This window comes from Pteronotus mesoamericanus, unplaced genomic scaffold, assembly GCF_021234165.1.
Source record: "Pteronotus mesoamericanus isolate MK-2021 breed Mesoamerican mustached bat unplaced genomic scaffold, CSHL_Meso_final scaffold_1186, whole genome shotgun sequence".
In the NCBI taxonomy this organism is placed as follows: Eukaryota; Metazoa; Chordata; class Mammalia; order Chiroptera; family Mormoopidae; genus Pteronotus; species Pteronotus mesoamericanus.
In genome coordinates, this window is record NW_026555302.1 from 14,235,476 (window position 1) to 14,303,632 (window position 68,157).

A 68,157-nucleotide genomic window follows, 5' to 3' on the forward strand; every position below is an offset into this window, starting at 1 on the left:
TGGCGTGCCGTTCACACGGAGGACGGGGCGTAGAAGGGACGGGAAGGAGACAAAGGGCAGGGTGGCCCTTGAGTGTCCGTGAGGAAACACAAGCTTCCGTCCCTGGGCAGCAGAGAGCCACTGAAGTGTTAGGCAGAGGAATGGAAAGATCCAGAATTGAGGGCTTCGGGGGGAATTAATGTGGTTCTGGACCAGACAGGCAGGTGATGAGGCTGCAACCGGCTAAGATGCTGTTGCGTTGCCGGGAGGTGGAGGGAAGGGGCCTGGTTGGGAGAGGGGGTGGGGGGACGCAGTGGGCAGAGTCACCTGGCTCCGGAACGGGGAGCGGCGACAGGGAGGGGAGGCGGCTACGAGGTCCCCTCATGCTTCCGACAAACTTGGCCGCTCTCCGACTCCGCTCTTCACGGGTCCTTTCTGGGGAGGGACCGGGGACGTGCACTCACCTGAGATTGTCTCTGTCTTCCCACATTCACAGAGCATGTCCTCCTGTGATCACTGGAGGCGGGCCTTCAAAGAATGTCAATCAAACCGAGCTAAATTCCATGGATTTGTGGCCGAGGCCACTGTCTTGGCTGCTCCCCACGCTGGACCCAGCTTCTGCCTCCAGGAGACGGGAGACGGAGGAAGCGAAACCAAGGGCACGCGCCCCTGCCTGAGGGGCCACGGCATGTCCAGCTGGGGTCCGGTGACCAAACAGCCTGCACCAGGCAGCCTGGTTGCAGCCGCAGCTGCTGTGGGCGCGCGCGCAGCTGCTGGCAGGCTTTGCTGCCATGTTTGCAACCTACGCAGACAAACTGACATTGCTCATTAATTACCTTCGTGTGCAAAACACTAGATGGGTTTACACTCAATTCGGCAGGCATTTAGAGGGCAGGGATGACTTACAACTCAGGTTTCCCATGAGCGCTGCTCATGAGTGGGGTGTGGGGGGGAGGGGCGGTGTCTGTGTGCGCCCGAAGCCCAAGGCAGCCTCCCGCGGAGCAAGCAGGTGCAGGGGAGGGACTTGCCCCAGGGACAGACCCAGAAAACCAACACTGCGTTGAAACATGAGCCCTAAGTCCAAACTCCCAGGAGTAGACGGTCCCAAGCATAGGAATAAATTTGTATGGAAGATTTTTCTCACAAGAGCCTCTTGCTGTAGAAGGCGTGAAGGCAGGTGGTAGCCAGGCCTGCTACTTGCCGGCCCTCGGTTAATAATTCTCCGCACCCGCACCAGCGAGGAGCATCTCGGGGAGTCAGGAGACGTCCACTCCCCCGCCTCCGGGGAACTGGGTGGTATTCCCAACACCCAAGGTCTCCAAACCCAGCGTCACTAACGGCATGTTGTGGCTCACAGAGGTGCTGGCCAGATTTGGCCCTGGCTGTGGCATGTCTCCGCGTGCCCTTGCAGAGCTTCACGGCCAGGGTCCCCTCCCTCCGCTGTGCCCGTGAAGCCGGCCCTGGGGACCGCGTGCCGCTGTGGGGGCAGATGTCCTTGGGGTCCCTTCCTGCGTTTGGCTCCTGCCGGGTTGCTCCCAGGCCAGAGGCCTCAGCTCTCACGGGCGGCCAGCACCTGTCGGGAGGGCCCCGTGTGGCTCCCGCTCTCGCCCCGCCCCCCCGTCCCCCCCCCAGGGAGGGAAGGAGCCCCGACCTGGGCCGGTGACCGCTCCGCCCACTCTTTTGTGAATGGCTCCTTTAGGAAACGCCCCTTTGAATGGCCCTAATTTAGATTGGATTACCCCAATTCGCTGTGAATTGCCCTAATTTGGGCGCGCCCTCTGTCTCCTGCCGGGATGACTCCGTCCCCTTGTGTCTCCTTCCCAGCAGGCGAGTTCACGCTTCCCCTCCAGGATCTCGTCTTTGAGCGCCTCCCCCAAAATGTTCTCAGTCTCTCTTTACTTATCTCTCCCCCTCACCCCCACCCCCGCTCCGGATTCTGAGCAGAACGTGGGGAGTAGTTATCCCGCCCCCCCCCCCACTTCTGAACACCATTCTCCCCTTATTGGGGGAGTAGTCTCCTAGTGGACGCTTTGTGTAACTCAGGAGTCAGCGGAGGCCATATTTCTTTCCTGTAAGACAACATCGCTGACCCTGTTAGTTGGTTTTGTGTAGCGAAAGCCCCGTTCCAGCCATCAGTTACTTCCTGCGGGTGCATGGGCCTCGCGTGGGGCGCCCCGCGTTCTCCGTCGCTGAGCACGAGGTCGGTGGGGGGCCCCGTGGAGCCGGCCTGTCCACGTTAATGTGTTCACCTCGTGCTGGCCGCTCTCTGCCCCTCTGGATCCACGTCTTGTCCTTCTGCGACCGCGGGCTCTGCTCCCCACGGGAGAGCAGTCGGTTGTGGCCCGCGGAGCCCCAGCATGAGGTCAAAGCCCGGAGGAGAGAGAGTGGGGGCCCTCACCCCCACTCCCTGCCCGGTGGGCAGGCGGGCCCTCCCAGGGCGTGTGTCTTGCTGGGCCCTGCACACAGCCCCTCGCTGGCCTCCAGTGACATCGGCGCCCCGCTGCCGCTGGCACCTGGGCTCTTTCCTGTCCTCTCTTGTCCCCTCACCTCTGCAAACAGTTCCTGCACCAAACGCTCATCAGGTGCCTCCTTGGGTGTGTCATCTGCTTGCTGCTGAGACCGTTACGGACACAGCACATGCCTTTTAATGTCCTTCAGAGACCGGAAGGCCGGACCACAACCTGTCATCCGACGTCGGGTGTAATTCAGAAGTCACACGTGAGACCCTAACATGTCAAATCCCAGCCGTACCTTCGAGTTCATCATAAATCGCGTCACATGTCCCTTGACCTGGGGTCCCCAAATACAGCATGGAATGCAGGAAGAGGCTGAATTCGGATCCTGGGTTCCCGGGCAGACGCCGCCCTGGGCACGGGCCGTCCTCGGAGACTCGGCGGGTGGAGGCCTCCCTCCAGGTCTGGCCCCGACCCCTCTCCGCTTCCCTCCCCAGTGAGCTCACGGGCCCGCCGTGGGCCGCGAGGGCCCTCGCTGCCCCTCCCGCCGGAGCAGGCGGCGGCCCTGGCCTGTCTCCCCGAGGCTCACGCTCAGGGCTGGAGGAGACCGTGCGACTCCTCGCACCGAGGTGCTTCCGGTGTTTGTTCCCTATCCTTTCCGTGGCGCCTGAGTTAGAACTGACTAGGAATTTTAAAAAATGTCTTGCTTACCTTACCATGATTGAGCTCCATCTACTACTTTTCAGTTATATTAAAAGAAAAAAAAAAGACACGTGCAAGAACCCGAGCTCAGTGCACCCCCCCCCCCCCCATGACAGGCCCCGGGGCAGCTGCGCAGCCGGCCCTGGGGGAGCTTGGCCCGCCCGTCTCTGAACCTGGCCGTCCGAGCACTCGCCCTGAAGTTTCGAGGTAATTCAGGGCAGGAGGGTCGGGAAAAGAAAAAGGCAGTTGTTGTCCCACTGCCCCTCCAGAAGACCGACCTTCCCGGGCGCCCGCCCCGCGGGCTGCGTCTGTGTCGGAAGCTTCCCCGCGGGCCGGGCGGCTGTGGGCTCACCGGGAAGGCGGACCGGGCCGCAGCCGGCCTCCTTGTGGGCGTGCGAGGGTCAGGCCGCCGTGTGCCTTGAGAACGACCCAGGGACACCGGGAACCAGGCGCTGAGGCCAGCTGACCCCAGGGGAGCAAAGGGCGGCCCGACGGTGCTTTGCCCAGGCCTCGTCCCCGCGCCCCCACCCCGGGAGGCGGCAGCGGGGCGGGGGATGTCCGTGGCAGGACGGGACGCGGGCCAGCGCACTAACCCCGGGGGCTTTGACAGCTGCCGGCGCCGCCTGCGGTGAGCGCAGGCCGCTCCTTTCCGCCTGGGTATTTTTATCTTTGCACTCGCTGAAGTGTGTGACGTTGAACGAACCCACCTAGAAAGGTCACAGAAGCTCCGCATCCCATGAAATCAGTTCTTACAAAAAGTGACGACGTCAGGAAAGATCATGTTCTCTCTGCCCCGCCGAGCGATCACGCCACTGCCACCTGCGTCCGCTGGGCCGGGCGCGCTGATTGACCAGGGCGTCTCGGACCCCGGTAAGGAACCAGCCCACCAACGCTCAGCATGTGCCCACCTGCCCCAGCGACCCAGCCTGTGTTCTGGAGGGACGGACAAGCCTTGGGAACGAAGGGCATTGAGTCCTCACGGCCTAGCCCGTCCAGAGCACAGGGAGGGATCAAGGGGACAGCCCACCGCACCAGGCAGTGACCCCTGAAGGAACAAGCAAGGACCACAAGGTCTCCCAAAGCTCCGTCTCCCTCTCCTTGTAGGGGCTTCCTGTCGCCCTCCCCACGGTTCGCCTGTGCTTTTCTGCCTTTCCAGGGGGCTCTCTCTTTACCCATCCCTCACCACCATCACCACGATAAAGTCCCTGCCCTTGCCCTGGCCCGGTGGCTCAGCTGGATGGAGCATCATCCCGTAACCGAAAGGCTGCAGGTTCGATCCCCAGTCAGGGCATGTTATAAAGGACACCAATGGATAGTTCTCCCTCTCTTTTTTTTTTTACCTTCCTCTCTCTAAAATCAATAAACATATTAAAAATAAATAAAATAAAACCCATCCTCTCTTTTCCCAGTTTCCTCTGCTACTCTCAAGGGTCTTCCCGGGTCTTCCCGCTGCCCTGTCGCACAGAAAAGGCGTCATCGGTTTTTATGATGCAATGAGAGTGGCGTTGTCCGGGACAAAGTGAAGCCGGCTCCTGACAACTCATCCCCGTGTTTAAACGTTTGCCCTAATATCCCAAGAGCTGGAAGTGACCAGAATGAAGGAGACATAATGGACAACATGCCAATTTAATGCAGATCCAAAACATTAAAAAGAAACAACCAGGACGCAGCATCGCTATTCAGGGTGGGACTCGCCGCAGTGTAGCTTTCTGGGTCCGCTAGAAAACCCCCACCCAGAGCGTGTCCGCATCCTGGCCGGAGGCGGGGCTCTCCCGCCAGCCCCAGCGCCTTTGCGAGCTCACGGCTACGTCTGCGTGAATGAAACCCCATTCAATACAGAGCGAAGCTCCAGAGCTTAGAGGACGCCAGGCAACAGGAAACAGTGTCAGCTGGCCTCCTCCTCTGCCCTCTGCCTGGGACCCCTTATTTCAGCTCTGTCCCCTTGAAAGCCTGTGCACACCCTTGTCCCTTGACGGGCGATGGCACCGTGTGCCCTGCGCTAAGCCGCACGCCCCCTCCCGCGTCCTCAGTCCCTCCCGGGGCTGCCTCCCCGCTGATCCTCCCTTCTCCTCTGCAGCTTGGTCCGCGTCTCCTCCTGCCGGCGCCTCCAGGCCTCGATGACGGCTTCGTCGTCCATTTCTTCCTCCTCCTCCCTGTCCGTGCTCCGCCGGTACCGGGCCCGCCGTCCCGATGCGAACCTCCCTTCTTCTTTGCTTTCCGTCCTCTCTCTCTCTCCCTCCTCTTCGGACCTCATGAAGCTCTGTGTGAATTTCCTCTTGGCTCCAAACTCAGAGAAGTCTGCCCTGCATGACTCTTCCACGTCCTCCCAGTCCCTGGGCCTGGCCCAGGGTGGACGTCGGGGCTCAGGGGACTCCTCCCCCACCGAGGGCTCCGGGCTGGCCTCCCGCGAGCTCGAGGCCTCGCTGAACAGGGCCCTGGAGACCTGGCGGGTCTCCCTGGTCTCCCTGGTGGAGGAGGAAGAGACACGTGAGGTGCTCCTCACGGCGCCGCCATTGGCCGCCTGGTAGGTGTCCTGTTCCTCCGAATGCGACTTGGAGAACTTGTACTGGGAGGATTTAGACTCTGTCTCCCGGAGCAGGGAAGACCTGGTGTGCTTCCCCCGGGAGCTTCCAGACCAGTCGCTTTGGGGAGGAGACTGTCCCTCTGTCCCGAGGCCACTGAGCCACTTAGCGACACTGCTGTCCCTCTCGCGGCCGGCCCCGCTGCCACTGCCGTAGCGATCGGAGGCGTCCAGGGAGGAGCTGGCGTCTGTGTCCGGTTTCTGGGAGTCGCCGCGGGAAGAGTACCGGAAGCTGCCTATGGCGCTGTCCACGTCCTCGTCTCTCTCACCCGCATCCCCATCCTCCTCTTCCCGGGCCTTCTTCTTCTTCTTGAAGAGGCTGCTGCGTTTGTGGTCGCAGGCCAGCTTCTCCATCTTGTACTCAGACATCTTCTCCCTCAGCTCCATCTGCATCTCCCTCTCCTTCTGGCCAAGCTCCTTCAGGTTGACGTGGTCGGCAAAGAGGCTGTACGTAGGCTTGCTGGTCCCCCTCGCCCTGCTGCCCGTGCCTTCGGTGCCGCAGCTCAGGGCGCTGTGGCCGGACAGCACGGACTGCATGTCGGGACCGGGCCTTGCCTGGCCCTGAGGCGGGAGGCCCAGGGCGGGGGCGCTCTGTGCACTGAGCACAGACGCCTGGTCGTCCGCCGGGCAGCCGGCTGCGGGGGCCACCTTCACGCCGGCCGCGGACGGGGTGCGGGACAGAAGCAGCAGTTCATTTTGCTTCTGGGCGAGAGTTTCGCTGACTACATTGGCAATCCAGTTCTGGATACTGGCGATGGAAATGGTGTCGCCGGGCCCCACGGGCAGGTTAGGCAGAGGGGTGTTGGGGGCGGGGGCCAGGCATCCGCCTGCGCTGCTTACGGCCTGAGACAGGTGGGAGCTGAGGCTCTGGCTGCTAAGCACGGATGCCGTGTCCCCATCAGCACTGACCGAGGGGGCCGCAAACCAGAAGGCAGACAGGGGCACGCTCCCTGCGGCCGCCGAGCCGGGGGCCTCCCCGCTGCCCAGGGACTGGCTCTCCTCCAGCGTCTGCCTGCTCCTCTCCAGCAGCTCCAGCCTCCGCTGCCTCTTCTTGGCCAGCAGGGAAGCCTCCCCCTGGCTGAGCTCCGCCACCTCCTCCTTGTTCTCGCTGCCCACCTTCTTCTGGTGCTTCAGCTTCCAGGCCTGGTAGGCCGTCAGGTTGACGTCGGAGCCGCGCTTCTCCCGCTCGGCCTCCTCGGCGCTGTGCTCGCTGCTGCCATCTCCTGCCTCTGAGTCCCTCTTGTGAAACCCAAACTGGATCCTCTTGACCTTCCACCTTTCCAGGGCAGTGAGCTTGTCCTTGTTCCTGCTGCAGAAGTTATAGAAGGAGCTGGCCTCGGACAGCACGCTCTCCTCATCGTCTTCTCGTGCCCTGCTGCCCGCCTCCGAGCTGGCGTCCTCCGCCTCCTCCTCTCTCCTGCTCCGGGAGCGGTACCTCTGGGACGCCTCCTTCTCAATCTGCAGCAGCCTCTCGTTCCACATGTCCCAGGTGCTCTCCGTGGACGTAGAGTCGGAGCGGCGTCTGCCACCCCGGTTCTGGCTGCCGCCCTCCAGCCGCTGCGTCAGGACCCGCCTGGCTCGGCTGCTCACGCTCTCTGAGGCGCTGCTCTCGCTCAAGGTGAGCCTGCGCCTGCTGCCCGCCCAGGAGCCGGCCTCTGCCCCGTCTGCCTCCTCTTCCTCTTCCTCCCGCTCCCACCTCCGGTGCCCTTCTGCCTGGCACCTCTCGTTTCGGCTCTGCCACTCCCGGATGATCCTCTCCACGTCCTCGTCCTCCGGCTCCTCCCCGCCCTGGGCTGAGCGCCCGCCATCCCCGCCCCGGGGGGCCGAGCCCGTGGGGAGCCCCTGCTCCCTCTTCCACTGCTCGTAGAGTTTCTCCTCCTCCTCTTCGTCGATGAGGGGGCGGGGCCTGGAGGCCAGGCTGGCCTTCCCCAGGGAGGAGCCGCTCAGGTGGCTGGTGGCGTCGTCCTCCTCCTCCTCCACGGTGAGGCGGTGCACCCTGGCCCCGCCCGAGCCCCCCACGCGATCGCCCTCCACGCCCCGCTCCTGGCCCCAGTCCTCCTCTCTCTCCTCCATCAGCTTCTCGTTGAGCTGCCGGAGCTGCCTCAGGAAGCCGTCGTTGGGGTAGATGGCCCGCTTCTTCCGCACGGTCATCAAGGCCTCGAGGAGGGCCATGTGGTGGAAGATCATCAGGTAGGCCACCACGAGCACCGCCGAGCGGCTGACGCCCATCTCGCTGCTGACCAGGACTTTCCCTGCCGAGAGAACACGCGTCATAATGCGGCAATGACAGGCACCCTCCTCATGAGCCCTCTTTCGCCGGCTGTGCGGGGCTTCATGTGTTTACGGGGCCTCCGGCCTCCGTCCACGCCCACGCCCGTCACCGCCCCGCGCTGCAGATGCCGGACAGCGGCGGGGCGCCCTGTGCCCACGGCACGCTTCCTGCGCTGCGGGAGGCGGGGTGGCCGTCGGGGGGCGGCGGACCTCTGTCCCCACTTTGGGAACACTGGCATGCGTGCACCCCTTGCTTCTCCCTGCCAACCTGGGCTTCAGAAGGAGGAGAAATAAAAGAATGGGGGGTAGGGGGAGAGGGAAAAACAATGAGGCCAACGTGCGTGAATGACAGAGACGTGGAACCTCGATGCTGGAAGACGCCAAAAATCCCAGGCGGAACCTGAGAGTCCCCTTTGCCCCGCCCTTGGGGCTGGACCCCCCTCACGCGGGCCCTGCTGTGTGTTTCCCGTGACCGGGAGCTCCGCACGTCACACGCCACACACACCGCACAGCACACACTCACGTGCACACACGCACCGCACACACTCTCACACACTCGCCTCACTCTGTGTATTTACTTAGATCCCTCTGATCTTTTGAAAACCCCTTCACGCGCGAGGACGGAGCATCACTCTGTGTGACGGGCGCCCTCCGACACTCGGGGGTCAAAGGGGACACATCTGTGTGATCCAGGCCTTTCGCATGAAACCTTCAAGAAGATCAGTATCATACTCTTTGCTAAACTTCATTTTCATTTTCCTGGCTATTCTGAGTCTTCCAGTCAATATTCAAACACCCTTTCATGTTCTCATACGCACGTTTTAACACTTGAATCCTCACAGCAACTTTAGGAGGGTTTGGCCTCTAGACAAGGCCCCTGGGGTCCAGGGCACGGCCGGAGTCCCGTGGGACAGAGGGCACAGCGCGCCGGACTCCCAGGGCCCCGCGCGCCCGCCCTGAGCCCCCCGCCCCCCCCCCCCCGCGCCTGGTGCCCGCAGCGTCCCGGCGGCGCCGTCCGCAGGCGCGGCTCCCGCCGCCTCCCGCCGGGGCCCCAGCGCTGCCCGCCTCCCGCTCTCGCCTCCCAGCCGGCGGCCCCCCACCCCCGGAGTTGAAGAGGTGAGATTTGTCGATGTGCCTTCACAATCCCTGGCCGTGGCCTTCACCTTTGGGCAGGACGGGCCCCACTCCCTCCCCCACCTGGAGGGCTCGGCCAGGCCCACGCGCACTCCTGGGCATACCTCCCCCGCGGGACCCTCGCTCTGCGCCCCCTGGCCAGGCTCGCCCTGCTCCCGCTTTTCCCACGGCTCACTCCTCCCCGCCACTCAGCTCACGCCTCCCCCTCAACCTGCCACGGGTGCCAGTCTGTCTGTCGCTCTAGCACGTCACCCAGGCACGATCTCTGCCTCACGCGAGGATCTCACGCTCTCCTTTCTCTTTTCCTCTCCCTGTCTCCACTTTCACCGCCACGGGAGGGGCAAAGGCCGGACGCTCCGCGGGTGTCCCCACCCCTGGGCCGGGAACACCCGCCGGCCCGGCCAGCTCCTCAGTCAGCACCTCCCGCACGCTCGACGGCCCTTTCTTGCCCCCTCTTCTTACGACGGGACAGCAACCTTCTTAGGACGGGGGGCCCGGACGGGGGTGCCTGGACAGCGGTCTTCCCCACACGCCCACCTTGCTTCTGCCGTCACCGGGCCGGGGGTCTGGCCGCCCGGCGCAGGCGGCCCTGCACCCCCCTCACCTCGGTAGGTCAGCAGCGCTTCGTCCAGGAACTCGGCGGCCTTCCGGAAGTGCCGGGAGATGTCCACCTCGGGGAAGTCGTCCACCTCCAGCCCCAGGTACTGGACGTCCAGGCCCGAGTAGAACTCGGGTCCCGTGTACACGCCGGCGCCGTGCGCGGCGTTCAGGATGTGGGTGACTCCCAGCCTCTTCAGCCTGCTCTTGTTCACAGCCACGCTCCTGAGGACAAAGCAGCGGGACGGTTTTTGTTCTCGTTGTTTTCATTTTAATCTTGATTTTAAGTTTCATCCGGGGAGTCTGCTCGGCCGGGCCATGGGCCACAGCGGCGAGGGCCCCTCCCCGGCTCCCCCAGGCGCCCGGGCTCTCCGCAAGGACGGGCATAGAAAGGGGCAAGCGGCTTGGTCCCTGTAAAGGGGAGGGGACGCGGGAGCTGGCCGAGGAGGGCAGGGTGAGGACAGAGCAAGACGGATGCGGGGGGAAGCCCCTGTGTGGGCCAGCGCTCTCTAGGCCAAAATCCCGGGCCGCGGGGAGACAGTCCCCAAGACGGTAAGGGGCAGACAGAGGCAGTAATGCCGTGAGGCGTGTTTCACGGCGATCCAGAGCGCTCTGTTTCTCGAACTCCTTTCACATGCCTTATTTTATTTTGTCCTAATAATACACGGATGGGGTAGATGGGGAAACTATTTCTAGTCCTGCCTGAAGGTTATAAAATGGACCAGAGAGCTCCTGTGACTTCTGAGGCTGAGCGGAGAGGGAGACCACGGGCCCAGGGCGGGGCTGCAGGGTGGGACCACAGCCTGAGGCGGCCCCGAGGACAGGGTGGCCCAAGACAGAGCAGAGGCCTCTGGCCGGGGCCACCCGCAGGTGCCTGGCGTCCCTGCTGCCCTCAGCATCGGTGTGTCTGGGCCCACAGAGCTAATTACTGGTCCCCCAGGCTTGGCACCCGGCTCTGGGCACCTGGTTCTGGGCAGCAGATCACTCCACGGTGCGGAACGAGACCCCACGTCCACAGCGAGCTTCCTTACTGTCCCCTGGGGCCTCAGGTCCCCTCCTCTGCTCCTAGAGAGATGGCTAATTCACGGGAAGAACCTCTCATGAAGGAGTCGATGGATCACCTGGAATTGGGTCCACACACCAGCCTTTGGCTCCCCTCAAGCCCTGGCCAGACCCCGGAGGAATGGCACGTGAGGCGGTTGCTTTGGGGTTTGTTCTGGAAACCTCTGGCAAACTTCTTAAAATAACATTTTCCCCTGATTATAACAACAATAAGTGTTTACTCTAGGAAATCTGTACATTTCAAAAGAAACCCAAAGAAGAAAATAAAAATCAGGTGCAGAACGGCCTCCTGGAGAGGAGCACTATTAACATTGTATCCCATCTGGTCCCACCTTGTTGTCTCTGCAGAAGCTACCCCGCCCCCCCCACATCCGTGTATGACTCAGCATCCTCCGGTGTCTACACTGTCTGGTAGCCTAATGCTCCTCTTTCTACATCGTGAACAGTTTCATCTGTTGGTAAATACATGTCAAAATCACTATCATCGGTAGTTCTGCAAGTGGCCTCACACGGCTGTTACAGGTGTTGGGGACGATGGTGACAGTGGGGTTGTGTTGGCAAGGCTCCGGGCGGGAAGGAGGCCGAGAAGGCACCTGGAGGGGCCAGGCTGTGACGGAGAGCCCGGGGCGGGGGCGGGGGGGGGCACATGTAACCGAGCCAGCGTCTCGCCCCGCCGACCAGGGGCGAGGGGCCCTCGGCCTGCGGGCAGGGGCGCGGGGCCTTCTTGCCGACGGGGGCCAGGCGGGTGCCAGGGAACAATGGTTTTCTGGATGGAGCCCTTGGGGCCTTGGGCGAACACTGGGGGACCCCCACGGGGCTCGGGCGCCCCCCAGGGGGCAAGGACACAGGGCCAGGCCCAGCAGCCAGACTCACTTCTCCGCTATGAAGATGCCGGGCCAGACCTCGTCCACCTCGTTCCAGGGGGCCTCCTGGCGGTCGCGGACCAAGGCCCGCTGCAGGTCCAGGACGCAGGGCGTGTTGTACAGGCTGCCGTCGTCCATCTTCTCCCGCACGCGCTGGTACAGGTCCTCCACCAGCAGCTGCTCGGCCGACTCCAGCAGGCCCAGGCACTCGGCCGCGGCCCTGGGCCCCCGCGGCTTCAGCTCTGGAGGGCAGGCAGCGTCCCTGTCAGCACAGGGCATGAGGCCTCCCCGCCCCTGGGGACAGCCTGCTCTGGGCCAGCTTGCTGCCCAGGCTCTGGGCACGGGCTGAAATGCCCGCAGAGTCTGCGGCAGGGCTCCAGGGGGCCCAGGGCCTGCCCGGCCCGGACCCGTGCGGTCCCCACCGGCGGCCGGTGAGGGGAAGGGACACCGGCTTCCCTCACGCCCCCAGAGTTCCCTAAAGCCGCTGGCGATTTCTTAGACCCAGGTCCTTGGCCTAGGTCTGAGTCACACTCACGCCTCCCACAGCGGCCCCTGCAAAGCAGAAGCCTCTGCCAAATGAACGAACAGCATCTCTCGAACAGTCCCCCCTGTGGCTGGCCTGACCCCTTTTCTTGTGAAACGCAGCCGCTCTGGGAGAGGGGACCCTGCGGCGGTCATTTCTGCTCAGTCACGTGCGGTGTACTCCGGGTACTGTCTGCTCCCCGCCGGGCGCCCGCATCTGAGCCTCTCTGGCCCGGGCCTCGGCCGGCAGCCGGCAGCCGCTGGCCAGGAGCTCCGCTGCCAGGCTCAGAACAGCACCTGGGCCGGAGAGGCTCAGGCTCCACAGAAAACCGAGTCCCGGTCACGCCCTCTCCCGCGCGCTTGGCCTCCTCCTCCTGTCCCATAGCCCCCAGTTCACCTAACCAGGTCCCCCGCCTGGCCTCTGACAGCAGTACCTTCTCGGATGATGCGTTTGGCCGCCAGGGCCGAGGACAGGTGGATGGGCTCCATGAAGATGCTTTCGGTTTCCGCCTCCGAGACCACAGAGCACCTGAGAAAAGAGGGGGTGCCCGTGAAGTGGCTCTGAGAGGGAGGGGCCCTTCTTACGCGGGAAGCCCAATCTGGTCTCAGCCCCCATGGGTGACGACGAGGCGCAGAGGGCGCGGAGTCCTGGGCCCTGGGGAGCCCGAGCGGGCGGCAGGCTGGGTGGGTGGGGCTCAGCAGCCCAGCTGCCTCCAGACCGGACCTGGCGTCTGCGCGCGCTGACGCTTAGCAACGTGGCTGTCGAGGCTGCGGAAGGCATGTCTCTGGCTGGGGGGACCCCTCTGACGGGGCTTGGCTGTCCCTCCTGTGTTCCCACCCTTGGATGTCCTGCTGCTCCAGTTTTCCTCTTGTCCCCGGCTCCTCTGTCACCAACTCCGAGGCTGTGCCTGCCGGTGCCCCTCCCAGGGCTCCGCTGGACCGGAGGCTGGGTGTCCCCTGGCCTGTCCCTGCTTGTGAGGCAGGGGCTGAGAACAGAGGACTGGCACGTCCCCGGAGCAACGGGCAGGGGTGCTGCGGGGCGCAGTCCTGACTCTGGGCGCCAACCTCGAGGGCCAGCCTGGGCCGGGGTGCGACGGAGCAGCTGAGGGGACTGGTGGGACCGTTTCCCAGCAGAGACGACCCAGGGGCCCTTGGGAGAGCCGGGTGGGTCAGGGCAGAGCAGCGTGAGGACCACACTCCAGTGGTGGGTGTCCCCCCTCCTGGGGGGCCCTCTTTTCCAGGGTTGGGTGAGCTTGGGGCCTTGTCCTGCCCAGGGTTTCCTTGGTCCAGCGAGGTTAAACAAAGTGAGAGGGATTAAGGGACACCATCTTTTCCCTGTTGCAGCCCTGCCCTCATTCTGCCCCTTCAGAACCAGCCCCTCCCTGCCTCTCATCCGGAGCCGCCACCGACCGGTCTGCTTCAGGTCCCCGTGGGGCACGTGACCTTTCCCAGGATGTTATATAAATGGCGTCGGAGAGAAATGGAATCTTTTGGGGGTGGCTTATTTCACTCAGCAAAACGCATCCAAGAATCACCCATTCTATGGCATGAATCAATAACGTGTTTCTTTTTACTGCCTGATAACGTTTTATTATTTAAGCACCTCCGGCTGTCTCGGCCACCGCCATCCCGCCCCCAGGAGCCGAGGTCCAGTGCCCCGGGAGCAAACGTCCCCCGCCTCCGGCGCGGCGGTCCTCTGGGCTCGGCCCTCCGTCCCCAGCCTGCCTGTTCCTGCTGACCCTCTGCGGCCCCGGAGCCCCTGCCGCGGCACCCTGCCCGGGGGTGACGAGGCGTCTGCGGGGCCATGCCGGTGGGGGGGCGCCTTCACGTCGCCCAGAGCCGGGAGCCCTGTCCCTTGTCTTCTTGCTTGTAAACGTCTAACGTGAACGTGTTTCCCGGTCTTTGTTTGCTGACCCGTTTTGTTGCTGGAAACCCACAGGGCTTAGTTTTCGTCGCCAGTGTTTAGAAGTTTGTGCGTGGCATTCTCTGGTGTCCTTTCATCCGCTGTGTTGGGAATGGACACGGTTTCGACCGCCCGCCCATGAATCTGGCTCTGGCACGACCCCCAGAAACAGGTGTTACCATCCTGCTCTGAGCGGGGAAACCTGCAGCTCCAAGGGGCGGCGGCCCGGGGCGGAGGCGGCTGGGCTCGGTCATGAACACAAGGGGGCGCCGCTCTGCATCCGCTCCTCTCTCCGCAGGACGCGCTGGTGCCATGTGGACTGGGCAGGGGAGGGGAGCCAGCTGGTGGAAGCAACCTCAGCTGGGCCCCCTATTCCAACACCGGCTTTGGCTCAGGGAAGCATCTAAAAGATACATGGTGACGCCATGGACGGGTGCACGGACGGACAGAGGCACGGACGGGTGTATGGACGGGCAGGCGGGCGCAGCGGGCGGCTCGGAGCTGCGTGCAGCTGAGCGGGACAGCGCGGACCCGAGCTGCAGGAGCCGAGGAGCCGTCACGGCTGTTCCTGAGGTCCCTCCCCCACTTGGCCTCGCTCCCTGAGGCGTGGGGCTCGTGGCTTCGTGGCCCCCAGGGCCCTTCCTGCCCGGGCACCTGGCAGAGGCCGTTTCCAGTGCCTGGACACCCGGCGCCCGCGTCTTCACACCCTTTCATCTCGGGTCACCGGCGCCTGGCCCTCCACCTCGGGCACCTCTCTCGGGGGCCTGCCAACGTTTCCCGTGAAACCGCCTGGTCAGGGCCGGGCTCCTGGGCGACCTTCAGCCCCGCCCCCGCGAGGCAGGACCACGGCTGGGCCTCCTGAGGACTGGGGGGCTCCCAGCGGCGCCACGAGGCCTGACGCAGAGTGAGAACTTCAGAGGCGTTTTCTGACCCCCTGACTGCCACAGCAGCGGGGGCAAGGGCCGGGGGCCGTCGCAACGATGAGCAACGAGTGTTCAGCAAGCCCGCGCTCTGGCTCATCACGTCTCTGGGATCCGGGGGCCACGCGGGGCCCTGGCGCGGGCCTGTTCCCGCTCACTCTGCCCTCCCGAGGCCAGAACGTGCATGTCCTCGGAGCCCGTGCAGACGGCACTTTCTTCTTCCAGGGGATTAGAGTGGCCCCTGGCTTGCGACCCGCCTCACTTGGCGGGAGGTTGGTTCGTTCCCCTTGAACCTGGGCGGTCTCTTGACTGCTTCCACCGCTAGAATATTCTGGAAGCAGCACTGTGCCAGCACCTGAGCCCGGGCTGAAGGGCAGCCCCCCTCGCCGGCTCCCGTTGTTCTCTCTGGAAGCCCCGAGCTGCTTTATCAGAAGTCTGGCCACCGCGCTGGAAAGGCTCTTGGTCAACAGTCGCTGCCGGGCTCCCAGCCAAGAGCCGCCGCGTGGATGGGCCTCCGAGCCATGGCACCTGCACCTGCACCCCCACCCCCAGCTGACACCACGAGGAACAGACACGCTGCCCAGCCATGCCCGCGTCCGGGAAAAAAACAAAGAAAAGTAAAGAACACCGCCATCCATTGAAAGGGTGCATATCATTTGGTGGAAGCTCCTGAGAGTGTGCGCATCCCTGCGGACGTGCGCTGCGCTGGCTGAGATGTAAGCGCTGCGCCCGCTGCGTTGCAATCAGCACAGTCGGAAAGCCACCGCGATAAACCATCGACGGCTGCCAGGCACAGAACGAAGTGGAGCTGGGATCCTTCCAGCCAGTCCCCGACAGCCGGCCACCTCCTTTCCAGGAGCCCCTGGAAGTGAAATGGGGGCAGAGGCCCAGGCAGGGGTATCTTTCCTGACTTGGCTTTGCAGAAAAGGAATAGGTTTTTCTGAGCTCCCTCTGAGTGCTCATTCCCCTCAGAGAAGAGTGACTGCGCCGGCGAAGCTCAGGCTCCCAGGAAGGAGAGAAGGCAGGAGGCTGAAGCAAATCGATTTCTAGCCAGCGGCGCCTGGCAGGCTTTGAGAAAGAGCAGAGGTGAAAAGTCGCCGTGGGAAAAGGAATAGAAAAGAGAAAGGAGGCACTGGAGGAACCGTTCCCTGAGGACCCCGGGTCTGATGCTCCGGGCTGGCAGCCCGCCCACCACACCTGGCACGCGGACTTCCCCGTGGGAGCGGCCGGCAGGGCGCAGCTCAGAAACGTCACCGGCCACTGGCAGCGGGCGGGAAATCCTCCACAAGAGACAGCCTGATCAGATCCCCAAGGATTCTAAAACACGGCAAAGGCTTGAAAAATTCAGACCCCAAAAGCCAAAGCAAGAAGAGGATTTCAACGTGGCAAGAAATAAAGGGAAACAGAAAAGATCAGCCCTTCCCCGGCCAACAACCTGAGCTGCTCGATCACACCGGAGTGCCAGGCACTTAACAAAGCGCCGGTGCCCGAGGGCAGTCACCAAAAACACATGCACAGGCATGACATAGCCAGCCCACTGTTAACTGGACCATTCTTCCTGTTGTTTACACGCTCTGTGTCCTCAACCCCTGGGGGACACGCATAGGTTCTTATTTCTGTCAGCCATGAGCCTGCTGGGTCACAGGGCTAGTTTTGGTCGATTCTATGAACTAGTTTTCCGGATGAACACACTTAGAGCGACGAGCGCAGGTCCGACTGCTTCAGTCCCTCGTTGACAGTGGCTGTCGGTGGACTTGAATTTTGGGTGTGTGGTGAGTGAGTGGTAACCCTGAGGTGTAATTTTAATTTGAATTTCTATCATCTGTGTTTTGTTTTTATTGCTTTCCAGCTTAAGTCTCAAATGGTCAGGAAACATGCTGTGTATAATTTTAAGCGTTAAAAAGGTGTCGATGTAGGTAACGCCCAGGATATGCCCTGCTTCGGTAAACCTGCCACGTGCGCGTGGTAAAGATGCATGTCCTGCGATGTTGGTTACGTGGCCTATACATGCCAGCTAGATTACTTTTGTCTATTGTTTTGTTCACACCTCCTATCGATATTTTTTTAAATTTATTTTTCAATTACAGTCGACATACACTATTCCATTAGTTTCAGGTGTCCAACGCCGCGACCAGACATTCGTGTACCCGGCCGCGTGCTCTCTCCAGTAAGTCTGGCACCCGCCCGGCACCATAAAGAATGATCACAATACTATCGACTGTATCCCCTCTGCTGTACCTTATATCCCGTGGCTATTAATTGCCAGTTATACAACTTCCCATATTCAGAAAAAAACTTCCCATACTCTTAATAATTTTTTCGCCTCGTTCTATCAGTTGCTGAGATTGTCTTGTAGAAGATCCACATTTGACTAAGATGGTAAATTTTCATTTTTTACTTAGTTCCATCAGTCTTCTGCTTTCTACAGTTGGAGGCTCCATCATTCGCTCACAGGAATCTAAAACGTCTCTCCCTGGGGCACCGAACCCGCGGCTGGTCGGCTGGTCGGCTGGTCGGCTGGTCGGCTGGTCGCAGTGCTTCCCCTTTGTCTGGCGGCGGGGGGGTGGGGGTGGGGGGGTGGGGGGTGGGGGCGGGCACTAATTTTAGAAGTCACGCCATGAAAGGGAGGGCCTTCAAGAAGAAAAGGAGCCTCCGTTCCTGAGTCGCGGCTCAGGTCCCTGTTCGGGAAGTTTCTGAGTGCGGAAGAAATGTGCCTTCGCTGTGGCAGCTGGCGTGACCCTAACAACAATGCCCGCCGTCACCCGCCTGCCCGGCTGCCTGGCCGCCCGGCCGCCTCTGCCAGGCCTGTAGGCGGGGCAGACACCTTAAATCTCTCGATCCTGGTAGTTCTTCTAAGCAGGAGCCCAAGGCTGGATTTCAAAGCACAAGTCCCCAAGCTCCACTGGGACAGGTGCGCGGCTCCGAGAGTGGCGCGCGCCCGCCCTCCTGCCCGTCCCAGGCCGGCGGGGAAGCCCCCAGCCCTGAGGAGCAGGCGCCCGCAGGACCCCAGGAGAACGGAGGGGAAGGAAGCCGATGCACAAGCACTTCAAGGTCAAGCCACCTGGAGGCGCTCTAGCAGGGTCTCTCCTTCCCGTTACAGACAAGACGGCACAGGCTCAAGAGTCAAAGTGACTCTTCGCCTAAGTTTGGTGGCAGAGCTCAGATTAGAGGTCAGGCCCCTGCTACTGTTTGTGGCGGAAGCAAATAGGCACACACAGGATTGCTAAGCAGGCAGCGAGCATGTCTTCACTGCTGGTGGCCTTCCTTCCTGCCTGCCTTCCTTCGTCCCTCCCTCCCGTCCTCCCTCCCTCCTCACCCAAGGACTTGAGAGAGAAAAACATCCATTGCTTGCCTCCCACACACACCCCGACCCGGGATTGAACCCACAACCTTTCGGATGATGCTCCAACCAACACAGACACACTGGCCAGGACTCAGGGTTTTTCTGAAAACTTCAGGAAATTTTTCACTCTACACCATAACCCATTGTCAATGATTTTATGTAAAAGAAGGTGTTACATTGTCATAAAATAACGGGGACTCTCCAGGAAGCCACTCCAGGTTTAGTACCCTGGGCGCGCGGCCCCCTGCCCCCAGGCACGCGCACGTCCCGGTTGGAAGGACGCTGCCTGGCCACAGACCAAAGCGTCTCGGTGCTTGGGCCCGGTGGCAGGGCCTCTCCCTGCCCGGCAGCCCTGCTCCTACAGTGTGTGGCCGCCACCCTCTGGCACACCCGTCAGACTCCTGCTCGCCCTTCACGGTTCAGGTCCAGCGTCACCGCCTCCAGGAAGCCCACCTGTGCCCCTTCAAGTCCATTTGCCCCTGCCCCCGGCCCACCAGACACTGGACCCCAGGCACAGGTTCGAACACCGCAAACACCCCAGTACGGTCTGCCGGGATGTCCCCTCTCCAGAAAGGGCGACATGCAGAAAGGACTCCACGATGCCTGTGGAATCAATGGACTTAGGGGGGGCGGCTGTAGGCTCCCTGGCCCCCCCCACCCCGCCCCCACAGCTCACTGACCGGCTGGGCGAGGGGCTGCGGAGGTACCGGGCCTGCACCGCCCGCACGTCCGCTCCATCCTCTTCACTCGGGACGACCTGCTCCTCCTCCGGGTCCCCGCTGGTCGCCATGGGGCCAGTCAGTCTCTGTAAGTTTGGCATGAAAAAGGCAGCTCAGGAACTGGGGCTGGAAAGCGCGTGCCAGCAACGTCCCTTCAGGGGGCCTGGGAAGGGAAGGTCGCCCCACGCCAACACCCTCCTGGGGATAAGACCGTGGGGGAAACCAAGTCACACTTGGCCCAGCCTCGTCACCAGGACAAGAAGACGCACGGCCTGGCCGAGCGAAGAGCCCACCTCGGAGTCGTGAGATTTAAGCAGGGACAGCTTGGCCCCTTCCGCAGACGGCAGCAAGCGCACGGCGGGGGGGCCCGGGGGGGGATGCGGTGAGGCCTTTCTGCTGCAACGCCAGCACACTCGCCTGCCCGCTCCCCCGCAGCCGGGGACCCACCCGGCCGGCCGTGACACCCAGGACAGAGCTGTGCCCTCGGCTTCCTGCGCTGGCGCCCGGGCCTGCAGGACAAACGGAGAGAGAAGCCCACTCACCCCGGAACCGCGGAACTGCCGAGTCTCCAAGCCAAGAGGCAGCCTCCCCCTCCCCCGACCGAGGGGCCTGGTTGAAAGGCCGCCCCAGGAGGGGCCAGCTCTGTCCCCTCAGGCCTCTGCCCTGAGCGGCAGGACAGCTGTGAACTGGAAACCTTAGCCGCCTTCTAAGTTTAGCCTCGGGCCCACAGCCGGCATATCTCTGGGAGGGAGGAATGCGGGCCCTACTTAACCCTTTCCCTCCGGGCCAGCGCTCCAGACAGACGCTGAGCGGCCCCGCGGGGAAGCCCGCGCTCTGCGGGTGGGGAGGCCTAAAGGAGCGCTTTTGGGGGCCCTCTCTCCGCACCTCCCACCGGGGCCGCCTCGGCAAGGCTCAGAGGAATGAGACCGGCTGCACCGCAGCGCACGTCAGCTGAGAGGGGCCGGGAAAAGACACCTGTCGCGCAGAGCGGGGCGGGGGGCACCAGAGGCCACTGCAAGGAAGGCAGAGCTCGTGAGCAAGTCCCAGTGCTGTCAACACGGACGGCCCTGGAGCGGAAGCTGGGCAGTGGAGCTCCCCTCCAAAATGCACCCCCACGCTCACACCCTCAGTGGCGGTGAGCTGACAACCGGGATGATGGAAAAATTCCGTAAGCTGCAAAAACTTCAAATGACCTCACGGGCCTTCCTGCACCATGACCCCACCTCCTACCGTCACTGTGGTCAAAGCAAAGCCCCATAACCCAATAACTCACCCCCTGCTCCCACACTTTCCCTGACTGCCCCTCCGTCTGTCCATCCACCCACCTACCCACCCGTCCGTCCACCCACCCATCCACTCATCCATCCATTCAGCCACCCACCCACCCACCCACCCACCCATCCACTCATCCATCCATCCACCCACCCACCCACCCACCCATTTGTCTACCCAATCATAGGTATCTGCTGATTATCTCCTATGTGTCAGACACTGTACTCGACCAAAGTTAGCAATGACTTAACAATCGCATGCCTAACATGGCCTTTTTCCTTGGCTAGGTGGAACGATCCCTGACACACACAATCACAAAAAAACTGGCTGAAAAAAAACGAATGCACACAGAGTTTATCAGGAAGCATGAGACGGGGGTCAAAAATAGCTCACGCGTCAGGCAGAGCGGCCTCAGGTCCCGAAGAGCAGCCCCCAGTGCGGCGTGAGGTGAAGGCAGGGAGACAGCCTCCGGCGGGGGAGGTCCAGCCCAGGAGAGGCGACATCCGAGCCGGCTCTCAAAGGACGACTTAGATTCCAACAGCAGACTGTGTGGGGAAAGGAATCCTGGAGCGGAGGGTGGGACCAGGCACCCGGCGGGCGTGTGCGACCCCGGGGTGCGAGGAGCGGCCCAGCTGGCCAGGGTACGAGCGACATATTTCAGGAGAGACGCGTTGGGAGGCCGGCCGCGTGTGAGGACAGCGCTGGCACAGAAACACACGGAAGGGCCGTGGAGGGAACCAGTCACCGCGGCCGCCCCTGCAAAGTGGGACCAGGGGCCTGGCAGACAGGACGGGGAGAGGACTTGCCTTCGCTCTGCACTGCCTTCAGCTTCTCTGGATTTTGTGTGCGCTCGGATGGATGCGTGGGAAAGGAAGTGCTTGCTGGGGTGGCAGGGGGCAGAGGGAGGGCCCCGAGCTGCTCCTCACGCAGCGCGCCCTCGAGCCGCCCCCTGCCCAGGTCCTTGCCACACCCGGTGCCCGGGGGGGGGCTCAATAGTCATTTTTTAGTAAATGCATTTCCTGGGGAACCCTCCCAAGGCAAATTACTAAGCGAAGCGTGGATACAGTCATTCAAAAATAAAAAGAGCCCTTCAAAGAAAGAGGCAACGAACGTGTACTCAGGGTCAGAAAGAACTGCCACCGGGACGCTCCGATTCCAAAGGGGAGGCTGGGCCGCGGGGCTTTCTGGGAAAGGGCAGGAGGCCAGGCGTCAGTGGAGGGAGGCATCCCCGTCGGTGAAGATAACGTCACCCGGTGAGATTCCTTCTGGGTGTGTTTTGAATTTCCGGTTGGCGCTCACAACTACGGCTTTCTTGCTACCTTCGCAGGCAGTTGTTTGGGACATATGGTTGTCCGAGGCCCTGTCCAAGGTCATTTTGCCCTGTTTTAATATCCAAATATTTGAGACATCAGACATGCAAGGCAGCTCCTCCCGGGCAGAAGCTTCGGTGCTATTTAGTGGCCCCGTTCATATCCTTCTTGTTAACAGTGGGAACAGGGCAGGGAGGGGCAGGGTGGGGCGGGGCGGGATGCGGGGCATCCAGCAGGGCCAGGCTGCGGGTGGCCGCCCAGCACAGGGAAGGGGTGGTGGAAGGGAGGTGGGGGGTGGGGGAGGCGGAGGGCTAACCCAACAGGAGAGGCATCTGATAAGGAGGGGACCACTCCGGAGGAGAGGGGACTGAGGCCCACCCCCGGACTGGCAGAGGGCGACCTGGGGACCACTGATGTGGGGCCAGGGGGAGCAGAAACGCAAGCCCTGGGGGAGCTCACTCGCTGTGGGAGCCCCGGCTCCTGGTGGTGAGGTGGGGCATCGCCCCGCACGTATCTCCATTCGCTCTGACCTCGCCCTCTAAAGAGGGGGCCCTCCCCCTGCCTGGGTGGGTCACGTTCTGCATTGCCCCCCAGGCTACGGACCGCCCCCCAGGACCCTTACTCTGTAGGCCAATGACCAGCCATCCCAGTTTGCTTGGGACGGAGAGGTCCAGCGTCCTGGGACTTTAAGGTTTACACCTGGGACGATTCCGAGCAAATGGACCCCAGGCCGTCACGGTCCCTCTAAGGCTGTGCGCTGTGGCTGCTGGTGCCCCGGCACCTCCTTGACCAGGTGGGCAGCTCTCGAGGGGACAGACCTTCTGTCCTCACATGGTAGAAGGGTTGAGGATCGGGGAGGAATTAGAGGAAGAGATCATATCGTGCCTGGTTCAGACTGCGGGCAACACCCATCTTTTATTAGTTTCTGGCCCTTCTCAGAGATAGTTTCCTATTTTGTTATGAGCAGCAGTTTCCTGTCCTTTGTAGGAGGAGCCTGTACCCGGTGAGAAGCCCAGGACTTTGTCCCTCTGACGAGTGGAGCAAAGGCAGGGGGAGATGGGGTCCGGGAGAAGGTGGGCAGGTCCTATTGGGGCCTTCGGTGGGGGAGGCACCGCTCAAGTCCCGTCCCAAGGCGAGCTCACCTGCCAGTCCAGGAGGGGGCGGGGCACGCGGGCCAGGCTGGCCCGTGGCGAACAGGGGGAGGAAACCCCAGGGAATTTCTGGGTCAGCCCGGAGGCTGGCGCAGCCCTAAGGAGCCAGCCCAAACCCGCCTGGGCGCCGCCAGTTCCAGGACGGGCCTGAGGCCTAGAGGAAGCAAGGCCATGGCGCGCAGGGCACAGCCCGTGCTGGGGGCGCTGTGTGCAGGTGAGTAGCCGCCTCCCCATCCCGGGCCCAGGGGCGGGGGATCTCCCACAGCATCCCCCCCAAGGGAGGGTCCTCCCGGGACACGGCTGAGCTCCTGCTGGACAGAACGACATTTTCTGTTGTTCAGGGGACAGGTTCCCATCCAGAACCCAGCATCGGAACAGCATTTCATTCACATACTAGTAAAATGCCAGCCTGTTCCAGAAGGAAGAATTCGTAAACTCCCGAAGACCATGTTTTCTGACCCCAAATCGGAACGTAGGTTCAGACATAAGATCCGACAGCTGGGACGATGTATTTGAAATTAAGTGGGTCCTGCAAAATCCAGGGTGCATGGATTTAGACGTGTTCCCCACCTGGGATTTTAACCTTTGCCTTAAAACCAGAGAAAGGTAATGTTAAGAGTGTTAACGCCTGTACCACATATAAGGAAACAGGCAGAAAGACACTTCAGTGCCCAACATCAGTCCTCGAGCAAGACTCAACCCGTCAACAACAAGAAGAAAGAACTAGACAAGCCCTTTCCAAAGGCCCAGCTCCTTGGCCTGCTGATACTCTGGCCACTGAAACTCGGAGGACAGGGAACCCCACAAAACTGAAATCAGACAGTCGCCGATGCCCCGCTAAGTCCAAGTCAAGCGCTAAATCGCCAGCTCTCCGCGTGGGACCCGCCGAGCTCCTAGGGTTAGGAGGGAAGGCTTGCAGGTAGGGTCCCAGGCACAGGAAGGAGGCTGGGGGCGAAGCTGAGAGACGGGCGTTGGGCACTTGGGGAGCAGATCCCGTGCCTGCAGCGTGTGTGGTACTGCTGAGCAATCCCGGTGCCTGTAGCCGAGAAGCTCCTGAGGCCCCAGGGACCTGGGAAGAAGGGAGAGAGAGAAGGGTGACCGCAGGGGTCCCCACAGGAGTCCCCAGCCTTAGCACGGGGGCCGCTGAGGCCGAGCCCGCCGTTCAGCCCGCCGCCCAGGGCTTCCTCCTGGCTCCCCGCCCCCGCCCTGGCTCCCCGGCCCCCATCTGTCAGCGGCCGGCGGCCGTGGGCCCGGGCTGGAGGGCAGCCTGGCGCCGGGGCAGGGCCGGGCACGGGCTCGGACACTGGTCGGGAGGAGACCGACTCGCTCAGGCCGGTGCCAGCCCCACCAGGTGGTCCAACTGGGGGCCACGGGGCCTGGTGACCAGGTTCTGGGCCTGCTGGTCCGTCCTGTTCTCTGACAGCTCTTCACCGAGGGCGCAGTCTGGGCGGGCGCCACAAGGGCGAGGGTGTGGAACGAGCGCAGGGGGCGGGGAGCCAGGAGGAAGCCCTGGGCGGCGGGCTGAACGGCGCCAGGGACTCCACTGAGCCCTCAGGTCCAGATGGGGAAGGAAGTGAGCATCCACCCCGGGCTGAGCCGCCCCGGACGCCTGCCTTCCCCTCTCCCACCCCCGCACTGGTAGCCCGGCTGCAGCCCACACGGGGGTAAAGAGAAAGGATTTTGGCTTAGGAAATGAACCCCAAAGGGAAGGGACGAAACGCCCACCCAGCTTAGAGTAAAAGCGGCCTTGGCCTTGCATGGCCAGCCTCCTCCTCGGGGCGGGCAGGCGGGCCCTGGGGGGCTCGGCCGCCGGAAGCAGTTCTCGGGCTTGTGGTGAGAGCAGTGTCTTCTGCTCCCACGCCCGCCCCTCCATCCGCCCCCCCCGCCGCCGCCCAGGCTAGAACTACATGCCCCCCAACTTTACCTCCCCCCGACCCTAGGGGAAGGGGTTGGGGCACAGGGTTAGAGGGACCCAGGCCTGGTGGTCAGCCTGAGCGTCAGGGCAGTTTGCTGAGTGGAAATATTTGGCGGAAAAATAGCCAAGGTCATGTGAAAGTGAGCAATGAAGGCCTTCAGAGGTCAGCCCTAAAAGCACCCAGGTGACCCTCCTCAGCATGCCTGCAGAGAGGACACCAGCAGAACGGGCTGGGACACAGGGAGGGCTTCCTGGAGGAGGTGGAGCTTGAGCTGGGCTCCAGGAGACCTCCCGGCCTCTGCCCCACTCCTCCCCGCCCCTGAACTGGCCGGGGCACGATGCAGACATTGTCGAGGTGCTGGGCTGAGCAGCACCGAGCTGGGGGGGACCAGCCCGGACCCCTCGGGCTTCGGGGGGTGCGGGAGAAGACATCCCGTGAGATAACATGGAGCGGATGCAGCGAAAGGCAGTGCGTGGGAGAATTTAAAAACGTTACTATGGGGCGTGCTGCATTTATTGATTTGCAGATGTGGTACCGGCCTTGCATTTCTGGAATAAAGCCCACTTGATCATGGTGTGTAATCTTTTGATGGGCTGCTGTATTTGGCTTGCTAATATTTGGTTGAGGACTTTAGCATCTGTGTTCATCAGGCATCTTGGCCTATAATTTCCATTCTTTGGAGTGCCTTTATCTGGTTTGGGAATCAGGATGATATTGGCCTCGTAAAACGGGCTTGGGAGTCGTCCCTCCTCTTGAACTTTGTGAGCTAGTTTGAGAAGGAGAGGTGTGTGTTCCTCTCAGAATGTTTGGTAAAATTCACCTGTGAAGCCATCTCATTTGGGGCTTTCGTTTTGGGGGAATTTTTTGATGACTCCTTCAATTTCATGAGGTGTAATCTGTCTAATGATATTCTCTGATTCTTCCTGGTTTAGTTTTGGAAGACTGTATATTGCTAGGAATTTATCCATTTCGTCTGCGTCGTCCAATTTGTTGGCATAGAGTTGTAACATTTCCCTACAATCCCTTGAATTTCCTTGGTGCCACGTGTTTCTCCTCGCTCATTCCTGACCCTGTTTCTTTGTGTCCTCTCTCTCTTTTTCTTGATGAGTCCGGTTAAGGTTTTGTCAGTCTTGTTTATCTTTTCAAAGAACCAGCTCTTGGATTCATTGATCTTCAGACTCCACTTCATTTATTTCTGCTCTGACCTTTACCATTTCCTTTCTCGTACTCACTTTGAGCTTTGTTTGTTGTTCTGTTTCAAGTTCCTGTAAGTGTGAAGTTCGCTTGTTTATTTGAGCTTTTTCTTGTTTCCTGAGAGAGGCTTGTGATGCTACGGATTTTCCCCGTAGGACGGCTTCCCAGTGTCCCGCTGATATTAGGTCATTGTGTCCTCATTTTCATTCATTTCAAGGTGTCTTTTGATTTCTTCCTTGATCTCATTGTTGGCCCAAATGCTGATTAATAACATGTTGTTTCGCTTCTATGTCTTTGTATGTTTTTTCTGTTTTCTTCTTGTGATTGACTTCTGGTCTCACAGCACTGTGGTCCGAGAAGATATTTGATGTGATTTCAATAGCAATATTTTATCTGATATATCTCCTCGGGCAAGGGGAACAAGAGAAAAAAATTAATAAATGGGACTATATTAAACTAAAAAGTTTTTGCACAACAAAGGAAAGCCAGCAACAAAGTAAAAAAAAAAAACAACCCACTGAATGGGAGAACATATTCGCCGATACATCTGATAAGGGGTAAATATCCACCATTTATTAAGAACTTATAAAACTCAACACCCAAAACCCCCACACAATCCAATTTAAAAAAATGAGCAAAAGACCTGAATAGACACTTCTCCAAAGAGGACATACATATGGCCAACAGACAGATGGAAAATGCCCAACATCACTACTCATCAGAAGAAGGCAAATTAAAACCGCAACGAGATACCAGCTCACACCTGCCAGAATGGCCCTCGCCAATACATCAGCAAACAAGTGCTGCCGAGGACGCGGACAAGGGCGAGCCCTCGTGCACCGTGGGCGGCGGCACCGCCTGGTGCAGCCGCTGTGCAAAGCAGCATGGAACTGCCTCAGAAACTTAGCTCGGGTGCCTCTTCGGCTGTGAGAAAGTGACCCAGGCGACCCCGGCATGCAGTTGGTTTCGGGGAGCACGCGGGACCTCGAGGCCGGCCCTCCGCGGGTGGCTGGCGGCTGGTGTCGCAGGCCCGCCTGCGTTAGGGACCGGGCCGGCGTCGTCCGACTGAAGGACTCAGCGCGCCGTGGGGACGGGCAGTGACGCGGGGGCAGGGAAGGGGCTGCGCTGGCGGTCGAGGGAGGCCGCTGCCGCCCCAGCCCTGGCAGCCCGGCTCCGTGGCCTCCTCTCCGCCTGCCGGGCCGGCTGTGCTCTCGGGTGCCCTGCCCAGGGCACCAGCCGTGCGCGGGGGAGCGGCTTCCGTCCCGAGTGCCTCCCTGCCCCCGCCACCCAGCGCCCTTTGAGCTGCTTTCGTGTTTTCTGCCCTGGTGAGTCAGGGGCGCCATAAACACCCGGCACAGCGGGGCGGCAGAGAGCCGCTCCCTCGCAGGGCTGTCACAAAGGTCACCGGAGACGGGCGTGACCTGCGGAGGGCAGCCCCCGCCCCTCTCTGCCCGCACCTGCCCACCGGCTTACGCAGTCGGCACGCGCGGGGCCAGGGCGCCGCTGCGGTGGGCCAGGCTCGCCCTCCAGCGCCCCCCCCCCCACCGCCCCACCCCGCCCCGCGGGTTGGGCGCTTTTTCCATCTGCCGCCTCCTCTATGTTCAGTCTCGTCCTTCAGGAGCTCCTGTCCCGTCCCGCAAGCCCGCTCCCGTCTCCCCGCCGTCTGTCCGGTGGGGACCAGAGGAGGCTTCTCAGGACGCGGGGCTGAGCCTGCTCCGGCCGCCCCGCCTCCCCGCGGTCGGCTGCGGCGCCCCCTGCTGGGCTCACAGACAGGCCGGCGCTGCGGCCCCGGGGCCCCCACGCTGCTTGCGGGCGTTTGGAAACGGCACACGCACGAGGAGGAAACCCCAAACCGCCCCACGACCCCAGAACCCAGGCGTGACTCGTCCTCCTGCACCCAGGCCCGCTTTCTGCAGGCACCTGTGTTCTCTCCCTAACGGCGGGGTGGGCGGTGGGGGGCCGCGGGGCCCGCCTTGCGCCCTCATCCGGCCCCTGGTGCACCCGGCCAACGCCCTGAGCTGAGTCGCTCGGGCCGTTCCGAGTCCCGCCCCTCAGGGCGCCCGCCCCTGGCCGTCCTGGTCCCACCCAGCCCCTGCCCTCTCCCCACTCATGTCATCCTGAACACTTGTGTTTAACACGCAACGAGGCTCCACGCGGAGGCTGGATGACAGCGACCTCCAACTGCTTCCGGGCAGGGACTGTGCCACGAGCCACTCAGTTGACAAGGTCGTATCAGCACCCAGCTCTGCACAGACACCTTGGGGCCGGACGCCGTCTGGCGAGGGGAGGGGCCCTGCACCCACCCTCCTCAACAGGAGCATAGTGTGCGTGGGGAAGGCACTGCCTGGCGTGGGTCTGAAAAGCCAGCGGAAAACCGAAAGGCCAACGGGAAAGCCACCGGCACCCCTGTGTTCAAGCAGCATTTCCACAACAGCCAAGATGTGGAAGCAACACGGGCCCATGGGGAGGTCAACGGATAAGGAAGGCGTGGCACGTGCGTGCGATGGAGTATTACTCAGCCATGAAAAAGAGCGGACTCTTGCCATTTGCAACGATGTGGCTGGGCCTCGAGGGCGTTGAGCGGGGTGGAGTAAGTCATATGGAGAAAGGCAAATACTGATTTCACTTACATGTGGACTCTAAACACACACACAGCCCCCAAACAAACAAACAAAACAGCCTCACAGAATCAGAGATCAGACTGACGGTAGCCAGAGGGGCGGGCATGGGCGGAGGGGTGAAAAGGTGAAGGGATCACAGTCAGCGATGTTGCGGTGACTGCAGGGTGACAGGTGGCTACTAGGTTTGCGGCAATGATCGCAGCGTAAAGCAGCAGCAAAGAAGTTTTTGAATTGCTACATTGTCCGCCTGAAACTAATGCAATAGTGCGTGAGAGCTACACTTAAATGAACTAATTGAACACACTGAAAGCCGGCGCGATGAAGGCCGGGACGCCGCGGACAGGCTTCCGAGGAGGCGAGGCATGCGCACGCCCGGGCGGCTCCGGAGCGTCGCCCTACGCTGGGGCCGTAGGGAAAAGCCATTGAATGGACCGGCATGGGTAGGTTCCTAAGGTCCGTGTTGAACGAGAAGTTCTACAAACACGCATTGACTTCTCACTCCTCCTCCCCCAGGCACCAGGCAGGGAGCTGCAGAGGCCACGGGCAGGGCGGGGGTCAGGACAAGCCCCCTGCAAGTGTGCAGGGCCCCCCGACCCCCACCGCTGCCGCAGACCCGCACTTTCTCAGCACCAGAGCACGTGTCTAGTCCAGGGGCAGGCGGCCCCTCTGGCGGGCAGCGTCCATCTCTGCCCTCACGGGGCCGCGGCTTCCCCGGCAGACGGGCTGCCTCAGCGGAGGCTGCACGGCCGGCTCCCCGGGCCCTGGATGGCGGAGCGCGCCTCCCGCCACGGGCCACCCAGCTTTCATTCTCCCCATGGATGCGCTGCTCTCCGGCCGGCTCTCGGGAGACGGCTCAGCATCTCCTTAACAAACCTCAATCATTCACAAGCGATCGTCTGGCTTCAGGCTGGGTCTCCGTGCCCGCGGGAGGTTGGCCGGCCTCTGGGTTTCCTGCAGGGGCACCGGGCAGACGGGCTTCCCCTCGCTGGGCTCCTGGAGTCTCCGCTGTTTGCTTTTTGGGCATTTCCTAGCAACCTATGGGATAGGCCCTTCAACCACCTGTCTCCGCTGGTCACCTGACCCGCATTTGACGCCTGAATTCTCTGTAATGCGTTCGTTTGCTGTCCGAGGGTGCCGATTAGAGCCGACGCGGGGCGGGAGGCACCTGGCGGAACCCCAGGGATGCGGCGACGAAGGAGCAGAGCGCAGCCGAGGAGGAGGCAGGGTCACGCAGGAGGCTGGCATGGTCCCTGGGCCGGGGAGGGCACGGACGCTAAGTACTCTAAGTCCTCGACCCTCCTGACAGCCTGAGTTAGAGAAGAAGAGTGAGGAAACTGAGGCCACGCCGCCACCCTCCCACCTTCAGGAGAAGTTCAGGCGCAGGGACCCACGGGCCGCGGCGCCACAAAGGACAGAGGCATGGACTCCGCCCGGGAGAGTTTGGACAGTTTCTCCAGGACAACGTTTGTGCCCAAAACATCTTCCTTCACAAAATGACAGTGGCATGGGGCGGTTTTGAGTCCTCCGTGCAGGCGAAAGTACCTGCTCGTCCAGCGTGTCCCACCCGCCCCCCGGGAGGTTGGCACTGGCCACAGAGGACTCCATGCTGGTCGCTGGCGTGAGGTCCCACACGAGGGACACATTCCCACCCAGGATTATGGAAAACGTAGGGAGCTTCGTGGCGCAGGACCCGCCTTCCAAGGGCCTTCTTGGACTTACACGCATCTGGGTTTGGGGCAGGGGTTCCTTTTCTCCCTGGGCTCTTTCTCATCTGCTCTTTTCGCCCTTTTCCCTCCCAAATCTAGGACCATACAATGATTTTAACGCGCCAGCGTGGGCGGCTCTTAGCCATTACTACTCCTTCCTGAGTTCTCCCGGGGGCCAGCGGGTTGTCGTTTGTGATTCACTTTTAACCAAGGACGGGTCTCAAGAACCATGGGACAGGGGAGCGGGGGCGCTGGGCGCTGGTGACGGGTTAGCGACCGCTCTCCGCCAAGGCACTTCCCACGCCACCCACTCACCACCCAGCCCACTTTCCCGGTGAGAACGCGGGCTCCGAGAGCTACAGGGGACGCCTTGGCATCCTGTGTTTAGTAAATAAGGATGCCCTAGTTAACCGTGTTGGCTGCCTCCTCAAATGGCCACAGCGAAGCTATGTGTTGCACGCGGAGGCGCGCAGACACATCAGTGGAAGTATCAAAGGGACGTCTCCACGTTGAAGGGGGGCGGGGGCGGGGGGCGGGAGGGGAGTGGGCGGAGGTTGACGCCAGGCTGGCCTGGTGCTGCAGGGAGTGAGGCAGGGCCGGGGTTGCACGCTGGTCCTTCCCCGAGCCCCGCGGGAGAGCAGGGCCGGGGGTGGCGGCGGCGGGGACCACAGGCAGAGCGCGTCAGCTGCAGCCGCAGGACAGACGTCACCGGGCGCTCCCGCAGAGCTGCGTGCCCACGTCCCTCACTTCTCTGTCCCACTGCCCCTTCCCTTGCAGTCTGGGTGACGGTTGCGGCCATCTCCGTGGAAACCCCGCAGGAAGTCCTCCGGGCTGCCCGAGGAAGGAGCGTCACCCTTCCTTGTACCTACCGCACTTCCATCGCCGACAGAGAGGGGTTCATCCAATGGGACAAGCTTCTCAAGAGCCACACGGTAAGGGTCGTTCGAAAGTGGGGGCACCCGGGAAGGAGCACAGGCAGCACGTGGCAGAGCCGGCGTTTGCCTGGGGACAGAAGTGACCTAGTGGGCGCGGTGTCCTGCTGGGACGTGCTGAGTGTACTGGTGAATAAACACACTCCGAAGGCAGGACTCAAGCAAACCAGGTGCCGTGGAGGCCACGCGTGCTGCCTAGCCCCAGGCCGGGGGCGTCGTGGGTGCTCGACAGACGCCGCAGCATGAACGAGCGAGGACGGGCATGGGCTGAGACGGGGTGCGCAAGAGGCGCCGGAGGCCACGGCGGCGGCGTCCGGGCGGGGCCCGGGGAACCCGCTGATCTGCACGCGCGCTGTGCCGGGCGGGCCTCCCTGCCCCGGTCTTTCCCGTCGTCACCAGACGTGTGCAGACCTGAAAGGTGCTGCGGGGGAGCTGTGTGTCCTGGGGGTTGGCGGCAGGGTTGGCGGCAGCGCTGCTGGGGGCCGGCGGCCGAGGGCCGGCGGCACTGATGGAGGGAGCGCCGAGCCGGGGCCTGAGGGGGAAGACCAAGTGGCATTTCTTCATCCCCCCAGGAAAGAGTGGTCCTCTCGAAGTTTTCGTCCCCAAGCTACATCTACGGGGTCCGTTACCAGAACCGGGTCAACTTCTCGGGCGACACTGAGCACTCCGACGCCTCCATCACCATCAGCCAGCTTGTCATGGACGACAACGGCACCTACGAGTGCTCGGTCTCGCTGCTGCAAGACCTGGAGGGCACCTCTAAGGGACGCGTCCGCCTCCTGGTCCTCGGTGAGTGCCCTGTGTCCCGCGGGAGCGGCAGGGAGGGGGGCGGGGAGGACAGGCGGCCGGGGTGAGACAGAGCCGGGGCAGCAGCGCCTGACCCGGAGCCGACCCCTCCGTCGCCTGTCGGTCCGTCTGTCCGTCTGTCCATTCTGCACCTCCCCTGGGGACGGAAGGGTGCGCCAAGTGACCCAGAGGGGCCTGCTTGGAGTGGCCTCTGGGCCGGCCTGGGAGGTCCTGGCCACGCTCTACCAGGGCCCTTCCTGGACACCTCTCCCTGTTTTCACGCCCAACTTACTGACAAGAAGGAAAGAGAAACCTGGTCCGATGGCGAAGCCGCTCGCTGGGCCTTACGCTGTCCTCAAGGGAGTGTTTTGTACTGTATGCTAAGAAATCCAGCAACTTCTCTTTTTATAAAGCTTTCTTTCCAAATGGCTCTCCTGCTCTTCAGGCAGAAGGGCTTTCATTATGGGGACGGCCCGCTTGGGCTGCTGACCTCGGGACCGAGTCGGCGCTCGGAGTCCTGGTCCCGCCGGGAAGCTTCCCTGCCGTGGGACACCTGTGGCTCCTGCGGGCTCGGCCGCCTCCCGGCCTCCGGCGCCCCCTGGTGTCCACTGCGGAAGTGGCGGGCTTTGCAAGGCCTGGAGCCCGTGGCGTCCCCTGCCCATCATCCTGCCTGCAACGAGCATTCAGGCGGCATCTACCCTCTGCCTCAACGGAGATCTGAGATCTCTGGGGCTCCCTGTAGCGGGTGTAAGGGCTGCTGGGCTACAGGGGAGAGGCGATCCTGAACCTCCTGAAGAAAGAAGCGGGGGGCGGGGTCCTGCCTGCCACTGGCGGCTCCAGCACAGCACCATCCCCTGTGTGACCTCCCGCCCACCCCCAAGGACACTCCAGGGAGCCTGGGTGCACCCGCCCCCCTGCCTGGGGGGCCACGCCCCTCTCTGGCCTTCGCCGCAGCCCCCTTTGCCCTCTCCCTTCCTTCCCGCCGCAGCCCGTGCTGGGCCGCACCGCGTCCCTCGGCCAGGCCTTCCCTGCCCTGGCGACCTGCCACCTGCTGGCCATCGTCCAGTCACGCGTGCGGTGCCTCCACAGGACTCCCTGAACACAGGGACACACTCGCTAGACCGCCCCCCGTCCCCAGCAGCGCCCCACACACGGCCGGCGCCCCGCCAGGTTCGGAGAACCTGGACCCGCGCTACGCAACGGCAGGCATTCTGGGAGACGCATCGGGCACGCGTTGGGAGCGCCTGCTGGCTTTGGTGCCCTCCCCTCTGTGGGCTCCCCTGTCCCTACCTCGGCCCCTCTGTCCCCTCCCAGCCCTCCGGCCCTCATTCCCACCCAGGACACATGGGGGTCTCTCCCATCCCCCAGCCAGTCCGGACGATGGCATTTAATCAGCAAAGCATGAAAAGAGGGCTACGCTTTACCCACAGCGAACACAGGGAGGGCTTGAGAGGGGCGGCCGCTGGCCCCGCGGGAGGCGGCCTGTCTCGTGTGATCTGGGAGCGAAGGCGGTTTCTACGTTTCTAAAGGGCTATTTAATAGAAGCAGTGACAGGGAGCATGATGTGGCCCTTCCCAGCGTGTCTGTTGTCCCCTTAGGGGACAGGCAGGATGGCCGTCAGGGGCTGCAACGGCCCAGCTGAGTCCCCGGAGGGCGCGCCTGAGGCCGTCGGGGCAGCCCAGGGCCTGAGCCAGCAGACCAGGCTCCAGCCCCAGCTCGGGGCCCGCCCCGTGACCCCATCTTCACAAGGTGGCGACTCCACACTGGCCGTCGGGACGCTGCCTGTGTGAGAGGGACAGCCGCTGGGCCGGTTTTCTGGGTGGACTGACCTTAGGGCGTCATATCTCACTGCTCGGCCGTGGCTTTCTCTGCCTGGGAACAAACGAGGCACGTGTGTGTGTCTGCGCGGGGCGGGGGTGGCCGCAGTCTCCAAGCCCACCTGACTCGTGCCTTCTCTTCGGCCTCTCTCCACGCAGTGCCGCCCTCCAAACCAGACTGCGGCATCCAGGGAGAGACCGTGATCGGGCACGACATCCAGCTGACCTGCCAGTCCAGGGAGGGCTCCCCGGCCCCGCAGTACAGCTGGAAGAGCTTCGATCTCCTGAACCAGGAGCGGGGAGGCCCACCAGGTAACCCCAGCAGGGTGCCAGGGGGCCCCGGCTGACCCATCGGGACCCTGAAGGCTGTCCCACGCCCCCTCCCTGCAGCTGGCACGGCGATGTCTCGAGTCACCTCTGTAAGCACCGTTTTCTCATAAGAGCACCTACCCAGCTCGTAGGTGGCCGTGAGCTAGGACAGCGATTTCACCAGCAGCCCTCAGCGGAAGGAAGCACACAGGCCATGTTCACTGGCTGTCCTTCTGTCCCAGGACACAGCTCTCTGCAATGGCGTCATCAGCGGTCACTCTGTCTGTGACCTCAGCTTTGACTACAGTTGCGTCCTCAGCTGCACACCAAGGCCCCCAGTCCAGCTCTGCGTCCCACTCAAGGGTGGCAATTTCCTGTTGCCACACCCTCCCCCAGCTGGTCCCTCGCAGGGTCCCCTGAACCGCACGTCCCTGAGCATGTCCCCTTCTGGGGCCCCGCACCACCAGGTCATTGCTCCTGTGGGGCCCCGCGTTCTCAGGGCTCAGGGGCCGCGATGGAAGGTCACTTACAGTTGCCAGGGGACCGGTTTTGTCCTGCGCAGCTTGGTAGTTGGCCTTTTGGTCAGGAAACAAACTAAAGCAAGACAAAACCAAACCAAACCAAACCCCCCAAAACTATGTAAATGTCCTCCTGCCATGACCGTGGAGCCCCTGGCGTGGGAACCCCTCACCGGGGCCCCTGCTGCCGGCCAGCTGCACCCAGAGCTCCTGGGACAAGCCCCAAGAGGTGCCTGTCCCTTTAGCTGTGGGCGGTCCTCCCACTCAGGGCAGCGGGAGGCCGGCAAGCAGCGCAGAGGGCGGGGCCGGGGGCGGGGCCACGGCGGGGAGGTCGGGCTCTGCCTGGGAGGCCAGGGAAGCGCCAGGCAGGGCCGGGTGTGGCCAGCGCATGGCCGATGGGGCCGCCCCTCAGACAGGATGGATTCGTTCGTCTCTACCCTTCTGGACCACAAGGTGTTACCGCGGCAACAGAAGCATTAGTTTTAGCCTGATTTCGGAACTCTTAGGACTGCTCCTAGAAAAGGGGTTTGGGAGCCCCAGTTTGGAGTCGAAGCAGGTCTCGGGGCCCCGGGCTGCACGGGCTAGTCCCTGAGCAGCTTCCCACGCCAGCCGTCTGCGTGCGGAGCAGCGTCGGATGGCACCGACCCTGGCTGGGAAGCCGTGTCCCCGGCCCTGGGCGGTCCCCCCTCCACGTGCGGTGCGCACCTGCACCCGAGAGAAGGCTGGGGTCAGAGAGCCTTTTCCCAGAGGGGGCTCCTTCAAGCTGCCGCTTAAAAAGAAATCCCATTGGCTTAGAAAATGAGACTGTTAAGTGCTCACCACCATTGGCCTATTACAAGTGGCTGGGAGTTCAGTCCTTAAAACCTTAGTTAACCCTTCGATTCCTAAACCTGGTCACGGGCTCATTCCCAGTATATGGTAATGCCACATGTCCATGACACTTCAGAAAACACGCCAGGTGTGGACTCCAGAATTTCGGGGAGACCGGCGCCTAGGGCGCAGTGCTCTGGGCTCCCAGGGTGGTGTCAGGAAGGCGCACGCGTGTGGAGGGGCTGGGAGCAGCGGCCGGTTGCCGGCGCTTATCTGAGCGGCGAGAGTGCGGCTGATTTTCATTTCCTGTCTGCTCCTTGCAGAGGCTCTCCCTGGGCTGGGGAGTCAATTCCTTTACTATAGGCTCAGGTAGGACTTCAGTTGGGACCCTCGTCACCCGGCCATCACCCAGGGTCACGTCCGTCTTCCCTTGTAGACTGGGGACCTCTCTTTACCTTGTTGCGAGCTAAGTGATCGGCATGAGTTTTCTGGATCAGGCTGAATTGAAATGACCTTTGTGTGTCATGTACAAATGCTTCTCAGGAGCACGCATGGTTTTATAATTTCTTCAAAGAGAGTTGGCAACTACTCCAGAAAGTTCTGGACTTAAAAACAGGATTTGGGGGAAGGTTTCAACCCTGTTTCATTTTGTCACCCTGGGCAAGTCAGTTGCCCGTGTGATGCTGGAGGAGGGAACATTTGCTCTGCCTGCCAGACCGCGAGATTGCGGGCAGAGTCGGGGAGCCCGCAGCCGAGGATTGTGCCGATCGGCGCCCGGGCAGGAGCGAAGTGGGGCCCGGGCGGAGGGAAGGGGGGGGCGTGGCAGGGCCGGGGGTGGGGAGTGGGGGCGACCCTGTGACCTGCGTCCCAGATCTGGATCCGTTGCCCTGAAAGGTCGGACCAGGCAGTGGCAGGATGGACCGCGGCCACATGGTGGCAGCAGAGGCCACATGAGGCTTCTGCTGCAAAGGAGGGGACAGAGGTCTCAGCCTGGCGCTCAAACTTGCCGCTACAGCAAAGCGGCTTAGAGGGCGGGACATGTCAACATGCGTGGGCGCCGAGCTCGCCCTTCTGGGGTGGACCGACCACAGGGCCGCGGGCCTGGCAGGGGGGTAGCTCGCGAGGATTCCGGGGCGTCGCCCTGCCCTCAGGAGGGCCGGGCCCCACCCCCCGCTCCAGGTTCCCAGCTGTGGCGCCCACAAGCTAAACGGCGCACGTGCGCAGAAGACGGCGAAGGGCCCAGACAGACAAACAGCCGCCTCCTCGCCACCACACGCAGATGCGCACACAGGCAGCGACGCCCCCCCGCCGCCAGACACACTCACACACTCACCTGTACACACACACACTCACCCACTCACAGAGATCCGCTGTGGTGCTTTCTAAAGCCGCCCTCCACGTGCGTCCAGCTCAGATTCAGTGTCTGAGGGACAGAAAGGGGTCACAGTGACGCCTCCTGATCAGAAGGCATTTTTGCGTGACACGCACTGCGCGTCCTGGGCCCGGCCATGTGGTGGCCTCCGGCGGGGGCTCACGGTAGCTAGGCCCTCACCAGGTGCCCACGCGTCTGGGAGCCGGGCGCTGTCATCGCTGTGTCCATACCCGAGGAAACGGGGGCTCTGTGACGCCAAGGGACTCGCCCAAAGGCCCACGATGTACAAGCAGCAGGTCTGGGCTTCAGACTCAGGGTGACCAGCAGCCCCCACGCCCCTTGGAGCGGCGCCTCCCGCCGGAGTCCCTCTGTGGCCCGGCGGCGCGGCCGGCTGGACGGCGCAGGCCCACAGCGGCGCCCTCTCCTCACCGCGGCCCCCCTTCCCAGGCACCGGGCAGGTCTTGACTCTGAAGAACATCTCCATGGACACGTCAGGCTTCTACATCTGCACCTCCAGCAACGAGGTGGGGACGGAGTTCTGCAACATCACGGTGACCGTCAGGCCACGTAAGAGCAGCGGAGGGTCGGGGGGTGGGAAGGGGGCGGGAGGACTCGGCAGCCTTCCTCGGCCCGCTGCCCGGTGGCTCCCCCGCCGGGGCTCCGGCTTCCACAGACCTGCCCCGTCCGCGTGTGGGGCAAGCCCACAGAGTGCCCGTCTGGACCCCATCCTGCGGGCAGGACACCCGCCAGCCCAGGGACAAGCCGGGGCAGGAACTGCCTGGCTGACCGTGGAGGACTTTTCCGGGGCCTGGGGAGCGCAGGGGTACAGGGACCCAAAGGCAGGGGCTCTCTGTCCTTGTCTACGTCTCCATCCTCAAGGGTGTCCCCAGGCCTGGCTGGTCACGTTCCCACAGGGCCTTTCGCGGACTCTCCCAGAGGCGGGCTCCCTGGGCTGGGGGAGGACCGGCGTCCCCGGGGGCTGCCGTGGGCGGCCCTGCCCACACGCGCAGCCCTGGAGCCCAGGCTCGGCGGGTGGGGTGCAGCCGCTCTGTCTGCCGCAGCCTCCATGAACGTGGCGCTGTACGCGGGCATCGCCGGTGGCGTGGTGGCAGCCCTCATCATCATCGGGGTCCTGATCTACTGCTTCAGCTGCCGGGACAGGGGCAAGGACGGGCAGTCCAGCCGGTGAGTGTGGCGGCAGCCCGGCGGCCCGGGCTGGGCGGGTTGGGGAGGTGCGTCCCGGCCCCGCACGCCGAGGGACAGCTGTGGTTTCCATCAGCCCGTCCTGAAGCGGCGTGGAAGCCCCAGGCGTGGCCCACGGCTCCGGATCTCAGGCGGGGCTCCGGGGGCACCAGGGCGCATGGGCCGCAGCCTTTGTTACAGGCAGGTGCCTCCTGCCTGTTCCCTGACACCCTCGGCTCACGAGTGGAACAAACCTGGGCCACGGCCTGCCCCCTCTGAGCCCCGTCCTTCAGCCCCGGTCCCTCTGCGGCTGGACGGCGTGGCCGGCGGCCACGAGGAGGGCTGGGCCGGCTCCCGGGGCAAACCGTCCCCTGTCCCCTCTGCCGCAGGAGTAAGTCCAGGTACGAGGGGCCCAAGGAGCAGCAGAGGGACATTTTTCAAGGACGGCGAGAGGAGGACGGCTCCTGACCACGCGGGCCGGTGCGGCCGGGGCTGCTGACCTCACTGCCGAGTGACCCTCCCAGCAGCCCGGCTCCCGGGGACCACGCGTGCCCAGCGCCAGGCCCGTGTCTGCCAGAGGGTTTGCATGCAAAACGTTCGTGTCGAATGAACGAAAGAATAAATGAGTGCACGAAGGCCTCCCTGTTATTATCCGACTCAAGTGCCAGCTCCCCGCTCCAGGGCCAGGGGCCGGCCTCGAGCCCGCTGTCCGCCCTCGCCCCCCGCCCCGGGCTCCCCGCATGGCCAGGCCCTGCCGGCAAGGGCCTCCCCCAGCCGCCCGCGCCCTCCCGCGCGGCGACCGTCGCGGTCTGCTGACGTCCCGGCTGTCCCTCTAGGCCCTTCCCAAAGCCCCGTGAGCTCTGTGGCTCTGTCCTGATGTCCCACCCCCGTCACTGGCCGCAGAGTGCAGCTACCTGAGCCCGTCTCTCTGTGTTAGAGTCTGAGCTCCGTGCGCCAGGCCTGGGCCTCCCCCGGCCTTCCATGAGGAGAGGGGCTTTTCCCACGCTGGCCTCCCTGCCAGGCTGTGGGCACCAGGGTGACTCTCACCCAAACCCGTCGGCTCCTTTGGTGACCTAAGGTGGCTTGATGCAAACGGGCACGTCACGGTGATGCTCTGAAGGCCAGAGTTGCTGACGCGCCCCCCGCGTCCCGCCCGCAACCCTGCCCCGCCCAGCCCCGGCTCTGCCCTGCTGGCTGGGGTCGGGCTGTTCCCCACGTCCCGCGGCTGCGTCTTCCCCGGAGGCCCGGGCAGTGTCCTGCGAGCTCAGGCCTCAACGCCGGTGGCCAGTCCCCCACAAGTGCTGTTTACTGTTAAATAAACAGAGCCTTTTCTGCATAATCAGAAAAGTCATTTTAAAAGCCCATGGTCCATGCGTGATTTAAAAATATCTTTTATATGTATCTGTTAAATTCTTCGCCTCATTCAAAGTGCTGCCAACGATCATGAAGTGGGCAGTGGCAGTACTTTCTGTTTTGGCATTTGGCTCCCCCTGGGCGGCAGGGGGACGTGAGGGGGTGGAGGCTTCACCCCAGGCGGCAGTGGCGGCGTCAGCGTCTGCCTCCCAAAGGCGCTCCTGCCTCCTCTGCAAGGCCAGGCGGCGGGCGAGTGCGCGGCGCGGACGCACAGCGTGCCGACTTCTGCAGGAAGGCCATCATGGGGTGCTCAGGCTTTGTCCCGTCCCGTGGGGAGGCCTGGCCCTTGTTAGGGAAGCCACCCCCTCCCCAGGACAACGCAGGGGAAGGGGGCGAATCCTTCTGGAATCGGCAAGTACTAGCGGCCAGGAGGGGGGTTTCTGAAAGGAGGAGCACCGTGGAGAGATACCCCCTCCAAAGCAGCAGCGGGGGCAGGGGAGGAAGCACCGTGCCCCCGCCTCCTCCGCCCTCCCACGGGCAGACCCCAAGGAGAAGGCAGCCGGCGAGGGACCAGCTGTGCCGTCCATGGGGATCAGCCTCCGACAGCGCACAGCAGGGAAGACAGGGGACAGAGGGCAGAGGTGGGGGCAGCAGAAAGCCAGGCGAGCATAACAGACACATCTGCCGGCACCCGCGGCCACCGGTGGGCGCCTGGGCCCGGGCCTCCGCGTCCCACCCCATTGTCTGCTCCTGATACGGGGCAGGGAGGCCCAGTCTACCTTCCAAAAGCCGTAGGCTCTTCCACAGGCAACCCGGGCTACACGCCAAAACAGGAATTTCGGAAACACTCACCCCCGGTTTCGAGGGCCCGGATAACAAGTGCTGCTCAGTGTCCTTCCAGTTCCAGAAAATGGGGGTCAATCCCATAGGCAGCTGGGCCTGCGGCCGCGTCCCAGGTGGCGGGGACAGCCTGCCGTGCGGCCCGTGCGTGCCACACGCACGCGGGAAGGCAGTGGACTCCGCAGTGTCCCTCCGCCGGATGTGTCCCCTGATATTTTTCTTGAAATAATCTCCAGCTCACAAAACACACACACGTACAACACAACCCTGACCCCAGCCTGAGCCACTGGAGAGTAAGCTGCCAACACGATGCCCAGCCACCGTGACCGTGTAAGCGTCTCCCGCGTTTTCCTCCCTATAATCAGGCTCTTCTCCCACAGGACGCGTGCAGCCGTCGAGGGCAGGACGTCAGCCCCGACGTGCTCAGACCCTTCACGCGTCACCGGCTTTCCCAGGAACGCCCATTTCCGCAGAAGAACCGCATTCAGAATCACTCCTTGCATGTAGTCCCCATACGTATTTAGCCTCCACCGATTTGGGATCCTTCCTCGATCTCCCCTTGACGTTCACGTGACTGGCGTTTCTGAGGTCACAAAGCCTGTGGTGCCCGAGAAGCCTCTCAGCCGGCTTTGGTGGTCCCTGCCGGTGAGGCGCCGGCGTCCTTGACAGGAGCAGGGCAGCGCCTCCCAGCGGGTTTGCGTTTCCCCACCACAGGTGCCGGCAGCGCGGCTTCCTGGGTCAGGCGGTCTCTGCCTGGGTTCTCTGTTACCCTGAAATGACTTATTTTCCCACTGCCGTGCCTACGGACCACGTTTTGCCATCTACAATGCACACTTTTTCGCCCAAATTTTCGAGGGGAAAATAGGGATGTGTGTTTTACATGGGCATAATGGTTACATAGCATGGGTGTAACAATCCCGTGTACAGTGCGCACGAAACGTGGGTGCGCATTATACACGGCAAAAACCGGTGTTTTTGTTGAGAGGTTCTTAGAGGCTAAATATCCCATTTCTTTTTTGTCTGAAGGAGTTAAAATACAAGTTCATTTTAAATGATCACAGTAAGAGTGGTTTTCATTTTTCACTCATTCTCAACTCATGTCAATGAAGAGACTTTTCTAACCAGGCATGGAAGGACAGCATCTAGCTTTTAATTTATTCATGAATGTATCAAACCTCTGTGGACTCAGCCGTCTCTCTTTTACCCACTAGGTGATAGTCCATGTTTGTCATTTATTTGGACGCTTAAATTGTGTCAGATTTGGCAGTGGGAGCCCCTTTCTAGGTGGCTTCATTGAGCTTTGACGTGTCCCTATCACTTCCTACGCTTCTTCACTTTCGGGCACAACGGGGTATGGAGGGCTCATATATCTACGTTCTCTACTCAGCCTTGAAGGCAGCTGTTCTTCCAAGGAGCGCCTGACCCGTCCAGCGGGGAGAATGTACAGTCAAGTCGCCCCTCTTTATCCGCGGGGGAAACCGGTCAAGACCCCCGCGGGTGCCTGAAACCGCGGGAAGTACCGAACCCTGGATATACTCGTTTCCTACACATAAATACCTGTGATAAAGTTTAACTTATTAATTAGGCGCTGTAAGAGCTCAATGATACCCAGCAATAGACCAGAACTGTAACCGCGGACTACAGCGACCTTGACAGGATGGGGGACAGGGTGTCTCTCTAACACGTGACTGTGTGGCACTCACCGCCTCCTGGCGACGCTCCGAGATGACGCGAACCCCGGTGACGTCATGCAGGGAGGGGAGTGACGTGAGCCTGGTGACGTCATGAAAGCCCCCAGGACTCAGGGGGGGAGCCCCTGGGACGCACGTGACCTCCAGGGCGCCGGAACCAGAGCTCAGGAGGCACAAGCGGCAGGAAGTGACGCCAGCCTCGCGGAGGCGGAAGCGAGTCCCTGCAGGGAGACATCAGGACTCTTGACTCTGAGGGCGCCCCGTCCCCTCTTCCCGGACTTGGCAGACGGGACCTGGGACGCTCTTGAGCGCCCCCTGGTGCCGCCGGGAGGAGGCGGGCTCGCGGGCCCGCGGTGACTGATTCCGCTTCGCTGCAGAAAGAACATGGGCCGCGGCGGGCAGTTGCCCCGGAGCAGAGGCTCGGGAGGCGGATCCAAGGCCTCGGCCACCAAGACCCCCGTCACACCCGAAGGGAGCAAATTTCCAGAAAAAACAGCCCCGGTGAATCACAGCCACGGGCCTCCCAGCTCAGTAGCTTGGGGTCTGTAGCCACGTGCTTGAGGTCCTGGGGGTTCGGGATTGAAGTGCTGCACTTGAAGAAGCTGTTCAGACGTGGCGCGTGGCTACCAGCCGCGCGGCCACGGACGAGGACACCGGGCTCGGAGGGGCAAGTGACTGGGCAAGGCCTCAGGCAGCAGGTTAGGTGACAGCTGGGGTCCCGAGTCAGGTCTGCCTCCTTCAGTCCTGGGCTTTATATCACAGCTTTGCCTTTGGGAGACAGACAGACCCAGGAGCCCCGAATCAATGTTAGTTGCCGCGGCACAGTTCTGCGCCCGTGGGCCTCAGCCCGGCCTTCGGGAGCAGCCCGCCGGTTAGCAGCTCCGGCAGCCTTCCCCTGCCCCGGCGTCTCTCTTTGACTGTCTCCCTCACGAAGTTACACACATCCTGCCGTCCCTCTGAACCAGCTCTGCGACCCAGGGGTGCTCGGTGGGGCCGCAGGACAGTTGGCAGAAACAATGGCAGCTCCGGCGCGGCCCGAGGCCCCTTAGGAAGACGGCCCGAAGGGGGGTCGGTGCTGAAGGGGACTGGCCAGGATTCGGACTGTGCCAAACAAAGAGGGGAAATGAGCAAAGGAGGCAAGAATGTAGGCAAGAGAGTGAGTGTAACACATGATCGTGAACTTGGAACCTGCCAAGGAGCAAAGGGAAGCCGGCGCCGTAGGAGACGGAAGCGGGGGTTGAGTCGGCGGCCAAGGCGCTGGGTGCAGTGGAATTACTGGACTCGGGGGGTGGGGGGCGGAGCTAAAACCTGAGATGGGGAGGGGAGCCCAGGGGCCTGAGACGGAAGGCGTTGGCTGGGGGCCAGTGTCCATGGTCACGAGAACTCAGGTGCGCCCGGCATGGCGGTCGTCACGGGGACGGAGGGCAGCTCACTGAGACGAGGAAGCCACGGACTGGGACGCCACGTTTGAAAAGATCATCACCATGGAGACTGGAGTCACCAAAAGCCATGGCAGAAGTGGCAGGGGAGAGCGTGCCGGCGAGCCCAGAGCTAAAGCCACCCAGGATGGAGTGGGCGTGCTCTGGGGGGCAGTGGGTGACGTGGCCTCCACGGGACACTCACACCGGGAGGTTTTGAGGGGGGCGGCGGGGCCGATGGTGTTCAAGGGGCATGGAGGAGCCGGGGGTGCCCACCTCACCTGCGGGGCGGGCTGGGGAGGGGAGCGGCCAGCGCGGCCAGGCCTCGGGGTGTGAAGGGGAGCTCAGGAGGTGGGGTGCACAGGGCGCTTGCCGCCTGGCCCGTGAGCCCCTGCTGGACGGGAGTGGGGGGCACGGGGTGGGGGGGGCTGGGGCCAGAAAAGAGTGGACAGAGCGGCCCGGGGCTCCAAGGTGGGGAGACGGGGTGGGAGGGTTCAGGGCCGGGCGGGGGGCGGTGGAGGCAGGTCCCACCTCGACGCAGGCGGTGGTGTGCGGGTGCTGCGCGTCCACAGCCACGGTGACACCACCCGCCAGCACACGGTTGCGGGGAGAGGCCCTCGCGCCCCAGTGTTCGAGACCTCCCGTGAAAAAGGGAGATAACAGTAAAAAAGGGCGTCGTTGTGCCCTCCAGTCGGGGAGACAGACACCCTGGGGGCAGGGGTGGCCTGAAAGGCGGGCCGGCGGCCGTGAGGCAGGACTGTGCCTCTGTGTTAACCACACTTCGCCAGGGCAGGAATGTGTGCGTGAATCTCCACGTTCAGGTCATGTTCGGCAGCAGCGCCACAGCCTCGAACTAACTTTTTCTTTTTCTGGTTAAAAAGCAGGTGCCTGGAAATTAAAAGCATCCCCAAAGAGCACAGATAGGATGCGGTCAAAGTCAAGGGCCTCCTGCTACTAGTCAAAGGCTTCTTAGGCGCCCGTCCTGTCCCCGCCCCCCAACCCCGCCACCCCGTGGCCCGCTTCCCCGATGACGCAGCTGTGCTGAGCACCGCTGAGGGCCGGTGGGACGCAGACCGTGTCTGTCGTTCGCAGCCGCTGCCTGGGCCCTGCCGGCGCACCTGCTGCTCGGCGCCTGGGAAGCCACGTTTCTTTAAACTGCCATCTGTGCCTGTGATCTCAAAGGGAGAACGAGGCTTTCTAGATGCTTCCAACTGTGATGTGGCCGATGAACACAGCCCCGGGATGGGGTCCAGCGGTGGCCACACTGGGAGTTTGGTTTTCTTTTCTTCCTTAAAGCTAAGTGAAGACACGAGGTGTCAGCTCAACAGCGGGTGAGGCGCCTAATTTACTGATCCGGCCCGCAGAGCTCTCCTGCCTTTGTTTTCTAGCACAAGAGCGTCTCAGGTCGTCCTTAACGCTGGCCCTTCCAACAGCAACCGGTAGAAACCTGAAGAAAGTTTGAGAGAGAATTCGAGCTGAAGAAACTATTTCACTGCTTACTGCCTGATTTACCAAAACCCTCTATTAACATTTGCTTGTTATAGTCCTTCATTTTTTAAAAAAGATTTATTTTTAGAGAGAGGGGAAGGGAGGGAGGAAAAGCAGCATCAATATGTGGGTGCCTCTAGAGCGCCCCCTACTGGGGAACCTGGGCCACAACCCAGGCCTGTGCCCTGACTAGGAATCCAACCAGTGACACGTCAGTTTGCAGGATGATTCCCAACCAACCGAGCCACCCTACGCAGAGTGAAAAAATCCCTTGGATTTTAATTGAAATTGTACTCAATCTACAGATCAGTCCAGGGAGAACTGAAATCTTTATAATAAACCTTTACAATATTCTAGGAATCCCTATTTATTTAGGTCTTTATCGTTTTTCTCTGTCCTCTAACTTCTGGCATACAGATCTTGGTTATTTATTTATTTTTGTCAGCTGTATTCCCCGGTATCTCAGGGGTTTTGCTACTGTAAATGCTGGGTTTTTTTTTTTCTGGGTTTTCTTTTTAAAATTGTTTTCTAAACCATTGTCAATGTATAGACATGCATCTTATTTTGTATCGATCTTACTATCTAGTTTTTTTTAGCTTTTGTGTAGACAACCATCTCTATGAACAGTGACAGTTTTATTCCTTTCCAAATCTTTCCTTGTGTGCTCCCTTATGCTGCGCTTGCTAGAATGCCAGCACCATGTTGAATAAAAGCAGCGAGGGCATTTTTTTGTCTTGTTCCTGATAGTAAAGGAAATGCTTCCCCAAGGAGAGTAATACTTGCTGTAGAATTTTTCTAGATGCTTTTCATCCGGCAAAGGAAGCGCTGAGTCTATTCCTACTTTGCTTGGGATTTTTATCAAGAACGGGTGTTGACTTTTGTCAAATGCTTTTCTCCACCCATTCTGATGATAACATGCTGTTCTCCCTTGAACCTGTTGTGACAAGCGACACTTACAGATTTTCTAATGCTCACTCACTCTTGCTCGCCCCAATAAACCCAGTTTGGACACAACCTGTGACATGTTGGTACGTATTGGTGTGAAATAGACCCTGAAAGCTGAACACAACTCACCTGTTAGGCCACATGTCCCGGGCACATGGGAAGTAATGTGCCCATTTCTTGGTTACAGAGGACGCGGGCTGTGTCATCTGGAGGATCTCCTGGCAAATTGTGTCCCTTGGAAAGTGTGTCCAGTTCATCTAAGTGTTCGGATTTGTTGGTATGCACATTCGCTGTATTTTTTCTTTGAGCTCTGCTGCTCTGTCTATGCCTTTTAATTCTTGATGCGGTTCATGCCTTCTTTCTGGTTTGCTTGGCTCTTCGCACTGGAGGTCTCGTCTTCTTGAGGAGCCAGTGGGCTTGGTCAGACCCCGCTTTTGTTTTTTCATTTTGTTGACACTTACTCCATATTCTCCTTCTGCTTTTTAAAAGACACTTATTTTTGGAGAGGAGGGAGGGGAGATCAGTACCATTGTCTCTTGCATGCACCCCAACCAGGGATTGAACCCTATCCTTCCGTTTTTCATGGGTTTGTTCTTTTTCTAACTTAAAACTTCATTATACTTGGCAATGTATTAGTTTGCAATGTTTTTTCTAACTCCCTAAAATGTACGTGATGCTCCATTCTCAACCCTTCTTTTCATCCCATGTAACTATTTAAAGCCGTTTTTCCCGCCTAGAGTCTCTAAGGTAGAATTTACCATTCAATTGCTCTGCAGACTTCTACTGTCATTTAGTTACAAGTTGGATTTTGGATTGCATTGTGGCTTCTATAGACATGGGTTTTTTTAAAAATTATTTTAAAAACATAAATAGCCGAACAGTAGAGAAAAAACTTGACTTGTTCACACTGTGATTCAGTGAGACTTGCTTTATGGTTTGGCTATTAAATAATTCCACGTGTGTTTGAAATGAATGTAATGAGCACACTATTCAAGTTCGTTCATTTAAAGTGTTCTATATGTACTGATTTTTAGCTTATCAATGAATTTGTTTAAATCTTTCAACTTGATGGTAGATTCGTCTATTTCTCTGTAGGCTCTATTACTTTTTACTCTGAATTTCTTGAAACTATCACGTGAGACACACAGAAGAAACAAAATCACTGGTTGAACAAGAAAACACTTAACAGTCAGCTGATCTTCTTCCTGCGCACCGCCGGGTCCTGGTGGTCGGCCTGGTGGTCGGCCGGGTCCTGGTGCAGGCCTGAGGCGCCACACAGCCTGGGCATTCACAGACCGCAGCGGCGCAGCGGGCGCAGGTCGGTTCAGGCAGCGCGGGTGCCCGAAGCCGCGGGCGGGCACTGTGACCGCAAGCCTCCCCCGACCCCGTCCCAGCCACCCCCTCACCGTCGTGCTGATCCTGAAGCTTGGCTTTGAGAGTTTTACAAAATCTCTACTAGAAACGCAACATATTCACTTACGTCTCATGAGTTTTCTCGGCCAAAGAGCGGATGTCAGAAACAGAGGCCAAGGAGGCAGAATGACACGGCGCGTCCACAAACATGGGCTCTGGAGTCAGGCCGGCCGGGCTCGCGCCCTCACTGAGGAGCCCTGCGCCCCGAGTCGTGCTCTTGAAGGGAGTGGTGACAAGGACTCCACAGGATGACACCTCTGTGCAAAACCAGGCACTCAAGAGGCTGGTGCCGGAGCGGGTGGTGGGCAGAAGCCGGCGTTGCGCGGCAGGACCCGAGTGCGCCCCGTGATCGGGGCACCCAGAGTCAGAGTCCGGCAGGCCTGACCGCGAACGTGGTCTGGGCTGCACGCAGCCCGAGCTGGAGGGTCACTGCGTCCCTTTCCCGCCCCTGGGGCCGCGGACCAGCCCCGACGGAGAACAGGGGCCAGTGTCCGGCAGCCGCCCCCAGGGCAGACGCCCGGCTCGGCGTGACCCCTCCTGGTGTGCGTGAAGAGCGCGGGTCAAGCACCCTGGAATCTGGTCACTCCGCAGCCACGTGATTTGGGGGATGTTACTTAATCCCACTTTGGCTGCTCATCCTTCCAACGGCTCCTTTTACCAAAGTCAGCATATTTCAGAGACTTTAAGTAACAAAACTTTATTTTTGTTAAAGGTTGATATTCTTAGATATTTGCAATGAAAATAGCCAGCAGGTCTCAAGAGAAAAAGGTTCTACACATCATAATGGGAAAAGATACATTAACACTCCTTTAAAACTTTCTTAACAGATATTCAACACCTTTATTGTGAGGAAAGAGGATGAAAATATAACACTCCCAAAAGCACAACTCTGAAATGCCAGCTCCGTTCTCACAGGACGCAGACCTTGGAAGGCATCTCCATGACAGTCACGGAGGCGCAGCCCTCGGGAGAGAGGCCGGCCAGGCCAGCACCCCCAGGCCAGCGCCCCCCGGCCGCGGAGAGCGTTTCCTCACGGGCGAGCTGAGTTCCGGGCGGCGACAGCTGCCCCCCCGCGCCCCCCGCCTGTCGGCAGGGCGCAGTCTGAAGGGCAGCTGGGCCTGCCACATTCCAGAAACTGAAAGTGCCATCACTGGGACAGGGGTGGGAAGGAGCTGGGCCCCTCCTTGGGGGCCACGGGAGGGGAGAGGGCGGCCTCGCAGCTGGAGAGCCGAGGCGCGTGGCTGAAGGGGCCGGAGATGCTCTCGAGCAGGCGCGTGATCCCTCGCCCCCGCGCCTGGCTGCGGGTGCCCGCCACCTTCGCCCCGGCGGGGTGGTCACCTGAGACAGCAAGAACGCGGCAAAGAGAAGCCACTCCCTAGTCTTCTCAGAGAGAGACACCCCCCGAGTCGTGTGCGCTGCTCCTCCCCCACGGGCTGCCCCCACGCCCCGCGTGACTGGCGGTGACCGAAACAGAACCGCGGGGTCACGGCAGAGGCTGCAGAGGGCACTTCTGCTTGTTTCTAGCCCTGGAGAGTATAACCGGAGCTCTCCGGCACCCCCCGAGCTTCCTGCCCCTGGGTTTAAACTTTCCTGTCTCCCCAGGACATTACTGTATCAAAACTACAGAACTACCGCTGCAAGGACAACGTGTTTTCAGTAAATGCCCTGAACTAACCTGAAGAATAAGTTAAGCTGTATCGAAGTGATACAAAAAATGGACCTATCCCAACTGTTCAAGGTGCTGGTGACAAACAATGCTCCCAACGCAGCCGGATCCCTCGCTCCAGAGGCTGAGGCCGAGCGCCCGCCCAGCAGCCGGCGCCTGGGGCCGCACCGGCGGGGAGCCCAGACCCCAGCCGCATCTGCGCGCTGCAGGAGCCGCTTACCGGTGGCTGCGTGTGCTCTCGACTCCTGGTGAGAAGAGTTGAAATGAGAGAATCCTGGACTCTCAAACCTTAGCTTCTATAAAAATAAACAAAAAAATACGAGGGGGAGAAAGGCCTATTTCTTATTGCTGGCCCATCTACTACAATTTCAAATCGCTCTTCTCCCGTGTCTGACGGCTTGTGACAAGCGAGGCTATGGAGCGGCTCCAGCCGGGACGGGGCAGAGCCGGCGGCGTGAGGCCCAGGAGCCCCGCCCGCAGTCCCTGCTCGGGGGCAGGCTGGGGGCTCCCCAAGCAACTGCCCATGGGCAAGAGGGGCAGGCAGGTGGTAGGGAGACCAGAGCCTGTAATCACTCCTTGAATCCAGCGTCGCACATCTCTGTCTACATTTCAGTGCTATATTATCTACGTTCAAATATTTAATTTTTGGAATAGATATTTGGATGTGTTTTGTATAATACATCGTCAATTTTAGTTTTCTTGAAGCTTTGCTAACGAGACTGGGAAAATGTACCCGGAAGGAAGAGGGTTTTAGGCAGGACGCTCTGGGTGAAGGCCTGGCCCCGCCCGCGCCGCGCCCCCGCCACGCCCCTCACCTGGTACCGCCCGGCGTCCAGGATGACCATTTTGGGCGTCACCTGGCTGCTGGCCTCGTAGTCCTGCAGCGGCACGTGGGCCTCGGTGAGCTGGATGCCGAAGAGCGTGGCCAGGGAGTTGCTGATGCAGTACCTGCGGCGGGGGCACCAGCCGGTCACCGACCCACGCCTGCGGCACTCGGCCCAGACCGACCCCAGCGCCAGAAGCCGGGAGAGCGGCTGTGCCCCCCTGGCAAACCGACGTTCGGAGGTTCTGGGAAGGAACGGGGAAGCCAGCTACACATGGACCAATGGCCACTACTAGGAAGTCTTTCCAAGGACTGTCGTCCACTGTAGCCCCGAACACTCTGACCCCCAGAGGGAACGCCAGGCGCGCCCTGAGGGAACGTGAGAGGGCAGAGGTGCCGGAGCTCGCAGGGGCGGCGGCGGGGAGCAGGCGGCCCCGGGGACGAGGCTACAGTTTGGGAACACAGGTCTGCCCGCCGGTCCCGTGACAGCAGCGAGGGGGGACCCCCAGGGCACCCACGGAGCGGGGCCTGGGGCTCTCGCTGCAGAACGCAAAGAGGCCTGTGTGCTTCCAGCACCTTCTAGGGAAGAGCTGTCCTTGTGACAGCAGCAGGTCACCCCCGGCAGGAGCCTGTGGGAACCTCCCAAGCGCTCCTGAGGGTCCCCAGCCGCTCAGGTGGCGCCGCTGCCAGACCTGGGGGGATGTGGCAGGACAAGGAAAGAACCGCGAAAGGAAAACCCGCTTTGTTTTAAGAGAATCGCGGCGACAGAGGTGACCGGAGGTGCCCCAGCCGCCCGCGCGGCAGCGAGGCACTGCCCGCGACTCACGCGATCTTCTTGCACACGGCCAGGGCGCAGGACAGGGTGTCATTCTCCTCGTGCCACTTGCACCTGCAAGAGAAAGGGCCTGACCGTCCCGCGCTCGGCAAGGGCCCCGCTTGCGGGTTGCCGCGTCCCGGACTCCAGTTCACCTCACTGGCATCACTTCAGACAACCTGTCACTGTCACTTAAAGATGAAAGTTTCTAGTTTAACTCACGAAAAATGAATTTCTTAAAAGCAGGTTTTTTATTTACTTGCTCGGATGCAAATTCATGATGCTGTACAAGCCTCACAAAACCGTAACAGGTCTGTTTTACCTCAACCAGAACGAGCGTCTCAGACACACGTCAGTGGCTGGGGTGCACGTGCACAGTCACGGGGTCCTGTTCCAGGCACCGGGGACACGGTACTGAACGGAGCACAGGACCTCTCGCCCACACAAAGCTGACCGTGCGGAGGGGAAGACGGACGAAAGCCACGCCTGCACAGCGCGCAGCAGGTTCCCGAGAAGTTAGTCCTTCGGCGAGGACACAGGCGAGCGGCGCTCTGAAGCGCTGGAGAGCGCTGACCGTCAGTCAGGTGGCAGGAGAGGCACCACTGAAGGGGAGGCCAGACAGGGAGGGACCACCAACGGACTCCCATGACGGAGCCACGGCACCCGCCCCGCGCCCCGCGCACCTGCCCACAGCGCGCAGCCCCTGCCACCCTCGCCGGCGCCACTGCATCAGACAGACCTGCCCAGACGCGGCGAGAAGCTTCACCTGAGTCACAAACAGGCCAGGCCGTTCAGTGTGAAAGTCAGTTACCTGTGTTTAACGGAAGTCATTTAACTGGATGGGAGACTGTCTAAAAATAAAATTAAGAATTTCCCACTTCCTTTCCAAAAAGTGGTTCCATAAATATGATTCGTAAAACTCTAAAATGAAGCCGTAGGTTAAAATTAACCTACGTTCTTACCTACCCACGTGGAATCGAGTCATTTTAAATTTTCAGTTAGTGTTGCTCCTTGTCTAGAACGTAAGCCCCAAGGGCACCGGCCTCACATACACATTCCCACTGCAGATTGTACTGGACAGGGAAGCAAACGAGGAACAGCGCATTCCAGGGTTAAAATAAACAAAAACCAAACAACAGAAGGAAACCCTGCAGAAAGCCGGTCCCAGGGAAAACGCCTGCGAGGCCACGATTCTACAGCCGGCCCTCGAGCAGCTCAGCACCGGGGCGCTGACCCCATGCGGCAGGACACGCGTGTGACCGGCAACTCCGCCAGGTTTCCGGCATCCCTCGGGTCCGGGGACGCGAGTCCCCAGGTAACGGTGCAGAGAGCGGCCCCCGCAGCCACAGATCTGTGCTCTGGCGTCGTGCCATCAGTGCACAGGAAGCCTGTCTTCTGCGCGGGCACGCAGGCCGCTGCCCAAGCTCCGACAGCATCTTGTCCACGGGGGATACGCAGCGGCATCTTGTCCACGGGGGATACGCAGCCGAGAGCCCTGGCACGCCGCCTGTCCCTCACCTGGAGTCTTGGTGCCCTGCTCCCCAGACCTCCAGCCAGGGCTCCGCCTTCTCCCAGGAGAACGGCCTCGCCTCTGCCCTCACCCCTCCCAGGAGCCGCGGTCACCTGACAGCTACGGTGCTCGACGCTCTGCTCCGGCCCACACACCGGTTTTCCCGAACAGCCCGAGCCCCGCCCCCCGGCCGAGTCACAGCCGGCACCTCTCCTCTTGGACAAGGCCTCCCTTCACCCCGAGCCTCTGCGCTCAGACACGCTACCCATCCTTCCCCGAGAGCCAAAGGAGACATTCCTTCCCTTCCACCCAAGGGACTCCCCCTCATCTGCCATCGTCCCGGGAAACCCCCTGCCGACGCCCACCGCGCCCCGCCTGCATGGGGTCCCGCTGCCCCACCCCGGTCAGCCAGGGGCTCAGCAAGGGCGCCCGTGCCGCCCGCCCCGCAACCCAGGCCCACACTTCCGGCAGGGGCCACCCAGATGTCGGGCAAGTACCAAAAACTGCACGGGACTAAAACAAGCTCATCAAAAGTGGGGTCAGAACACAGAACTGCACGTCTTAAAGCCCCCACTGCTGGGGCTTCCGCTCACGACGCACATGTGGCCTCCTCTTGCTCCTAAGACCCATCGAAATGACAGAGACTAAGCCCAGACGTCCAGCACGAGGAGGAAACAGGAAGAGCCCTCCCAGAAAGAGAGGGAGCGAACGGCCAGGGAGGCCCGTCCCAGCCCCCAGGCCTCAGGGCCAGGTGGCGCGGCAGGAGGGGGAGCGGGCCCGCGGGGTCTCCGGGGGGGCCTGCCGACCTCTGGACAGGGCGTCCAGCACCCCAACTCCAGGCCGCAGGGGCAGCTGACCTGGCAGCACGAGGTGGCAAGCGTGGGCCCCGGGCCCCGTGGCACAGCCCTCGGCCCCTGGCGGGGGGCTCCGCTTCAGCTCCACACCGGTTGCACCGCTTTCCTCACGGCGGTGGCGGCGGCGCCTGCCCAGGGTACCCCCCACAATGAACCACACGGCACCGCCTCGGCTCTGCGGCCTCACTTCCCAACCGGCCCCAACCCAGGGCCGTCACACAGGCAAGGAGCGCCCGCAGCCTGGACCAGCCGGGCCCAGGAAGGCCACACCCGCAACCCACAAGTCCACCGCACAATCCAGGGACCGAGGCGAACCACCATCCCGGCCCCGCCGCCAATCCTGGTTCCTCTGCTCGCCTCTGCCACTCTCCCTGCCGAGGCCGGGACCCCGCCCCCAATCTGTGGGCCGAGGAAGCAGCTCCAGGGCGGGACCGCGTACGGGCCCCTCAGCTCTCCACCCCCAGCCTGCGGGGTCCCCTCTGTGCACAGCCAGACCCGCGAGGGCACGGCTCCAAGCGCAGCGCAGAAACACCCGCGTTCACTGCTCGCCAGCGAAAGCCGGAGAGGCCCCCACCTGGACACTGAGAAGGCTTACAGCGTATTAACTCCCGGGTTAAAGGAAGGTGGAACTACAGAATTTGTCCTAAATGACAAAATACTGTGTATCAGTCTGCAGGGTACATTAAAAGCAAAGTTAGAAGAAAATTCACACTACTAAACACTTACTGATAAAAAAACATGCTGTGACCTGAAACTAAAACAAAGTAATAGTAAAGTAAATGTAATGGAAAAATTAAAAAAAATGAAAATAAGAAATTAATGTATTAAATTCTGAGCCCCCTCCCCAAAAAAGAAAAAGACCTGAAGTACCAAGAAAATAAGTTAAAGCCAAAATTAATGAGAAAGGGAATGAAAAAGCAGATCTAGTCAATTAAAACCTGTTACTTTGGAAAAAATTAACAAAATAGACAATGCCCAAAGCTAGCTTGGTTTAGGGAAAAAGGAGAGGCATAAATAACGGGAAGCGAGAGAGAACCATGAAAACAAGGAAAAACTTTAAAATTGTAAGAGACTCTCACTTTGCAGATTCTCAAATACAGGTGGAAACCCGCATAAAAGGCGCAACGCCCTGCGGAAGCACAGTGACCGGCACCGACCCTCTCAGAGCCGGAGCGCCCCACGAAGCCGCTTCTGGGGGGTCCGCCCACGCCAGGTCACTGGTCCTGAAATGCCCCGCCTGGCGGGAAAAAAATTAGACGGAGTCCAAAGACACAGAAACAGATTTGAACAAAAATCATACGAAAGGACACCGTGTTCTTTGGGTAGAATTCAGCTTCATGAAGATTTCCGTCTCCCTGAGTTAATTCACACGTGGGATGCAATCCAAGGAGCTTTCTCACAGAACCAGATGAAGTGAGCGATACTTCTGAAAATACTTCTTTGTTTGAACCCTGTTAACACACTAACTTTCAAAAGATAAAGCCAAGAAGGGGAGAAAAAATAAAAGACGGAACACACTAGCAAACAGACTTAGCTCTATGTCAATGAGAAGCTTCACCATTCTGCCGGGGAGGAGAAAACCCAAGTAACTTCTCAACGATCTACTTGGACATTTTACCTTCAGCCTGAAAACAAAGGAGCCAAGCCCTGTGGCCCGTGTGTCTGCCTCCACAAGGGGTGACCCTCAGCCCCCTGAACCCAGCAAGCCTGAAAGGCCTGGAGCGCCAGGCTCCTCGCTCAGAGGGGACTCCGGGGAGCTCCGGGGCGGGGCAGGCTGGGCCTGCAGGCTGCACGCGCTGGGGGGCGGGGGAGAGCAGACGCACAGGCGGAGGGGGCGCGGGCGGAGTTTGCGTGCGTGCGTGCCTGTGGCCGAGCTGCGCCCACCGCGGTCAGCCAGGGCCAGCGACGCTCCAGCAGCACGAGCCCAGCTGCGCCCACAGCCGGTCTCCTACGTCCCGCCCGCACCTGCAGACCCCGGGCCCCTGGAGCAGCGGCCAGCCCACAGCTGCGGCACAGCCACTGCCAGATGGGCCAGGACCCTCGGGCCACAGAGCAAAGCAGCGCGAACACAGAGGCGGCGATGGCCACAGGACACAGGTACTGGGGCGGGGGGCCCTGCTGGCCGTAAACGCGAAGTGACAGTAACATGAGAGCCCACTACATAGAAAGGAGTCCACGAGTCCACAGCCGTAAGATAAATGAAAACAACGGGCGCAAGGAGGCGCTCTTCCCTCCAGTGGACAGGGAGAGCGGGACCGGAACCTCCATTTCACAGATACAGTCGTAACAGATCCAGGCAAAACCATCCACGGAGGCTGACGCCAGCAGCTTCCAGTTCCAGGGACAGAGTCTCAGAGCCCCCAGGCACACTGCAAGGTGCCAACCGCGGGCTTCCCGCGGGGAGGCCTGGCGGGCGCTGCCTTCCACCGGCGACCGGAGTCGGCATCAGCAACCGGACGCATGTCTGCAGGATGGCACGGGGAGGAGGCACAGCACGCACCTCGGGGACCGCGCTGCCAGGAGCGCGGGCAGCCCGCACGGGAAGCGCGACAGGTGCTGCCGCCGGCCTGCACGCTTCCCGAACGTCAGGTCGCGGAAGCGCACGGGGGACCATCGCAGGTCAAAGGAGCCCAAAGAGACGTAGTGACTGAACACAGCAGGTGACCCGGGGTTGAATCCTCGACTAGATTTTTTGCGCTCTAAAAACATTACTGTTAACAATGAGCACAATCTGAAAGTGGCCTTCAGGTGACATGGCAGGATTGTATCAGGGGCAGCGCCCCATGTGACGGTCACACTGCGTGACATGGAAGTGCCCCGTCCCTGGGAAAGCCCGTCTGGCAGGCGGGCACAAAGGCACGACAGCAACCGCCTCTCACAAGACGCACCAACCTCAAGAGGGAGGGCAGCGGAAATGTGTTCCACGTTAGCGATTACTGGATGGAGAAGATGGTGTGCAGGGTCTTTGTGCTATTCTTGCAACTTCAGGCCTCAAATTATTTCAAGATAAAAAATACTTCTGCCAATTTATTTCCCTTACCTACGTCTTACATGTAAATACAAGAATTCTGCATAATGAAACACCTAAACAAACATATCCTTCCCTCAGCACAGAAATCCTAGGGGATAACACGCTGCGGCCATTTCACTGGTAGTTTTTCTGTCATTAATAGCAGACAAAGTAACCATGTGCCTCACGGTCCGTGGAATCTTCCATTCAAGGAAATCAGCGTTTCCAGGGCTTCCCGGGAAAACATGGCCTCACGAGGCAAAACCTAGCCCTCCCGACCCGCAGCTCAGGACAGAGGCCAACCCCCGACCACCGGCCGCCGCAGGCACCTCGTGTGGCTCGAGTAATCCCACATGGCCACGTCGAGCAGGCTGCGCACCCAGGTCTTGGACGGCTCCTTGAGGAACTTTTGCTGGTAGATGCCCACCACGAGGTCCTCGACAGCGAGCAGGCTGAGGTGCTGCCTGGCTTCTTTCACCGGCAGAGAGAGACAAACAGGGTCAGTGGCTGCCACTGCGCAGGCCGGGCGCGCCCGCGTGGAAACCAGGGCCGAGGCCGCAGCCCCCGCCCCCGCCTCACCTGTGCCCGTCTCCATGTGCTCCAGACACCAGTTAACACGGGCTCGGTCATCCGACTGCGGAGGAGAGCAAGCGGGCTTGGGTCTCCTGCCCGGAGACGCCTTAAGTGCCGCTGTCCCCGCGGCCTGGGGACGGGGCTGGCAGGAGAGGTGGGTGCTGGGAAGGGACGGGTTGCAGAGCCTGTGGCAGCTAGATGAGAACTTTTGTAATCAAAAGAGCAACATGCGCCAGGAGGGACTCCTGTATCCACCACCGGCCGCACCCATGGACTACGTTAACACGCTCTATGAAAGCAAGGGAGACTTGGGTAGAAGAACAAAGAAACCACTGTTCAGAAAAAGAGAACCTATCATGACCACGCTAATACATAACGAGGCTGAACTCCAGTTCTTGGGCTCCTAGCCTAGAAGGCTTTAGATGGGGGAAGAAAGAGCAAAATAAACCCTTCAGGACTAAAAGGTGAGCCAAGGGACCGCTGCAGAGCAGCTGCGAGCGACGGGCAGTCTTGCCACGAGGGCCGTCCTGGGGGAGGGACCTGCGGGCACCTGAGGAGGAGGAGCGAGAAGCACAAGACCTACCAGAGCAGACACGTGCTCAGCGTCCGCCGCCTTCAAACCCCTCCAGCACCCGAGGCCTTTACAAACAAGGACCCTGCCTGACCGCCCCCAAAACCGCTCACAGTGAACGAGCTTTGCAAACATGAGCAGCCGGTACACAGGCAAAGCTCTTTCTCTGGGAGCCTTTCGTGGGTCTGCTGATCCCTAAGTAGGTACCTTAAAAGAAGCTCCCACAGCGAAGTTACCTTGCAGTACACGGGCGGCCAGCTCCCCAGGTGCGGGCGAAGAAACCTGTACAGGTTCCGGAGCACAGTCGCTTGGTCACGTCCAGGCTCAAAGTTTGAGATGGGAATCTTGTGGCTAGAATCGCCTGAAGGAAATAAAGAGAAGGCAGGAGTTCAGATCTGCCCTAGAGCCGCGCTGTGCAGGCAGCGCCCCGGGAGTGGGGAGAGGGGGAGGGGGCAGTGGGGAGCTCGTCTGCAGCCGCTCGTGCCGGGCCTGGGCAGGCTTGGGCGCATGGCCCGCAGCCGCAGCCAGCAGGGTCCGAGCGCCGAGCGCCAAGGCGCGCAGGGCTGAGGCGCAGTAGTTGCCGCCCCGCCCCCCCCCCCCCAGCCCTGTTTGCTTCCGCAGCATCGGTTACCTGCTTCCGCGGGGGGCTGACGGGCCTGAACGGACCATTCCCAAAATACGTTCATGAGTTTGAAACTGAGCACCGTCCCGAGCACCGTGAAGAAGTCTCCCAACGGCCCACCCTGTCTCGCACGGGACGTGACACATCCCGTTGCCCGCGTGTCCCCGCTGTACCCGTGAACTGCCCCTCGGTCACTTGGCAGTCCAAGTGACCAGGTCCACTGTCAGGGTCATGGGGCTTGTGCGCAAGTCATCCCTCTCTCACACAACCACGGCCCAAAGCACAAGAGTGACGCTGCCACACCACAGGCACAGGGTTTAGCGCGAGCTGCAGTTTCGGGCGCACCGCGGGCCCTGGACCGCATCCCCGTGAAGAAAGGGGGCGGCTGGCGCACGGCACTGGGTGGCAAATGGCGGGGTCGGGGCTGACGCCCAGGCTCAGAGGCCACGCCTGCAGTGCCTTCGCTATTTCCACGCTGCCTTTCATGCGGCGTTTTGTTAATAAGGCCAGAGAACTTAACAATAATGACTGCTTTTTAAAGGTTTTAAGATTTCCACTTCCAGCAAAAAATGGACCAGGTGATTCAGACCAACCTTACCACCAAAGTTTAAAGTGCTCGGGGAACTGAGAGAACACACAGCAGCCAGGGATTATCAGCTGAAGTGGAAGTGACTATATGATGACTGTAAGGCTCGAGTTACTTTAAAATAATTTCTCAGCACTCCATATGAACGAACAAGTGCATAAAGAAACAAGAATGAAAATGAAAACAAAGTGATTAGAAACAGATCCAGAAATATTCCAGACTCTGAAGATACTGGACACAGATTTTAAACAATCGCATTTATATCGAAGAACATCCCATTAAAGTTTCAGCGCGGAACTGGAAGCGGTAAGAAGAGCTGCAGGAAGACGCTGGCTTCTGACGGCGGCAGGCCAGGGGGTCGCTGAACACACCCAACGCCCGCGAGGGCCCCGACGGGAGAGGCGCGGTGAGGGAACCGCCCGAAGTCTCGCAAAGGAAGAGGCCCGAGCCGAGCTGGGTTTTGGGCTCCTTGGTAACTTGGGCATTTACCAATTGTGGGGGAGGAGATCCGGAGATAGTGAGAATTAAAAATAACACCCCAGTTGTTATTGTGTACGTAAACTATTTGTGATAAAAAATATTCGATTGTCTTCCGGCTCCTGTTGTTTATGCTGTGAAGTCACCTGAAGTTTTACTATGATACTCTCGTGGCAATTTGTCCAGCTTCCCCCTTTTAGACTAAAGACCAACTAGCAACAGAGTGACTTCCATGAGGTTGCGCCCAGCTTCGGCCCTGAGATTGGACCGAGCAACCTGAGGCGGCGAGCGAGCCCAGCTTTGTGCCCGGGCCGTGCCTTCTTTGGGGAGGGACAGCAAGTTTTCATACGTACTGTCCGTCACTCAATTACAAACAACCAGATACAACAAGAGATCCGGAAACTTGCTTGAACATCAAAATAACCAACAGACTATAAAAATGGACCCCAAAAGAAAATCCCTGTATGAGGGTTATCAGACATAAGGCATTACAAGAACAAGGCTTATTCTGTTCAGGAAAATAAATAATTTCAGCAGAACTATTAAAAAAGAACCAATGTGAATCCAAAGACTGAGAACACATTCCCTAGGACAACAAAAGAACCTTAACAACAAAATCAGGTGACATTAACGTCAGCCTCTAACGTGAGCACACGAAGGCCACAAAGACAGTTTTTCTTGTCTTCCAAAGTCTTACTTTCTCGATCCAAACCCTAGTCCACCTGGAGCTGCTCCTGCACGGAGAGCCCGGCGCCTCAGCCTGGCGCAGCGCAGTCAGCCCGCTCCGCCGCCGGCGCACAGAGCTTTTTGGCGCCGCGCTCTGCTCTACAGGCGCGCTTGCTTTTTGGTGTCCCAATCAGGCTGCTTATGGAAAAACTCGAAGGACATAACCAAAAATGAATCAAAACAGCACTGTGAGGATCACAAGATAGTTGCTTATGGCAGGTTTGAAAATCTTATTTCTAACTTCAAACACTTCCGAAACCCACTTGTCTATGTGTTTAGGTAAAAATACTTTTAATCAAACAATGACACTAATTTTTAAATGATACATTTAAAAGTGAACCTAGTATCATGATTTTCATTCTAATCAAATAGTAAACTGGTTAAAATTTAGTTTCTGGAAAAGAGTTTAGTTCAAGAACTTAGCTGTACAGAGTCATGTCCTTTGGTTGCAAAATACTTGAAATAAAAACCTGTTTTCCTCATCCAAAAAATTAATTCAGAACTTCTTTATACGTTTAACACTGTCATTTTGTCATTTGTGAAGCATCACTTTTTTTTCCTTAATTCTGAAAGGACATCACTATAAATTGCCCTCAATCTACATAATCTGACACCTCTGAAAAGACTTACCTACATCCTTGGCCAAGAAAAGCAGCCAATCTTGAAGCCGAAGGATACGTGCAAAAAATAAAAACACAGTCCCCATAAAGGGAAAGATAATTTTATCGGGTAATTTTGACGTTTTTAAAGGATCACACACACCATCTACCACGTCTACGAACAGCCTCCAACAATTAACCCAGGGGTATTTCCCACAGACATTTCGCGTGCCCGGTTAAAGCTGTAGGTCTTAACCAGTTACACACAACAGACACACACACATTTAACGCCTGTAAGCTTTATACTTACTTGCAGCCTGACAATGAAACCGAAATCCTCGTGGAATTTCACCTGTAACACCAAACATTTTGTTGAGGAAACCTGCAATCTGGCAGCTCTCTGCTTATCCCTTAGTGACAATGACATCCCACAGGACGACCATGTTGTCACACAAGTAGGTCATTGTTATTGCCATATAAAAGTACACGCTATTAAACCTATCTCATAGCATTTTTGAACCAAAGGTATAATGGCTATCAAAGAATTTTAGTATATTCTCTGAGCTACTTGAAAAAGCCAATTACCTGTTACAGAAAAATACTGGGTAAGAGCCTTTGCACTGAAGGGGTCGTAGCTCGGGGTCAGAGCAGGGTCTACAGAACAGGTATTTCTCAGAGGAAACGGTCTCCAAACCCTGTCTTTCTAATGTCCTACGAGCACATAAAACGAGTTGCCACTTGGCTTGCCCTGAGCAGCGACTCTTACGGCGTGAGCAGGGCCAGCTCTTCCGTCCCCTGGAAACAAGGAAAGACGCTGGGCCGCCTCAATGAACCTAAAGCAACGGACAAACCTGAAGAAGGTCCTCTGTCCCCCACCTTCTGTCCTTTACTCTTCTCCAAACACATGTCCCCTGCTTCCCTCTGAAGGTCCAGTGTTCCCTTCACTACCGTCTATCCTCTTGGGAACTGAGCCAAACCCCGCATCTGTGTCACGCGCTGCCGGCAGCAAGGTGGCAGCGAGGTGGCGCAGCGGGAAGGAGAGGCGCTGGGAGGGCCCGCCTACGGGGCCCTCCCGACTTGCCTGCTGCTCCTTACCAGCGGCTCCCCGGTGCACAGGGTCCCCGACCGCGAGCTCACGGGTCAGGAAGGCCCAGCCCCGCGCTCAGGTCCCCAGAGCCACAGCCAGGCACAACTCGGGCCGGCTGAGGAAGACCAAGGCGAGGGCGGGGAGCGGGCTGCGCAGGAAGCCCTCCGGAAGGCCGCCAAGGGCGGCAGCGGGCAGGCCGGCAGCAGGCCACGTGGTTTCGGGCCTTCTCCCGGCCCCGCTCGCACGCTTACTTGAGGTTAGAAGCCGAAACCAAAAACCCTGTGTCAGCGCCCAATTCTTAACAGCTTTCAACCAAGCATTATGAAGGGTTAGGAACTCAGCCGAGCATTAGCTTTTAGGAGGACACATAGTGCACCCAACGAGGTCAGGCTAAACCCACGTGTCTTACGCCGGCGCCGCCCCGCCCGGCCCCTTACCAGGGCCCCTTACCGGGGTTGATGAAGCTGTGGAAGTCGGCCATGATGCCCTCCTGCAGCGAGTACCGCACGCAGCCGATCTCGCAGGGGAGGAAGCGCCGCGCGCAGTGCGGAGGCAGTTCGCCGTGGCTGAAAATGTTCAAAAAATAAAAGACACCTCCAAGGAGAGCTAAAAAGAAAATCGTAGCAAATGAACAGGTGAGTTGTCTTACATTTACCCCTTCTACAAAAGCCAACCTCTTAGAGCCATCTTCCTTGTGTTCCTAAGTTCCTAACGGAGCCGGAAAAGAGAACTCATCAGCTGGACGGGATGAATGAATTAGAAGTTTTCCAGTTATGCTTCTCAAGGATGAAGGCAGCAACCCCTCTGCACGAAGCAACACAATGACCCGGCGGAATCTCAGGAGTGACGTGAGCAGAGCCGAGACCCACGGCCAACAAACAAGGGGGTCTGGGAAGTACAGCCGAGCCAACTCTGTGCTGCAAAACTCTGTGGTAGGCACTACAGACTGCTTAGTTCACCCTTTGCTTTTTACTGATATACACAAGACCATCAATTAATTATCCTAAGGGAGAAAAATGTGAGAAGGGTCTTGTTTACCAGGACTCACCACATTTAAGACTGTTATAAGTTTACTAATCTTCAATGCAGTCAGACCACAATAAAAGCAGCCAGAGGGAAGAGCAAGGACTCTTGTTAACCATGTTCTTTTCTGGGCTAGAACAATCATTCATCTTTACCTTTATAATTTAAATGTGCTTAAGTCTCTGTGTGCTTAAGTATCTGGTTATAAAGACTTAAATCCCATGCTTAATAACACATGAAGTGGTAGAAACCAACAGAATAGATTTTTGTTAAAAAAAAAAAAAAAAAAAAGGAAGTCTCTCCAGTGGTACTCCAACAAATGCAAATTACCTCATCTCTTCTTACAACTCTGGCACCATACTTGAAACCTGTAATCAATTACTTTGAAATGCAGGTTCAAAACAAACAGAACACGTATTTACTGTTCCATATCCCACAGTGCCTTGAGCACCCAAATTTATCTGTGCCCAACACATTAGGTTTACGCTACCTTGATCACTTTTCAGAGACAAAGTTGACACGTCGGGGGGTGAAACGCTCTGCTCCGGCGCAGGCGTGCCTGGCTTCCTCAGCGGGGCGCCGTCAGGTTTCTAACAGGGAAGAGAATGAATGGCCACGTACGCTCTTGCCGAGCTCTTTACACCGCACGCTTAAATTTAGCAAAATAGCTGTGGGCAGCACACAGATTACTTCAATAACATCTCCAGGCCGGCAAACCCATTGAGTAAATGTGTACACATTTGTCAACGACAGCAGCAGGAGAGGCAGATAACACAAAATCTATAAATACCCTGACCCGCAGGTGAGTGGCAAATAACAAGGTCAATTGTTGCCGGATTCTACTGAGTCACATAACATGTGCCAGTCCAGTGGCCAAAAGAACATCGTCGGTAAAGTACTCTAACGCTGTTTGCTTTTCGCTGAAAGTAAAAACCAGAGCTTGCCGACGCCAAGTGTCAACGGGACGGAGAGACATGGCTTACTTTTTGAAGGGAAATGTCTTAAAACGAACTGTAAGAAGGAGGGAAAAAAATCTAAGTACAAATTAAACTAATTAGAGCCTCTACTCAAACAAAAATCTCTCAAAACAAGCAGAGCTCTCTAGAATTTCAATCCAACGTTGGCAGTTGGAAGGAAGAACAGAATTTCACTATGTAAGAATGAAAGGAACCTAAGAGGGGAAGGGCGCAATTAGCCCGCACTTTCTCAATACAAATCAAGAAAACAAATCTTGTTTCCTATTTTTATGTTCTACCTACACAAAAACTGACCCAAATACACTTTATTCAACTCTTACCTGTAAGGCACCTATTTGCCACATCTGTGCATCTCGTTGTCAGTATTTTAAATAAAGCAGCTGGCCTGGTTCCGGGTGTCATTTAAAAAGACAAATTGCTCCGAACAACTTATAAACAACCGGAAAAAATGTTATTTAATCATGAAGAAGTTGAAAGGGACGCTTAGGGATCCTGTTGTAGAGGCCCTAAATGCCACCACGCCCGCTGCACACCAGGGTTCGCTGGGCGTGGGTTCCCCAGTGGGATCCGCCAGCCTTTGCCGCCAAACGATACCGGCGTGCGCCCCAGTTCGGGAACCTGCTGGGTTAGTACCAGGCAGGCATCCTGATGCCAGGGAGGAAAACGAAAACCTGCTTTGCACTAACTACACTGGGACGCCCAGTGGGCCGCCCTGACACGCCCCACTCGCTCATCTAAAACCTGCCGAACGTGCCCTGGCGACCTTTACCTGCTGCTCCGGAGGCCCAGACTCCTTTCCTTGGGCGGCCCTCCACGCTCGAGCCATGTCTGCATATTTCTCCTTTTCATCTTGGCCCAGGAGCTTGGGGACACAGCAAAGGAGACGCAGAGAGAGGCAGTGGTTGAGGCCCCGACGCTCCGGCCCGTAGGCGGACGTGGGCATCGCGGGCTGCGGTTCAGGCGTCGGTTTGCCCCGGGCCGGGTGCAGGGGGCTCCCCTGCCACCCTGGCAGGGGCTACGGGCTCGCTGTCCCTCCCACTTCGCCCTCCCAATTCCCAACTGCCCGGCCGTACGAGCCGAGCCTTACCGCCCAATCAGCAGAGCAGTAGGGCACGGCGTCCGCCACGCGAGCCACGGGCAGGCCTCGCCGCCGCAGCTCGGGGATCTTCTCCTGCACGAAGAAGTAGTAGGCATTCCTGCTGGCCTTGCGATTCGGCATGGCCAGTGCGGCCAGGCTTCGACCGGCCTTCGACCGGCCTGGGACAACACGACTCCGGTTCCGGCGCCCTCGCCGGGCTCCCGCCCTTAGTAACCGCGGCGGCGCCTGCGCGTGCAGCCCCGCAGGTCTCGACCAATCAGGGCCCGGCGAGCAGCCGCATTAGCCACGCTGCGTGAAGAAACGTGTCTGCCAGGGAAGATCCCTCCGCGTGCAGCGGCCGGGGCGGAGCAAGATCGCGGGTGTGAAGCATCCTGATTGGCTGGGATGAGTCGTGGGCGGCGTTGTCACGTGGAAAGCCTGGCGCAATTTGTAGGCATTATTGCGTAACACGAATCCAAGCAGGGAGAGGAGAGAGGGCTGGCGAATGCTGGCGTTTTTACTAGTGTGCGATCGTAAAGGGCCAGCCGTGCTGAGCGGCATGCACGGTGTACTAGGGGGCAGAGTGAGGAACAGTGCAAAAGAGATCCTTTCCCTCAAGAGATTTACAAGAAAAAGAGATTTACAAGAAATACAAAAGCAAGCGGCTCAACCAATATTGTTTTGTTTTTCCCCTTTCTTAAGTAACATCATTGTTGCAAAGACTGTTTTTTTAATGTAGTTTTTAGTGAGTGTTATAGGGGAACCTGGCCCACACCCCAGGCATGTGCCCTAGACTGAAAACCGAACTGGCAACCCTTTGGTTTGCAGGCCAGAACTCAATCCACTGAGCCACACCAGCCAGGGCAAGACAGATTTAAAATAATGTCCTTGAAGCCCTGGCCTGGTGGCTCCGTTGGTTGGAGCATCATCCCATACACCAAAATGTTGCAGTTCGACGTAGGGTAAGGGCGCATACCTAGGTCTCAGGTTCAATCCCCAGTCAGGGCACGTCCGGGAGGCAACTGATCGTGTTTTCTCTCTCACACGGATGCTTCTCTCTGTCTCTCAAATCAATAAACATATCCTTGGTGAGGATTTTAAAAAATATAGGGACTCTAAAGTAAGGTGTATGACTATTAAAGATTTAGTCTTAAAGGTCTGGCTCATTTTTTGTTAGTTTTGTTCCTAGAGTGTATTTGGAACCACTATGGAAACTATCTTGTTTCCATTATATTTTCTAACTGGTTACTGCTGGTGTGTAGAGAACGTATTGATTTCCGTGTTAATCTTGTGTATTTAGCCACCCCGCTGAACTCTGTACTTTCCCTTCCATTGGTTTCAAGTACATTCAGTTTTGCTTCAGTCAGTGGCTACTCATACTTGTTTTAATACATTTTTATAACAAGCTACAGAGTTAACAGGGAGTCTTATCCACTCTTCCCAAATGTTAATGGATAAGCAGCTTAGAAAAGTACTGCTTCTCCCCACTTGGCCTCCCAGCCTGTAGGAGGCGGTTAGACAGGTGTGAGCAGAGTAGGAACGGTAGGCCAGGTGCAGAGGGTCACCAGGCCGCAGGACCCTGGGTGCCTAGCAACAGGCAACACGACAAGCCCTTGTGGGACCACCCCCTTGAGCGTCACCCTCTGGAGGGGACACCTAGGCCTCTGCAGTGTTTCAGCCCCAGCCCAGAGAAGCCGCAGAATCAGACGGAGCAATGCCATGCTGCCGGCGGGGCCGGCCGCACTGACCTGCCGGTGCCGGCCAATCAGAAGAGACTGCGAGTCGGGGCTCTCATGGAGTCCTCCCTGAGGCCTCCAGATAAAGGCACTTGGTACAGGGACTCGGTGTGGCTCTCTCCACGGAGCACACCAGCGTCCTTCCCCCTGCCTCACCCCAACCCCACCCACCTTCACCCCCCGCCCCCGGGGTGTTTTCCTTCCCTCTCTCTTTCTTCCTAAGCCTCAAAGGCCTTTCTTTTGCCTCTGGAACTCGTTTCCTGAGCCCATGTCTTCTACGGCTCATTTCTATTACCTGTGACTTTCTAAATAAACTTTCACTTACAGTTTGAGTCTTGTCTCTGAATTCTTTCTTAGCCAGAACTCGAGAACTGAGATCGCTGAACCAAGGCCCTGTCTGACCCCCCGAGGTCTAACGCCTCGTGCCGTTTTCTGCTGCCAAGAAACCGGTGCATCCTCTGCCCCGCTTCCGTCTCCCCTTGATCCAATCTGGGATTTTAGTGCCCCATTCCTTTTTTTATAACAGTGTTGAGACATAATTGAAGTACAATAAATTGAATATATCTAAAGCATATAATTTGACAGAGATTAACATAAATGTGCAACTGTGAAACCACCCACCACCATGAAGATGATGAACATTCCCACTCCCCAAAGTTTCCTCCGCACCCCCTTAGGCTGCTTGTAGCTGCTCACGGTTCGCTGAGGCTCCGCCCATTTTTTCCCTTTTATTCCTCTTTATTCTGTTTCACTTTGCAGTTTCCATTTCTATTTCATGTTTAACAGTCTTTATTCTGCCATATCTAAGTTGCTACTAATCCCATGTAGTGTATTTTTTTAATATGAGATCCTTTCATTTTCATCTCTAGAATTTCATTTGAGACTTTTTTGTATCTTCCCTGTTTCTATTGACCATGGTCTGTATTTCCTCTACCTGAGCATGGTTGGAATGTTATCTAACGTAGTTATAGAGTATAGTTACAGTTCTCTAATGTCTTTGTCTACTCATTCCACCATTTGTGTCATTTCTGGATCTGTTTCTACTGATTGATTTTTCTCCTTATTGGTTGTGTTGTCCTCCTTCCTTATAAGCTTGGCGATATTTGGTTAGATGACCAAAGTAAATGTGACCATGTTGCATGCTACATGTTTTTGTATTCTCCTAAATATTCTTGCACTTTGTTCTGGGACATAGTTATTCGGACAAGCGTAAGTCTCGTTTTTCCTTCTTTTGCAGCTAGTTTTTCAGCTGTGTTCTTTGGAATCAGAGCAGCCTTCGGGGCTCATTTTCTCCTCTGCTGATATTTCTGCCTATTCTGCCTAACAACCCATGAATTTGGCTGATGGAAACGAACCTATTTGCGGCCCTGTGTGAATTTCGAGGATTGTGCCTCTAATCCTTTCAGGTGGTTCTTTCCCTGGCCCTCTGTGGTCCCCTCCCACACGTGCTGACCCGCACTCAGCTGGAGATTTGAGGGAGACCCTCAGCGGATTCGCAGAGCTCTGTCTTTGTGCTGCTCGCTCTCCGGGCACCCTGTCCTGCAGCTGTTGGGCGCTGTGGCCCACCCAGACACCTGACGCCCCTTCCTTATCCCCGAGAGACCTAGGGGCTCTGTCTGGCCGACCGCACTGACGCTGCCTTCTGGGTACTCTTTCCAAGCAGCAACCTGGGCAACCCCAGGGCTCCCCTATGCTTCTGTTCTTTCAGGGATTTCTCATCTCTGCTCCCTCCAATCCAGTGTTTGGAAAACATCGTTGCATGTGTTTTGACCCGTTTTTTTAGTTGTCTCAGGCTGCCGGATAAAGTCATTCAGAACGGAGCACGTCATGGGAAGAACTGAACGAAGAGCATCTCCGACAGAGGGAACGGCATATGTAAAAGCCTCAGACACTAAAGAGCATGGTGTCTCCTGGGAGCGGACGGGAGCCTGGCTGGTGCTGCGGCGCCCCCAGTCGGAGGGAGGCCCCGGGAGCAGCCAGTGGCAGACGCTGACGTATTATTCTATGTGGGTGGTCATTTCAGGGTTTAAAAAGAACATGATGTGGTTCACAGTGTGAGAAGACCCGCCTTGATGCGGCTTGGAGAAGAGGCTCAAAGCAGCGGGGGTGAGCCCGGTGACAGAAGTTGGGGACCCAGACAGAGACGGAGCAGTAGCCGTGGAGAGAAGAGAGTGCCTCCCGACTAACCTCGCGGAAGAACAGCCAACCGAAGGACTGGATGTGGAACCGAGAGAGTGGGCCTCCGAGGGTGTTGGTCTGAGGGACCCAGCGGCAAGTGGCGCCTCTTTCTCAAATTGCGAGGACCGGGGGCGGAAGGACAGCGCAGCGACCC

At 59.4% G+C, this 68,157-nt stretch overlaps 3 protein-coding genes across 4 annotated transcripts; 1 reads left to right on the forward strand and 2 right to left on the reverse strand.

The window, feature by feature from the left end:
* Window positions 1-5,038: 5,038 nt before the first annotated feature.
* On the reverse strand, window positions 5,039-19,715 carry STYXL2 (serine/threonine/tyrosine interacting like 2). 2 transcript variants are annotated; one of them, XM_054587820.1, is made up of 6 exons: window positions 19,592-19,715; window positions 19,011-19,135; window positions 12,599-12,693; window positions 11,653-11,884; window positions 9,725-9,942; window positions 5,039-7,967 (listed from the first exon to the last, which is right to left on the reverse strand). In XM_054587820.1, the coding sequence occupies exons 2-6, from the start codon at window positions 19,118-19,120 to the stop codon at window positions 5,161-5,163; spliced, it is 3,462 nt and encodes a 1,153-aa protein (XP_054443795.1). In that variant the 5' UTR covers window positions 19,121-19,135; window positions 19,592-19,715; the 3' UTR covers window positions 5,039-5,160. The 2 variants fall into 2 exon arrangements, with proteins under 2 accessions (XP_054443795.1, XP_054443796.1); XM_054587821.1 differs by lacking the exon at window positions 19,592-19,715 and adding an exon at window positions 19,343-19,370.
* Window positions 19,716-22,953: 3,238 nt separating this feature from the next.
* Window positions 22,954-38,413, forward strand: GPA33 (glycoprotein A33). Its single transcript, XM_054587604.1, has 7 exons — window positions 22,954-22,996; window positions 30,997-31,151; window positions 31,724-31,940; window positions 33,914-34,066; window positions 37,211-37,330; window positions 37,825-37,948; window positions 38,335-38,413. The coding sequence occupies exons 1-7, from the start codon at window positions 22,954-22,956 to the stop codon at window positions 38,411-38,413; spliced, it is 891 nt and encodes a 296-aa protein (XP_054443579.1).
* A 9,827-nt stretch (window positions 38,414-48,240) lies between these two features.
* MAEL (maelstrom spermatogenic transposon silencer) lies at window positions 48,241-64,230 on the reverse strand. The gene is made up of 12 exons (XM_054587566.1): window positions 64,099-64,230; window positions 63,781-63,873; window positions 62,525-62,624; window positions 61,462-61,617; window positions 60,235-60,276; window positions 57,151-57,275; window positions 56,350-56,404; window positions 56,100-56,241; window positions 50,409-50,471; window positions 49,575-49,707; window positions 48,980-49,055; window positions 48,241-48,431 (listed from the first exon to the last, which is right to left on the reverse strand). Exons 1-12 carry the CDS (start codon window positions 64,228-64,230, stop codon window positions 48,241-48,243), a joined length of 1,308 nt encoding a protein of 435 aa, XP_054443541.1.
* Window positions 64,231-68,157: the final 3,927 nt, after the last annotated feature.

Bases quoted from the DNA above. Each gene is read 5' to 3' on its own strand.
- STYXL2 (XM_054587820.1), bottom strand. From the start codon at position 19,120: ATGGCGACCAGCGGGGACCCGGAGGAGGAGCAGGTCGTCCCGAGTGAA. The intron at 9,943-11,652 runs GTGAGTCTGGCT...CTTTGTCCTCAG, and splicing joins GGCATCTTCATAGCGGAGAA to GAGCGTGGCTGTGAACAAGA. The intron at 7,968-9,724 runs GTGAGGGGGGTG...TTCTCTCGGCAG, and splicing joins AGCGCTGCTGACCTACCGAG to GGAAAGTCCTGGTCAGCAGC.
- GPA33 (XM_054587604.1), top strand. From the start codon at position 22,954: ATGGCGCGCAGGGCACAGCCCGTGCTGGGGGCGCTGTGTGCAG. The intron at 22,997-30,996 runs GTGAGTAGCCGC...CTTCCCTTGCAG, and splicing joins GCTGGGGGCGCTGTGTGCAG to TCTGGGTGACGGTTGCGGCC. The intron at 34,067-37,210 runs GTAACCCCAGCA...CCCCCTTCCCAG, and splicing joins GGAGCGGGGAGGCCCACCAG to GCACCGGGCAGGTCTTGACT.
- MAEL (XM_054587566.1), bottom strand. From the start codon at position 64,230: ATGCCGAATCGCAAGGCCAGCAGGAATGCCTACTACTTCTTCGTGCAG. The intron at 49,056-49,574 runs GTGAGGGGCGTG...TTATTTTTATAG, and splicing joins TGGACGCCGGGCGGTACCAG to AAGCTAAGGTTTGAGAGTCC. The intron at 48,432-48,979 runs GTAAGCGGCTCC...TTGCTGTCTCAG, and splicing joins GAGAGCACACGCAGCCACCG to GTGACCACCCCGCCGGGGCG.